Source organism: Bidens hawaiensis, unplaced genomic scaffold (assembly GCF_021521415.1).
Source record: "Bidens hawaiensis isolate Kalapana, Puna unplaced genomic scaffold, B.hawaiensis_p1.1 tig00001143_1, whole genome shotgun sequence".
In the NCBI taxonomy this organism is placed as follows: Eukaryota; Viridiplantae; Streptophyta; class Magnoliopsida; order Asterales; family Asteraceae; genus Bidens; species Bidens hawaiensis.
In genome coordinates this window covers 1,202,105-1,274,193 of record NW_027491065.1, presented here as the reverse complement: position 1 = coordinate 1,274,193, position 72,089 = coordinate 1,202,105, and the positions used below count along the sequence as shown (strand labels likewise).

At 35.8% G+C, this 72,089-nt stretch overlaps 2 protein-coding genes across 2 annotated transcripts; both read right to left on the bottom strand.

Annotated features, from left to right (window-relative positions):
• Positions 1 to 16,835: 16,835 nt before the first annotated feature.
• On the bottom strand, positions 16,836 to 21,154 carry LOC143561181 (putative inactive receptor kinase At5g58300). The gene is made up of 3 exons (XM_077049309.1): positions 21,135 to 21,154; positions 18,503 to 19,788; positions 16,836 to 17,532 (listed from the first exon to the last, which is right to left on the bottom strand). The coding sequence occupies exons 2-3, from the start codon at positions 19,746 to 19,748 to the stop codon at positions 16,901 to 16,903; spliced, it is 1,878 nt and encodes a 625-aa protein (XP_076905424.1). The 5' UTR covers positions 19,749 to 19,788; positions 21,135 to 21,154; the 3' UTR covers positions 16,836 to 16,900.
• A 21,052-nt stretch (positions 21,155 to 42,206) lies between these two features.
• LOC143560345 (26S proteasome regulatory subunit 6B homolog) lies at positions 42,207 to 48,705 on the bottom strand. The gene is made up of 6 exons (XM_077048666.1): positions 48,229 to 48,705; positions 47,195 to 47,425; positions 46,951 to 47,109; positions 46,678 to 46,830; positions 42,540 to 42,623; positions 42,207 to 42,461 (listed from the first exon to the last, which is right to left on the bottom strand). Exons 1-6 carry the CDS (start codon positions 48,703 to 48,705, stop codon positions 42,327 to 42,329), a joined length of 1,239 nt encoding a protein of 412 aa, XP_076904781.1. The 3' UTR covers positions 42,207 to 42,326.
• Positions 48,706 to 72,089: the final 23,384 nt, after the last annotated feature.

Genomic DNA, 72,089 nt, shown 5'->3' with positions numbered 1-72,089 from the left:
AATGAGAAAGCTTTAGTTCACGTCAGGCAATGGTTTGGTTTTGTTGATCTAATGGATGTCGAGAAAGGGTTAGTGTTCCGTGTGTGTAATAGTTGGATCTAGTGAGCGTACTGTCTGACCTAGTCCACTCAAGGCAAGCAAATTTTTTTGAAAAGCGCTAGAAATCGTGGTCCACAATACTACAAATCTGTTCTACACTAGATAGATTGCTCTGATTTTTTTTTTACAATTCTCTTTTTTAAAGCAGATAGTTCACAGTGCTCATTCTATCGATACTGGGAAAAATCATAAATAAAATAAAAAATCATAAAGCAAAAAAAATGTTTACTATGGGAAAACTCTTGCATAAGGTTGAATCTAAGGTGAGAATGACTTGCTTTCGCGCATTCTTTCCGGTTCTTTTATTTGTCGCTCTGATGATGCTGTTCTCTCTTCTCTGTCATGTACTAGGGGGAATCTCATTCACGATTTGATGTTCTAGATTCCTCTCTAGTCTAGATTCCTCGTCGATTCTTCCCCTCGTTCTTAATATCTTGGACATCTCACTTTTCCATGCAACGCATTCTTTTCGATCTTGTACCCGCTTGCTTCTATCTATAGAAAGATTCTCCTCTCCAATGACCTATTCACTACCAAGATTGACCTAAGTATCCGCCTTCATGCTTACACGTCCCCTTCCATCCTCCTTTTCTCCTTTATTCCCTGTTCTTTTTCCTCACGCTTCTCTTCCTAGGAAATTAGGCTTCCTTATAACCTATAAAAAGTATTTAAAGAAAGTGTAATATTGGTATAGACTCACGGAGACTAGATTCTATTTTTTGCTGGATCAACTGTGTGGGAACTTGAAATGCAATTGACTAGCAAAAAGTGTGGGTTAAGAGCTGCTGTTGAGGCTCTCTGTTGCAAATCCTTTCTATACGTTATTTTTGATCCAATCTCGCACTTGGTCTGATCCTATTCTTTACTAATGGTTGTTGACTAAAGGATGCATGGGACTCTTTTTTCTCGTTGCTAGGCTTTCAACCAAGTGCTTTTCCATCTTAGGTGAACGAGCTACGATCTCGCAAGGCACTACTGTAGAGCTCTTTGGGCCTGCCGCTGTCTCAATCGATAAACTTTGAAGATTAGCCTACTGAACGATTCTATCTTTTATTTAATGAAATGAAAAATGAAAATTTCTTACTGAACGAGATTATTATTATTTAATTTCAAGATTGATTTTCGTTGAAGAGTTCTCTCTGTCCCTCCGTCCCCCAATTAGCTGATAGTCCATTAGTAGTCCCTACTGAGCAATCTAGCTGCAATCGAGCTAGCATTGAAATGGAAAGAGTAGAGTGAAAGTAGGACGAGGTCTGCCCTTACACTTCATGTTAGTAGGAGTGGATTAGTTAGAGTCGGTCCGTTCTCTTGTTTCAGAAGCTAGGGACAAGCCTTCCTCCATCCTATTCAATAGCCTATCGAGCCAAGCCAGATCTGCAGCCAGTGACGATAACTAAGTAGTTAGTAGAATTAGTATAAGTAGTAGTTGACCGGGACGATCCACTAGATCCATAAGCCCGTAAGGGAAGATGAATAGCCTTTTTTTTTAAGAACCTCTTGTGAATTATGGCCAATATCGGGTATATAAGCAGTGATTTCAAATCCAGAGGTTAATCGTACTCTGGCAACTTTACGTAAGGCAGAGTTTGGTTTTTTTGGGGTGATAGTGGAAAAGTTGACAGATAAGTCGCCCTTACTGCCACTCTACAGAACCGTACATGAGATTTTCACCTCATACGGCTCCTTGTTCAATTCTTTCGAAGTTATTGGATCCTTTTCCGCGTTCGAGAATCCCCTCCCTTCTTCCACTCCGTCCCGAAGAGTAACTAGGACCAATTTAGAATGTGCAAAACTAATAGGGGCCGGAGCTGCTACAATTGCTTCAGCGGGAGCTGCTATCGGTATTGGAAACGTCCTTAGTTCCTCGATTCATTCCGTGGCTCGGAATCCATCATTGGCTAAACAATCATTTGGTTATGCCATTTTGGGCTTTGCTCTAACCGAAGCTATTGCATCGTTTGCCCCAATGATGGCCTTTCTGATCTCATTCGTATTCCGATCAAAGAATCAAAGAAAGAAGGTTGAAGTTTCATAAAGCAAGCACCTCTTTCCAGCCTTAGTCAAATAGCCACCGGAGGCAAGGGCGCAGTCTTAAACAGAAGAATGGCGAGAAAGAGGAAATGATTCAAATTCAAGAAAAAAAGAGTCGAATTGGAAGTCAAGTAAGAAGGAAGGAGGCTAGCCCCCAAAAATGCTCCGCGCCTAGGTTCTTTTGTCGTTGGGGCTTACACCTTGTGACTCATTCATTCGGCAGAGCGTTCCTCGGGCGTCGATCAATCCTGAATCACAGGCCGCTCTGATTTTTAGTTCAAATTAATGACGTGTTGAAACTAATTCATTCCGTGTTAAAAGTTTTTGAATAACTTTCTGACTTCTTAATTTATTTATTACTTAATTTATATTTATTTATTTCTTAATTTATTTATTATATGTTAATTTATTTAAGTTGGAGAGCATATGAGATTTCTCCATCGCAGCATTGCATCTATCGACTGAACAAAGTAACTTTCAAAATGGACTGGGAAGGAATGCGAATAGGTATTTCAATTGTTAGACTAAATGAATAGGCAAGGAAGGCAAGGCACTTGACTGAAAGGTCCTACCCGACTCATACTTAGGACAGGCTTAGCTCTAGCTATCTAAAATGAAGAAATTGTACAAGGAGCAATCCTATTTCACAAAGTAACTTCTCAAAGGGCGAAGGCGTAGTATCGATTACTTGTGTTGGACTACCTTTATAGGATAGATATAAAAAATCTCGATCCTGTAATCAAAGAAAGATAGTGAAAATTTTTCTTATCTTGTGACTTAGAAGAAATGGTTCTCTGTGAAGGAACGAAATGACAATTTATTCCTATATAACAAGACGATTGAATTGGAAATATCGACAAATTCTTGCGGAGTCCAAAGAAATGAAAAGAAAAAATGGGGGTCAACTTGTTCCAATTTCATCTCTATTGAATTTGAATATCAGAATAGCGGATATGGTCATAATTCAATGGGTCAGGTCCACTTATTTTTCCTTTATTGATTTCTAATCTTTACAATGGATTTCATTGGCCTAATTGAAAATAGGAATATTTGGTGATTAAACAGATGACTTATCATGATTCGTGATAACTAATATACTATAACTCATTAGATGATAATATTATACATTATAAAGTTGGTTACTTTTTTATTCATATGAAGAATATCAAATTAAGAGCAATGCCTATTGTACCTTCTTGATATTCTACTAATTCACCCGCCATTACTTCATCAAGACCATGAATACGAGCAATACCATCACCTACGAGAAGTACGGTACTGGTATTTACAATCTTTACTTCTCTATTATATTGCTCAATACGTTCACGGATAATATTACTAATTTCGTCGGCTTGAATGGTTACCATGAGTATTTCTTAATTCTTTTTTGAAAAAAAAAATCAATCAAAAAAAATCAAAAATAATGCCTAAACTAAAGTAGAAGGACTAATCCGTTATTTGTTTCATCGGAAGATGCTTTGAGAAAAGCTGAAGGAAAGAGACAAACAATTGAGGCAAATCTAGCTCTACGACGGGCTAGGACACGAGTAGAGGCTATCAACGCCATTTCATAACCAGTCGGTGTGTCCGAATAATCATCAATTTATACACCCTATATTTGGTTATTTTGTTTGACTTGATTCTGTCGATTAAATACAATCAAGCGAAATCATATTTTTATGATCACATTTTTATGCAACAAAAAAGAAATAGAATAGAAAAGATACAAAAAAAATATTACTAAAATCAAATGGGTATAAAAACTTATTAGATACCATTGACCACGGTATCTAATAAGTTCTACCTACTATTGGATTTGAACCAATGACTCCCGCCGTATGAAAGCAATACTCTAACCGCTGAGTTAAGTAGGTCATTTATCTTCACAAAGAAAACCAAAAGCGACTCCTCCCGTCGATGGATTATAAATATCATATTACTTAGAAGCAATACCGATCAATATGATCTTGGATCATGGAATAGTCATCTTGACAAGAAATTATCTACATAATAAAATATGTATTACAAGCACTAAGCGCTGTAGCTCAGTTGGTAGAGCACCTCGTTTACACGCGCGCCGATGTTTTTCAGGGGAGTGCATCATGCAATAAAAAAATTGATCTTATTGATAAATTGATGTCTTACTCGATAACTTTGAGGGAAGAAGAGAACAATAGCCTGACAAGGGTTCGGTCCGATTTAGGTGCCCAGTTAGGTGCCAAACAGACCCCACCGTTGATTTGATATATTGATAAGGTGAATACCTAGTCTATTCAATGTTAGGCTGAGGGCCTCAAAAAAACAAAGTAGCTCCGAAAAAAACTGTTATTATCCCTATCAAAGAGATAAAATTCATTATGTGGGGTATGACTATGAAAAGAGGCATAAGTCGAGCTACAAGAAAAATTCCCGCAGCTACCATCGTAGCAGCATGTATAAGGGCCGAAATAGGAGTCGGCCCTTCCATTGCATCAGGTAACCATACATGAAGGGGAAATTGCGCAGATTTAGCAATCGCACGGGCAAATAATAGAACAGCACACAAAGTAACAAACACAAAATTGACTTCATTATTAGAAATCAAGTTATTGAATATTTGGAATAAATCACGAAATTCGAAACTCCCCGTTATCCAATAAAACCCTAAAATGCCTAATAATAAACCAAAATCACCAACACGATTAGTTACAAATGCTTTTTGACAAGCCTTTGCTGCAACAGGTCGTGTGAACCAAAATCCTATTAATAGATACGAACACATTCCAACCAATTCCCAAAAAATATAAATTTGTATCAAATTTGAACTAGTAACTAATCCCAACATGGAAGTACTGAAAAAACTCATATAAGCAAAAAATCTCAAGTATCCGTGATCATGAGACATATAATTATCACTATAAATAAGAACCATAATTCCAACAGTAGTGATTAATATTGACATAATAGAAGTAAGTGGATCGATCAAGTATCCGAATTCTAAAGAAAAATCATTATTGATAATCCAAGACCATACATATTGATAGACAGAACTGCTATTTATTTGCTGAATAGACAGATTGATAGAAAAAATCATGACTATACTTAACAATAAAAAACTCTGAAAAGCCCACATACGACGAAGACTCTTTGTTGCCGTCGGGAAAAGAAGAAGTCCTAGCCCTATTAACATAGGAACTGGAAGTGGAAGAAAAGGTATTATCCACGCATATTGATATGTCTGTTCCATAAAAAAAAATTATTTTTAATTAATTGTTTCCGATTCACCGGATCTTGCCTATTTCGAAAAAAGTTAATAAAAAATCAAGATATGCACTAACTTATTGAATCATTTTATATTAGTATTTATTCTGAGTCTTTTTAAAATCGTTCAAAAAAAAAGAAGTTATAATTGGTCAACTTATATGCCCAAGTGACATATAAAAACGATTACTGATAATAGTAAAATAACAATAGAGCAAGGATCTAAATTTAAGCTAAAAAGAGTACTTTATCCTGATATGAATTATATGATTAACTAAGAGCATCGGTCTAATGAAAAAAAACCTTGATTTTAGTTAGTTTATTCCAACTCATTAACTAATTCATTATGGGATTGCTTTTCAATCAAAACAATTTATTAGTAAAGTTATTAGTAAAGTTTAGAAGATTATAGATCTAAAATGAACTTTTTTGATCGATAAAGAATAAAAAATGACTGAGATATTTTTTATGAAACCACGTATCCTTTAACAGATTTATTAATAGTCTCGTTCAAATTTTCAAATTGAAGGTTTATTGTTTTCTCAAGTTTGATTAAAAAAAGACTCAATTTTTCAGTCAAAAGTTTATAATCCTTTGAGGGATTTTATTCTATGTAAATAAAGTGTAGAATGAGTAAAATAAGGGTCTTTTAGGTTCTTTATTGATTTTATTAAGTTTGATTTAGTAGATTATAAAGAGATAACTTTGAGAGATAAACAACGAGAACTAAAAGTTCCAAACCAAAATGTTTGGATTTACTAATAGCGTATGGAATCAAAATTTTGTTATTTTGAGTCATTTTTTATAAAATTTTCACCGATCTTTGACATATCTAAATCTAAATTTCTTTTTTATGAAAAGAATCTTATTTAGACAAAAAATAGATATAGATAATGATAAGAAAAAAGAATTCGTTTTGAACAATAGATGTCTTTCACATCCAACTATAACATAATCCTTTAAAAAGCATTCTGAGTGAGTTATTTCAACTCCACACTTTCTTTCCTTTGAATCAAAATTAAAACATTCAGTTCAATTATTTTGAGCAAACAAGTAATTAGTTTATCTAATTAGTTTATCGGAATCCAAGTAAAAATTAGACGAATGGGGTTTTCTTTGTTGACATAAGATCTAATTGTATAAAGAATCAAAAGTCACATCAAATTGAAAATCCGTCCCCTTTTCTATATTCATTATTATTTATCAACAAGATAAAAGATGAAATTCTTATTTTCGTAAAGTAAAAAAAAAAAAAGATCTTCTCGTCATATATAATTCAAATCTATTAAATATAGAATTTTTTATCTTTCTATATCTTACGATAATCCTATTTTGACTAAGAATCCCTACTGGATGGGATTCTAACAAACCCTTCAATATAATTCAATATAAATAGAATCTAACTAAGTAGAATCTAATTCATTTTTAATAAGCTTTTTGCTTAATAAATGAAATTCGAAGACAAGAGCAAAAAATGAAGAAAAAAATATCTCATCCATATCCTTTCAAATCCTTCATGTAGAAAGATAAAAAACTACATTATATACTCACTTAGATAGATACTTATATCTATATAATAATAATAATTCTCAAATTATAATAAGTAAGATATCCTTATATATAATAAGATATATAATAAGATATCTTTATATTCTAAATTGATATTATAAATAATAAATATAAAATCTAAATAATAATAACAGGTACAAATAGTCAATCGAGGTACCCATTCTATGACAACTCTTAACTTTCCCTCTATTTTGGTCCCTTTAGTAGGCCTAGTATTTCCGGCAATCGCAATGGCTTCTTTATTTCTTCATGTTCAAAAAAACAAGATTGTTTAGAGCCGATGGCACAAAATCTCATCTATTTTTTTTACGTTTGTATCATAACACAGATATCCTTTAGCAAAATATGGTATAAGCGGCTTCCGCCGAAAAATTCTTATGTCTCCAGAAAATGCTATATTTTAGCTATTTTCAAATAAACCCGAATCGGCGGATGGCTGAGCTGTAAAGCCGGTCTATCTATATGTATGTGGCTATCTTTAGTGAGTGATACGAAGGGTATGTTATTAGTTTAGATCTAACCAATTTAATGAATTACTCCTAAAGGTTCACATCAAACTAGTTCAAACTAGTGCTAGTTGATGCGAGTTACTTCGGAAACAAACAGACTAAAGTCAAATTCATTTGGGGTATTCTCTCAATTCCAAAAAAAGCAACGGGATCAAGTATGAGTTGTCGATCAGAACATATATGGATAGAACCTATAAAGGGGGCTCGAAAAATAAGTAATTTATGTTGGGCTATTATCCTTTTTTTAGGTTCATTAGGATTCTTGTTGGTTGGAACCTCGAGTTATCTCGGTAGAAATTTGATATCTTTCTTTCTGTCTCAGCAAATCGTTTTTTTTTTCCACAAGGAATTGTGATGTCTTTCTATGGGATCGCGGGTCTTTTTATTAGCTCCTATTTGTGGTGCACAATTTCGTGGAATGTAGGTAGTGGTTATGATCGATTTGATATAAAAGACGGAATAGTGTGTATCTTTCGTTGGGGATTTCCTGGAAAAAATCGTCGGGTCTTCCTCCGATTTCTTATAAAAGATATTCAATCCGTCAGAATAGAAGTTAAAGAGGGTATTTATGCTCGGCGTGTCCTTTATATGGATATAAGAGGCCAGGGAGCCATTCCATTGACTCGTACTGATGAGAATTTTACTCCACGGGAAATGGAACAAAAAGCTGCGGAATTGGCCTATTTCTTGCGTGTACCAATTGAAGTATTTTAATTTGAAGGTATTTTGTGTTCGATTTATTTAGCTTTGCATGCAAATTTAGATTACAGTAGTTGCTAGTAATATTTGCTACCTACAAAAGTCAATCGAACTCGGCCACTTTTATAACATTGGTTATGTTTGTTTTGACGTGAAGTGAAAGATGATTAAAGTCGCTAGTCATACCAAAACCGTGCATCATAATATTCACACACCTTTGCACAACCACTGTCATTAACACAGATAACAAAACGGTTGCTTGATTGCAGTGACTAAAAAACACAAAAGTATATAAAACTAAAACAAACGTGGTCACAAAAAACTTAACTACAATAACCCAAGAAATAGATTAGCAACCTTTAACAATGACTTCTATCTTAATACACAAATCTTGTAAGAATATTTAAATTGTTGATGATTTGTTGCGTTAAAACGTGAACCTGCACATTATAATTATAAACATAAGCATAAAACAATTTGCTATAAAGCAACAGATCATATACTCATTCCATATATGCATACTAACATATGTTGTTTAGCACACTTTGTTTACAAAGTTATAAAGAATTGCATATCTGCACAGCAAATTCATTTAATGCGAGTTGTGATAACATGATCACTACTGAATTAATAAAACCATACAAAGAACCGGATTAAAAAGGTTTTAGAAGAGGAAAACTGATCTCAAAGTCCAAAACCACACAATAGAATGAAGCCATGTATGAATCTTTCGCATCATAAATTGGGGCTGCACATTTGGAATCCCTCATCAACATATTAAAGATTCACACGGCATACAAAATCTAAACAGTGACCTAATTTTTTGTTGATTAATTTGACATCACCAAAGTAACAAATTAATATTTTTATGGCACCATTTTTTGAGTAACGAATTGTGTCGAATATGTACACATACAGGCTACATGTGCCTATTAACAATGCAATTGCATTAATGATTTTTAGACACAAATAACATAATTTGCAAAAAAAAAATAATAATAAATAAATAAATAAAATGACATCATGTTCATACGATTAATCACATAACAGTATTAATTAATCGTAAAAGAGAAGAGGTGTTTGGTAGCAGTTCATAAATAACAACGCATTTTGTGTTTCATGGATTAAAGTTTTCACTTTACCATTCGAGAGGGGGATATGAAAGAGGGAAAAAGAGTTGTAATTGGCGTAAGGATTGGAACTGTTTATATAGTGAATCAGGGCCGTCTCTACATTCTTGGAGGCCTAAAGCAAACAAAAATGTTGAGGCCTTTCCAAAAGACCAAATATAAACCCTCCTCCTTTACCCGGGCTTGGGACCGGCAATAATAAACTAATAGTTTATTGGCGGAGTTAAATTTTTATTTTTTTTTTTTGTGTTGACATATTTAAATGAAATTTACTCTTCTTGCTTTCATTGATGCAAACTGTTTAATTAAATATTCATAATCAAGTTCTTCATAAAAATCTTTTTCAATCGACAACATAGCTAAACCATTTAATCTTTCTTGCGACATTGTAGATTTTAAGTAACTCTTAATTAGTTTTAATTTTGAAAAGCTACGTTCTGCAGAAGCTACAGTTACGGGAATAGTTAACATAATTCTATAGGCAATATATGCATTTGAAAAAGAATTAAATGTTTTAATATAACTTAGTATATTAATAGGCGTGTCTAATTCTAAATGTATAATATCTCTTAACATTTTTAGTTCTTGAAATAAATCTAAACCATCAATATCTGATTTTTCATCATGCCTCAACAAATTTTCAAGAAACATACACTTAGTTTTTAAACTTTCTTCATTTAAGGATTTTAACTTTTCTATACTAAACATAAAGCCGAAAATATTTTCATACTCTTTAAATTGATCAAATCTATTTTTAAGAGATGAAATAGCTTGATCCACTATGCACAAGAAGTAATCCGTTCTAAAACACTCAATAGGAGTTTTTCCAAAGTTTCATTATCAATATTTTCATGAAATTAAATCTTACAATCGATTTGGGGGTGGATGAAATCAATTGAAATCCTCATCTTTAATACATCAAAAGAGACCAAAAAGAGCCATTGTAACCTGCATACATGGAATCTGCGATGATGAATCCATCAACCCAACGGTTCTTGCTCAGCGCCGCCTCCCTCCCTTGCCCTAGAAAGAACATCGGTAACTGATAAAAGCATAATCTGATTTTTTTTTTTTATGTTAAATACCACATATATCAAAATGGATGGAAGAATGGGGGATTAATGGGCTTTTTTCTTTTCTTGGTGGCCCAAAAGCTCCAACAAACTAAATACAAGCCCAAATTCCAATTACAAAAACCCATATTATATTAAACACATTTTGGTTGGGGCCTTAACAAGTTGGGGGCCCAAAGCCCTACCTTGTTTTAATGGCCCACGGGGTCACCCATGTTCCCTCTTATATATTCATATACTAGGTTAGCTACCCATGTACAATAAAAGTTTAAGAAATTAATTTTATAACTCCAAAACGTTTGAAATATTAATAACGAAAGGTCATGATAGATAAATTTACTTATTAAACAAACATTACAATTATTAGATAAATAAAATTCTTGTGACTAATACATTGATCATAAATCGGCAAACAGTGATGTTTTCCAACGAAATGAGATTTTCTGGGTATTCTACACATGCTTGACTTTTAGCACATTTTCAGCCAGTGTATGCCTGTTAAGAAAATACTTATTCAAAGTTAGGAAAGTAAGTTTTAAACCCGGCTTGCTTGCGTCTTCATTCCTTGAAAGTTTAATCAAGTTGTGATTGATGAATATAAAATAATAAAAACGATGTTGAAAATTTAATTACCTCCCTATCCATTATAATGTCATCACATTTTGCTATTTATAACACTACATAATTACCAAGTTGTTAATGAATTAATTTGATATAAAAATGCCATCACGTTTTGCTATTCATAACACTATAGAATTAGCAAGCTGTTAATGAATTAATCGTTTGCTTTGGAAACAGAATAATTATTTTAATTATTAATCAAATCACCATAATTTGTATAATAAAACACGAAATTTGTTGTTGATATAAATAAGTTTGTAACTAAATTGAAGGATTAGATGTAATTTAGGTTGACATCTAAGTTTGCATAGAAATTAAATAACACAGTCAACTTGCTAAATTAGATAGAGTCATTGTAAAGTCGTAATTTGAATAATTTGTATTTCACACAGCAAAACGTGATTCAAATAGTTTGACAAGTTTTGTTATTTGGAAACGTTTTTAGAGAACTGTAATTAGGGAGTAAAATGCAAAAAATAATATAATTAATTAATTATAGTTTTCATTCATAAATGATATATTCAATCATAGAAAACTTACCAGTTAGTAAAAATTAGTAGTTATTTCCAAGATTAAAATTATACAATCAATGCAATTGTTTCTCAAGAACTTAAATGAGTCAAAACAGGTTAAGTCAACCTCGAAACATATTTTTGTACTGTATAAGAAGTGATACCAAGTTATTTATAGTAAACATTGCATAAGATATGATTTATTTATTCCAAAATCACTTAATCATCATCTTGACTATTATTTTAAGAAGAAAAAAAAAACATTTTATAAATTTTCGAAAAAGAACATCGAATAGGTATCATATGTCATATGAACACAAAATCGTACAAAAATCATATATAAAATTGAAAAATAACATTTTATTTAAAATTACAAAACAAACATCAAATAGTTATGCAAGTGTTTACGCTTAAGTATAACAGAAAATATTTGCAGTGAAAGTGTTTGAGGAGCCTAAAAAAAAGATTAGGTCAAAAAAAGATTTATAGGCCTGCGGGCAAAAAAAAGTTTGTAAATATAATTTCATTTTTGTTACACAGTCAAGATCATGGCGGCTATGGTTTTTTCATAACTATTTTATGACTATAATTTCATATAAAAAAATCCTAGTACAAATACATATTTGTAAGCACGCTAAACAAAATTGGCTAAACATGTATAAGATAGATTAAATTATAATATAAATGCAATTAAAAATTTAGAAAGATTACGAATTTATTACATATGATAACCTTAGACACAAGAAAAATGATGAATGGGTAGGTGATGATTCAGATTCATTTCTTGTAATTAAAGATTAATTTATAGTTTCTCTAAGAAACATTACCAAACTCTAGAAAAATGATTTAGGGTTTCCGATATGATATGAGAGAAATCGAAAAAAGCCATTAGTTCTAGTCACCAGTGATTTTGAAGATGAAATTAGAACTTTCTGATTTAGGTTTTTTGGAGATGAATTCGAAGTATTGCCGCTAGTGATTTTGGAATTTGGGATCGATTTGACAGATCAATAAGAGGAGAGATTGGAATGTTAAACATTAGGAAAAAGACAAGAAATAGGGTTTTTGGAAAATCGCCAATGTGTTTGTTCGGGTTATAAGTAGTTAATAGGGTCGGGTAAGGATATAAACCAGGTTTGTAAAAGGAATGTGGTGAGAGGCGGGAAATTGAAATGAATGATGAGCTAAAAGATGACACGTGGCATAAGAAAACCATTATTTATTAATTAATATAGATATAGATATTATATAATTACACTAAAACTTACTATAATTTTTCTCTGTTTTTCAATTAAATATTACACTTTTATACTTTAATATTATCATTTCCGTCTTTTTCATTCACAATCACTTTCAGAAAATATTAAAATGTTATACAGTGTGAACAGTGAAACCCTAAATTTAACTTTTTCGTATAACATTTTCTCTCTATTCTACTTACAACCACTTATAATCATGCCATTTAATTTACAAACTTCCCTCACATATTTTTAGGAAATAGGTTGAGATGCTCTAACAACCGTTAAATACCGGCCGGTTAAACAAGTTATACCCGATTTTGGGCAAGGACCCGGCATGATATAACCCGGTTATTAGGGCCGGGATTTTTGTTTTCGTACTGCCGGTTTATCACTAAATAAAAAATCAACGGCCCATTATCTTTTAACCTACGATTTAAACTTTTAACCCAGGGCAACCTGATTGACCGTTCCTATACCCATATGCCATCGAACTCACAACTAAACTTCTTGTCGATATGCGATTAAATCAGTTCTTCCTACCAATGTGTCATCGAAGCTTCTCAACCAATTTTAGTGGTGAGTCATGTGTTCCAAGTTCATGAACTGTGTATGGATTTGTTATAATAATATTGTAGTTGATTATGTGGTGAATCACTTATAAAAAGTTCCTTGTTTGGATTATTTTTTGATTAAGGTAACTTTTTGGATTACTTTTTATTATGAAATCGTGTCCTTTTATATAATTTTTGGAGTTGAAGATGCATTTTTATGGATTATATGGTTACTAGTCAACCCGGTTGAACTTCCCAGTACAACCCGGTTTAACCGGTTGCACCATTTTTGAGTCCAACCCTGGACGATTAAAGCATCTGTTTTTAAAACATTGAATTTAAACTCTCTTTAAGATAAGTGTTTCATATATACAAAACAGTAACCAGATCTCAACAAGAAAAGGAATCAGGATGACAATTGTCATACATGCTAAGCAAAATAAAATTTTATTTTAAAAAATAAAAATAGGACCTCACTTTACGGATTCCTTTTGGCTTAGCCGATCATGCTCTCTATAAATTTAGAAGTTGGGTAAAAAAAGTATCATTTGGCTACGGTCGATTACTAACTTCATAAACAACTTTTCTACAAAGAATGTAGGAGACGATTCGTTTTAACACTTTAACTATGTAAAATAGTTCATTTTACTACAATAACTTTGTTTTGTTTATTGTTATCACAATTATCATTGATCTATTAAAAATATTATATATGCAGGGGCTCATTTTTTTTTACTTGCTCAAAGAACCCGAAGTGACCTTGTTCATACTAATGCAATGATCCGCTGGATTGAATCAGTCAACCAGGAGTTAATAATGAAAATATTATTTTTAAAAGGAATCCGGATGTGTTATTTTTTTCTTTTGGATTTAATGGGTTATGTCAATAATCTGTGTGGGTAATTGACGAAAATTTGGATTTTGCGGGATCCGTTGGTAATTACCGCAATGTTTACCATAGGTGATAGTGTGATGCTGTATTTTCTATTAGTGATTATGGTGCAACAATATTGGTGTCGCTTACCTGGCCACCAATTGCGTGTCCCATTTGTGGACAAAACGTATCGAGACTGTTCTACACTCAATTCTAGGCATAGTTTTAGCTCGTCATCTTTGTGTACGCGATACGTTCCTAGTTGTGTGCAGACTGTAGCCAAGGGATTACCCTCTACTCACTTTATCACTATGAGGCACAAGGTACACGTAAATGATCCCGTTTAGCTTGAGAAGGCATATTAGACAATTCGTTGCTCGAGTCTTTTACATTGTTCATCTTTATTGTTATTTTGAAACTACTATCTTTCCATCTTCCATGAAAAAAATTTTATTTAAAGTTAGTATTATATTTCACAAATATACAAACAAGATAAAAAAAATAATAATAAACCATTGTTCATATGCATCAAGCAAAACTAAACCTACCAAACTGAACTCTAAATCCTAAAATCACCTCCATATAAGCTTCAATCAAGCCCATTTATCAACTGCACAAAATTTTACAGTTGCATTACTTTGTGATTATATCATTGACTCATTGTTTAATCAAATGAAATGAATAATAATAATAATTACCTTAAAAACTGTAACTTCACATTACATTGATGCGCAACAGCTTGATCAATTTGCAACTGTTCAACGCCTTCACACGATGCCGTGAGATGCAAGTCACTCATCACCCGTCCTTTATACCAGAACTGGATCTTCCCCTTCATCCTCACATCCAACACCAGCTCACGATGATCCGCATTCATTTTCACCTGTTTCGCATGATCAACATCCACCCGAGATCTCTTAGCCTTTGGATGAATCGTCAAATCGTTAGTAGTCATCGTTTCTTGCCTGAATCCATCCACATGCACAATAGGCAATGAAATTCCCTCAATCTTCGTCTCCACGTTTAATTTACCGTAGACTAACGTCATCTTTCTGTTGTTGTTGGTCACGTTAACCATTACCTGAACATCAACCGTTATTTGTTTCTTGTTGTGCATTTCTGTCACATTAAGCTTGTAAACGTCGAGTCTGTTATAAAGATTGTAAGATGTATCAACAATATTTTCTGTTTGATGAAATACCAATATCTAACTCTTAACAAACTCAACAATATAAAACTTTATCTATTCATATATTTTTTTAACAGCAATTCTTAAATTTTGTATGATAAATATACCACAACCCATATTCTGCAGGATTTGAGGTATGTACATACATAATAATGTAGGAACTGTCTATTACCTATGGACTTTGATTTCCGGAAGGTTTGATCTAACGAAAGCGAAGAAGGAGATTCCGAATATTAGGAGGAAGATTATGATGGTCCAGATGAGGAAGGAGGCCCAAGCATAGCATGCGTTGCAGCGCCTGGCAGAGGTAGGCATGTTCAAAACGGTTTGGGACTAGGAACCGGAACCGGTTCCTAACCGGTTCCTATATTCAAAACCCCCTTTTAAACCGGTTCCAGGCTCGAACCGGTTAGGGAACCGAACCGGTTCTCCCACCCTCGGACCCCTAACCTATCTAACCGGTTCTTACCGGTTCCTAACCCGGTTCCTGTACCGTAACCGGTTCCAACCGGTTACAGTGTAAAAAATTTTTTTTTTTTTTTCGTTTTTCGTTTGCGATTTGGATTCTAAACTACGATTCGTATTTGTATAACATGAAAAATAAAAAAAACAATTAACATATAGAAGAAGAGAAAACAAGATATTAGAGAACTCAAAACGTTGTAATAGCGTTTTTTTGTATTTTTTTGCGTTCGGCTTTGCGTTTTGAGTGTTGTGATGAACCCATGACACCAAATACCTATTTATACTAGTAGTGGGGTGCTTGGGGGAGCCAAAAAAACGGCTATTTTTGACCCCAACGGTCAAAAAACGGCCAAAAAAACGATTTCCAACGGCTATATTCGATCCAACGGCTAGAACCGGTTAGGAACCGGTTCCGGATGGTTCGGTTCCAGAACCGGTTCCGGTTCCTACCCGCCCCCACTCAGAAATGCAAGAACCGGTCACGGATCATCGGGTTGAATCAGATAGGGTCCGGTTCCTACAAAAAACGGGTAGGAACCGGTTCGGGTCCGGTTCGGGTCCACTGGTTCGGTTCCAGGAACCGGTTTCGTTGAACATCTCTAGGCAGAGGTGCTGCGGCAATGACCGCCTTCGAGGGAATCCATTTGACGGTCGAAAATGGCGATGGAGAAATCGAGTTTGATGATGATAATAATCGGCCATTGAGAAGAAATCGGTTGAGATGAAGAAGAGGGAATAAGGGGAAATTAAGAAGAAGGAATAAGAGTCATGAGTTTGTGAGAGTAAATGGTGTGTTCTAAAATTTAGGGGAGCCATATATTTGAATTTGGACTTGGATGGTGAATATTATTTTGTATGTGCATTGGTGTGTTGTATGTTATGCTTTGGTGTTTGTACCTTTGATTAGCAAATTATCCATCCATTTTACCAAAAACTAATCTTAAAATATCAAGAAAATCAACGAAACTCAATATTTCTCACCATATGCACGAGTTCATGCATGCACACATCCAATGTGAATGTGACTACCTATTCAAAAACAATCAAATAAGTTTATTCACTTCTTTCTTCACAAACTTACAATCTCACAATAAAAATCACGGGCTTGGAATGCGCGAGTCTTTCGACTTATTATCATCAGACGAAGGTCGGTTTTCCGAATCCGACACCCGCACCTCCTCGATCATCCTAACAACTTCATCCATGGTAGGCCGCATATCTGGGACCCGAACCACACAGGCCATGCCAATCTGCAACATCTGAACCATCTCCTCTTCAATATTCTGAAACTTCATGAGCTCAACATCAAACACTTCAGCGGTCCACTCTTCACGTACCACTGACTGGACCCACCTCGAGAGGTCCACCATGTCTTCTCTCCCGGGAGATTGAATCGGTTGTTTACCCGTTAACATTTCAAGGAGGAGAACACCAAAGCTGTAGACATCTGATTTATGAGTGTGTTTTCGGGTTTCTATTAGTTCTGGGGCCCGGTACCCGACAGCATGGCGGGAGGTGGGAGGGGGGTGGTTCATCAGAGGGGCTAAGCCAATGTCTGAGATGCAACCAGTTGAGTCTTGGGTGATGAGGACGTTTGAGGATTTGATGTTTCCGTGAGTGAATTTAGGGCCTCCGGTTGAGTGGATATGAGCAACGCCTCGTGCAGCTCCAAGGGCGATTTTGACTCGGGTTTCCCAGCCAACTGCGTTTCTTTCAGTGCCACGGTTCCCTGCATGTTTTGTTGAGATTATTCGGTTAGTACTAGGATGTTGTATGGCCGGTTTTGACAAAAATTATGGGCCGGACTGGTAACTCTGGTTTTGGTAAAATACAAAACAAACTGGCCGGCTTTACGGTCTGGTTTTGTTGGTTTTAGACCACACAAAAAAAATCATTTTTCTAAAACAGCATACTTTTGTACTAAATTTGAAAAAAATGGAAAGGGTTATTCAGAAATATAATATATATATATATACATAAACTTGTATTCCTAACATAAAAAATAAAAAAAAATAAAAAATAAAAAAACTAATAATAAATGTTAGTCGGCCGGTTCCAAGTTCCAAAGCTTAAACGTCAAACTGTTAAATCCAAACTGTGAACCAGACCATACATATTTCAAACCAGCCGACTTTCTTCGGTTTGGATGATTCGGTCGATTTATCAACGCCCCTTTGGGGGGTTGATGAGAAAGCATAATATGCATTTAACAATATAATGTATTATAGCTTACAGGAAAGCTAATAGTGTGTCATATGTATTGTCTGGTAATGGTCCTACATTCCAGTCAAGAAGAAAATGACCCGACCACTTTGCGTGTACTAAAATTTTAAAATAATGTCATGTGAGTTCCCATATATATATGGAAGGTTTAAATGAAAAACACAAAAATGTCAAGAACCAGTTTAGGTAGTTGACCAAATCAATCAACAGTCCTGATTAAATACCCTTTTAAAACGTTCATTACACAACATTTTTATAGTTTTCATTTAAGTGTTCCTATATACAAAAACTATTAAAATCATCTAAATCTTTGACAGGAGGGTTTGGGAGGTTCTATGCATTAGAAACAGACTTTGGGCGACTTTCAAACCCGTTAAACCCTAAGCCACAACGACCCATTCAAAAGTAAACAAGTCAAAACCATTTGATCTAACTAAACCATATGAAGACCAAGGTATAGGGAGAAAAAAGCATACCATGCAGTAGTGTCAACAAGCTACCCGTTGAATAATAATCATACACCAGAAGCTTCTCATCTTTCGAATAATAATAAGCTCGAAGAGGAACAACATTCTGATGCTGCCCAACTCTCCCAATAATCTCCATCTGCTGCTCAAACTCTTTCTTCCCCACCACCACTTCTTTCAACCGTTTAACAACCACAGTTGACGACTCTTCCAAAACCGCTTTATACGCGGTCCCAAAACTACCTTTCCCGAGCACTTCAGCCGAAGCCCTTAACAAATCCTCAAGATCAAAGTTATAAGAGCACCCTTCAAAGAAAACCAACTTATTCTTTTCGGGTTCTTGCACCCCACTACCAAATTCTTCCCTCGGCTTTTCACCCCTTGTAGAAGTTTTAGCTTTTGTTACACGGGTAGTGTCAGTTTTCTTTTTCTTCATGCAGCAAAATATTATAATAATGATCAAAAGTAACAAGGCGGTCCCTCCTCCAGCTGCACCCGCAATTATAGCCCATGTTGGAAATTTCTTTTTGGAGCTTTGTTTTTTAGGGATAATAGAAGGAGAGGGAGGCAGTGAACAAGGAGTTAGAGGTGGGCCGCATGAAAACGAGTTTCCGATAAAGGATGAGGTCGGGAACGTTTGGAGGGAAGATGGGATTGACCCGTTGAGATGATTGTAGCTTATGTTAAAATGCTTTAGTCCTGGGAGTTTTAAGTCTGGAACGGGTCCGGATAAAGAGTTATTTTGAAGGTTTAATCCAGTTAACTGAGTTAAGTTCTGGATTGAGTTTGGAATATTTCCAGTGAAAGAGTTAAACGAGAGGTCCAAAACGATCAGACGAGGTGGAAAAGATAACGGGATGTTAGCGGTGAAGTTGTTACCTTGAAGGTACAAGTAACGGAGTGACGGGAGTGAAAGAAGATCGGATGGTAAGTCTCCGTTTAGGCGATTTGATCTAAGGCTTAGAATCTGTAATGCATCTAGTTTTCCAAGTGTGTTTGGTGGGACTGGGCCTTTGAGTCCAACTGCTGGAAGCCGAAGGGCTAACACACGGGTCCCATCAGAAGTGCAGTTAATACCTACCCAAGAAGTCCAGATTGCAGTATTGTTGGTCCAGTTGAGCTTTGGACCGTGTGGTACAGAGTTAACAAATGCAAGGAGAGCTTGCTTGTCTGAGTCCAGGTCAGCATATGTTAGATGCATCAGGAAAACTATGAACAAAGTCAACTTGACCAGATGAGCAGAGTAATGTCCCATGAGGATTAAAGCTGATGACGATGCACGTGAAGTAATATACCTGGTAAATATACAAATAATATGAGAAATAAGGCATTATGAAACAATAATGCCAGAAATCCTGGTGTCTTGCTAATTCATTAAAAGTTCATAAAAATCTGGATAAAATGGTATACAGTTAACAACACAGGAGAAACATGTTATTATCATATTGTAGTTCACTATCCAAAGCTTTCATTTCTGCATAAAAAATAATAAAGTTGGGAAAAGGTGCCAGCATAAAAAGCAAGAAGCAAAAAAAGGTATCAAGGGAATTAGGAAAGATAAAACTTAAAAGGAGTAACATTTGATTTTGGAACAAAAGGAATTAAAAGCTAAAAGGAGGTAATTGTTTTTAAAAGATGAGTGGGTTCAGGATTCAATGATGGTGTTAACCAGATAGCATTATTTTATAACACTATGAACCAAGCAATCTTTATGATTTTGTGGCTAGAAATCTATCAAAAAGAGACTCATCACCAAAATTTGCAATTCATATTTTTATTTTTATTATAATTACAATAAGATTGCACAATTGTAAATTTGTAACTGCCGCAAGATTTTCTATGATTGTCATGCTAAAGGTGAAAGGGCATTTATGTCTACCACCTAACTTACTTTGTAAACTCATATAATGTGAATTAGGTTTTAGATTAGTTGAATCTGGTGTTCAACCAAATTTAGCTAGCTCCAAATTTTCCTATGGTTGCATTGTAACAATTTAACACCAGAAACTACAATTTACCTAATACCTTATGAGGAAAAACTCACAAGCAATTAACATGAGCAAAATGAACTAAAGCTACTTTTCTAATCTATCCGGTCTATATCGCCAATATTATCACCAATATATCGGTGCAAAATATCAGTCATAATATCGGTCCCGATATTATCGGCAATACTGACCAATATACCACCAATTTTCCCGATATCAGTTTTTAAGTCTTAATTGTCAATTTTTAATGTTTAATGTTAATGTTTTACGTCTAATAGGTTCCTACTTGCTACAATTGTTAGTGTTATGTAAGTTGCAAATAAATCTGCATCTCAAATGTCGGTCGTTGACTGATATGATATCCAACTCAAAGTTTCAGCTACCAAATTTTATCTCAATTTCCAAATCAGGAACCATAATAAAAAATCACAAGCACAAATCCATCCTAGTTAAATTCAAATTGTAATGAACAATCTTAACCTAGAATACGCAAATTCCACAATCAAATTGTTCAATCTAGCTCAACTAATATAAAAATTAGATACATGTACATACATACACAAATTTAACCTAAACATATGAAATCAATTACACATTAATCGAAACTAGTCAAATCTCATGAAATTAAATGAAGTTGAAGGCAGGCAATGTACCTCAAAGCATCAGACGATTATTGAGCTCCATCAGAGCTTCAAACAGATCTCAATTCAACTTAACTTTAGCTTACGCAGCAGAAATTGACTTTAAGTTTAACGAGAATCTCGTATTAGCAAACGAACATCAAATAGTCCACATTTGAGCTGGATTATTTAATAATCTAACAATATGTATGCAGTGCCAGTGAGAGAGAACAACATGTGTGTGTGTTAGTGTGAGAGAGAGAATGAACTAACATGATGATAATTCCTTTTTTGAAGGGGGTTTTATATAAATATAAATATATTCAATTTATTTGTTTTTGTTTAATCAATTTGCATGTAAAGACAGTTGTTTTAATTATTGACGTTGTAGGCTATAACCACCGTGTCAGTCAGTATAGCTGTTGCGATCTTCTTCTTAATTTCAAACATATCCCTTAATTATTCCATTATTATTACACAATCTCTCTATATACCAACTGATATTATCCGTTTTTATGTGATAGAAGCTTTGTTGCTTTAACCTGTGAAATTCTTTTTTATCTATAGCTAGTGTGTCAAAAATATATTGATGATATTTGAGACAATGCATTTTTTATACATATGTGATGTCGGAATGCTTATCTTTTCTTCAAGTTTAAGTTTGACTTTACAAGTTTATTTTCTTCATGCTTTTTTGTTTATTTGATTTCATACTTATCTATTTATCTTGTTTTGAGCTTTTTGAATTCCATCTACGTAGGATTAGAATTAGGAGATTAAGCTTGTTTTTGTTGAAAAATGAATAATTGAATTTGAATTCATAAAAACTTTGTTTTTGTAACTTTTTTTTATCTATTTATCGTCTGGAATAAATGGATCACTTATTAATTGGCAATTTTTATTTGGACAAAACATAACATAGTAAGTTAATAACGTATGATTTGCCTAGTGTGTCATATATTTTCTTTTATGATTTAGGTTTTGAACAGTGGAGTTTTAAAGTAAAAAAAAAATTGAAAGTTTAAACCTTAAAAACTCTATTAAATTTGACTTGAATATTATGCTGGTTTATAAATTTGCACTTTAATGCAGTAGAAAATTGGTTTTTATTGGGTCAGGCTAAACGCACCCCCCTTCCCATCGAACTATCATTTCCCTTTAACATTTGCGATTGACATATTAGTCCCTTTTATTTATTTTATAATTATCTCAAAATATCAAATAAAAAACAATTAACTTTTTATTTTTGATTTACAGTCTTTTCATATATTTTTATTATTGATTTTATTATTTTATATCTTTAATATCTTATTAAAAGTTTGTTTATTTTTTACATGAATTTAAAAGTTTTATATACTTTCTCTAGCTAGTTTTTTTATATTTTTTTATAAAATGTACTCAAAACAATTTGGATTTTTTTTTTGTTAGGTTCAGATATATGAGATTAATGTTATCTGAGAAAAGAGTCATATTTGTTTATCAAGTTGTATGCTATTTAACCCTTTTATTTAAAGAAAATAATAATATGATTCTTTATAAAAGAATGTAAGCTATTCCTTAATTAAAAAAAACGCTTTCTAAGTAGGGCTGTCATTTTTACCCAAAACCCGAAACCCAACCCGAAAAAACTCGTACCCGAACCCGAACTAACCCGACTCGAAGAACCCGAACCCGAGAAAAGACTAACCCGAACCCGAACCGAAGTAATTCGGATTGGTTCTCGAGTTTGATGTATAAGTTTCGGGTCAACTCGAAAAACCCAAATAAACTTTTTATTTTAAAATTAAATATATTTTTAGGTATGATAGAGTAAGTCTTAGTCACTAAAGTTATCAGAATATGGCTCTAATCAACTGTTGTCATTCTAAATATTATGGATCGATTGTTTATTATTAATTTATGTTTTCCGTTTATTACTAATAGCAACCGTAATCGAACAACCAAATCACACCCAATTGAATATGATTATGGTTTGAGTTAGATGTACTCTTCTTTTGAATCGTTTTATCAAGTTATGTTGATTTATTATTTGATTATTTGCGTTATAAGTAACTAAGAATATGATGTTTTAATTTTTTATTTTTTTTTGTGTTTTTTTTCTAGAATACTCGAAACCCGATTAACCCAACCCGAAAAAACCAGAACCCGAATTACCCGAACCCGAAAAACCCGTGAAAGATTTGGGTTGGGTTTCGGGTCAAGATTTAAAACTTTGAAACCCGAAGAACCCGACCCGAAAAACCAGAAACCCGAAAAACGAACCCAAAGAACACCCTTATTTCTAAGTAAGAAAATAAGTGTTTTTGTTGTTTTATATGTTTTTAAATGTGCATAAAAAGATAAATAGAAAAACAAGTTGTTAAGTAAAAATAGAAAAAAAAAAGCTTTTATAAAAATAGTAATAATAATAAAAGATAACAAAATGACAAAAGAAACAACAAAAGGTCTTATTCATATTATTGTAAAACTTGAGGGAGGGGGCATGTTTAGCAGCACCCTTAGCTACAAAGATTCTTAAATTTTTAAACTAGCTCGGTTTTTATTGTTTATAAATCGACCACAAAACTTTTATATTTTGAAGTTTAGCCATAAAGTTTCTATATTTTTAATTTAATCTTTACAAGGGGGAGAGTTAAATACGCAGGTGTAACATCTCGAATTTTTCAAACCTGTATTCGTTTACTCATAACCCGACCCGGAAACATTTTTAGATCATTATTATTAATCAAATTAAACATTTATAATTATATAAGATTTGGTATTTTCATTTTACACCCTTTAGGTTTTTAAAGTTGTTTATTCTTTGTTTTAACTTTAAAATAGTAAAAAATTAGACATTTTAGAAAGTATAGGGGCTTAAAGTGTCAAAAATCAAATCTTCCCTTCCCACACCCGGGGCGCCGCGCAGCCAGGAGGGTGCCTAGCCGTCACGCGCCGCCACCACTGACCTGCACAACTTGTTTTGTTTAATATTGTTTTCTAGTTCGTTTTTGGCCCGAAATCGCTTATTTTAGGACATAATTGAGTGAGTTAAACTCCAAGAAAACAATTAAAATACATTTCCATATACATTACCCCTTGATCAAGCACGAAATTTACTGCATATAATAATGATTTCGTCATTAAATGCTTATTCGGTTTCCTAAACGAGTAAAGTAACTAAATATAGTTCGTTTTAGTGTTTCCTAGATAAACAACACTTATAATATCTGCCACAAACTTCCCTAAACCCTAGATAAACATTCCCCAGCCGTCATATGCCTCTGCTCATCATAAACTTCTTCGGTTTTGCTTATTTGTTGAAGATTCACTCATAAACGGTTGACTTTGCTTGATTGTAGACTTTTGACTCATCTTCTTGATTGATCTTTTCTCTTTCCGGGTAAGTTGTAAACTAAAATCGTTCATATATATTCCCTAGTCAATAACCTTCAATCAATTTTGGTGGTTGAAGGGTGTTGACTGGTTAATTCGTTCAAATCTTGTTAAAGGGAAAAACAATCAACAAGTTTGACGTTACGTTTTCTCATACTTCTGGTCGATTCAACATTCGGTTTAGAAGACTTTTATTCTCGTAACGAAATTTTAAGGCTATCGACCAAAACCCAACTCCGACTCGCTGTTCAGATTCTGGTCAGTACTAGCTCGTTTAAATCTTTAATTTAACATAACCGAAGTCCTAGAAGTCCGTTTGGATCAATTCCAGTGGCATTGAGTTCGTTTATACTTATGTTTTCATCTATCAAAGTTTCAGGTTCTGATTGTTTATTTAGTTCGATGCGTTAGTGGACGACTCGTTTAAATTGTAGTTCTTTTATCATATTTATTAATCACTTGCCTTCCATCTAAGGGGAGTTTTGTCATTCCCCTATTTTACTAAGTTTTCTAAAACGTTTTAGGGACATATGCATATTTCATATTTTATATATATATATATATATATATATATATATATACCATTGGCAAATTGAGAACTTTGAGAACCATTTTGGACCACTAAAAAACCTCTAAAAAAATATTAAAAAAATTATAAAACAAAAAAAATCGAAAATTTTAAAAAAGTAAAAAAACCAAAATTCTTATATTTCATTCCGGTTTCATTAAAAAAACCGAATTTTTTTTTTTCTTTTTAATTCGTATTATACCTATACATATATGTATATTTTCATTTAATCTCTAGTTACGTAATATACACATATGTACATTATCATTTACCTTAAATTATACATATGTGTATAGGAAAAAACATGTGTGTACATATTATACATATATGTATAATAAAAAAAACTGATTTTTTTTTCTTTTTAATTCGTATTATACCTATACACATATGTATACTTTCATTTAATCTCTAGTTATGTAATGTACACATATGTACATTATCATTTACCTTAAATTATAGATATGTGTATAGAAAAAAAACATGTGTGTACATATATGTACATATTATACATATATGTATATGTATAATTTAGCTAAATCGAGAATTTTTTTTTACGGTTTGTTTTGTTTTTTTTTTTTAGAAACCGGGATGATAAATAAGAACTTTGGTTTTTTTACTTTTTTTATTTTTGTGTTTTTTTTTGTTTTATGATTTTTTTTATTTTTGGGTTTTTTTGTGGTCCAAAATGGTTCTCATAGTTCTCAATTCCCAAAAAGTTCTCACATGATCTTGATCCTATATATATATATATATCAAAACTTAGCAAACGTGTAATTGTGTGTGATTGATCAAATATACTTGTTATGTGATTACTTCTCTATGTGCGCATTCATATTCGGAGAGGTCCAACATATTCCCTTATGTAGGGTTCTCATTACTATTTACCCGCGACCGATTCGCTTGGCAACGGTCTTATTATTACTTGCTCATGGTTGATTACCAACGCCCGATTCGCTTGGCATTGGTTAATTGACACCTTACTTGTTCATGGTTTGATTTCATCACCGCATTTATTACGTTTTGCTTATTTCTTTTATTATTATTATTATTATTATTATTATTATTATTATTATTATTATTATTATTATTATTATATCTTTGCACAAAAACTGGTGATAAACTCACTCAACATGTGTTGACAAACTCTGTTTTCTACGCATATGGAGGTTGCCTTAGGATTTTAATAGAGACAAATATTATTCAAATCTTGATTGGATTACACGTATTATATTGTTGGTTTGTATTTTGAAAATTTCTGCACTGTATTTGAAAATAATTAACTTAATAGATATTGTCACATTTTATTTATGATAGTATGTTCGAGCTGTGAACAATCAGCTCACGCCCTGGCATTTTTGCCTTAGGTTGGCGTGTGACAGATTGGTATCAGAACCGAAGGTTATAAGATATGTCGTTAGAAATTGTGCTAGCCATATGTTAGGACCATATGCGTGCTTAACTAAACTGCCTTATGTGTTATTTATTTGTTTACAGCTTATATAGGTTAATTATTTAATTTATATTTTATTATTATCTATTGTGCACACACACACGAACTTCGAGGTTATGCCTCACTTTCAAAATATTTTTAAATCCTCTTCTTTTTAGTAGATTGCCTTTTATTTTGAGAAATTCCTTTAAGAATTTCCGTGTTTTGTTTTTACTCCCTCTCCTTAGGGCATGGGAGTATGACAAATGTCATACGACCGTAACTCTAAGTGGTAAATGTAACCGGCTAAACGGTTGTACTCCTTTTATAAAAACCGAATTCACGGTGGTTCGTGGCTAAATTCGGGAAACCTCCAATATTTGTTTTAATTATTTTTAAATGTTTGGTTGGGTGAAAAATCCATGTAAATCCATGGGCACTCCAACTATCCATTTCTCAGACCATTTTCAATTTGATTTTTCGTTGGAACGTATCGTCCGGGGTGGTTCCCGAAATACACCAACCGCTCATATTTGATTTGTTGATTCGATATTTAATTGGGTCAGTTAAATGCCATGTAACGCTCATGGTCTGACCAACTCCATTGATTTGATAATTCGTTAATTAGTTGGGTCAGTTGAATGCCATATAACGCTCATGGGCTGACCAACTCAATTGTTTGTTACTCGTTATTTTAATTGGGCCAATAAATTACCATGGAACGCTCATGGGAGGCCCAATTCACAAACTTTATGGTGCTTTATTTAGTTGGCCCATTCAAATTGCCATAAAAAGCTCATGGGAGGTCAACTCGTTTGATATTTTTGCTATTTTATTTGGGATCTCAAGCTACCATGGGAAACCCATAGAAAGCTCAACCCAATAGCATTTTACTTTTGGAATTTTTATAAACATTATTTATTTAATTAAATACCTCAAAAATTATTCACATTATTTTAAATCCTGACTCGTACTCGAGTCATCACTAGTATAATTTTATTACACTTCTCTATTATCTCACGTTGACTCATTTCCACAACTTACCCATCATCTCGTAAAGTGTCATCTTTGGTCCTCATAGAATGTCTTCCCTAAGAATTTATCATCGTGATCAACGTTGTTCATCTGCTTCTCACGATCGCCGTCTGACTACTAGAATCGCCAAGGAGTTTGCCGATGCTATGCCATTGACTAAACAACCGCTAACCTCAACAAAACCAAAATGTCCCGAATAAGAAATCTTATACTAACTCTTACCCGTTATAATTATTTTCTCTCATTTATTTCAATCCTTACCCTCAACTTTAAACTATAAACATTTTATTACCTCTTGTTTTTCCTCAATCTCATGTTACCTTTCACAACTTATCTTCCATCTTATAAGTATTTATTGTTAAAACTCAAATATTGTAATTAACTAAAATTTTCATCCTCCAAATTTAATTTTCATTTTTAAATTAAAAAAAATCTTCCATTAATTAATTTAATTTTTATCATTAAATTGATTTTTTGATTTAATCTCCATGGAAATCTGTGTATAACTCGATTACTCATTTTATTTATTGATTAAGTTTTGCTATTTAGTTAAAATTAAACGGTGGTTCATATTTCAACTCCCTACTTTAACTTTTGATGCATTTAAAAACTTTGAAAGTTTTAATGATAACTTCGTTGGTGTTAGAATAGTCATGGTGGTTCATGTATTTCTAGCCTTACGTTTCTCTTATTTTATTGTATTATCTCCCATCTCATTTTCATTTTCAATATTAATTTAATATTCGCTATTTATTTAAAATTCCAAGATAAATCATGGATACTTCAATTTATTTATTTCATATAAGATTTATAACGAATTCTTAAATTACCCACCTTATATTTTATCTGATTTGAAAGATTTAATTGGAATCGGATTATCTCGGTAATTCGGGAATATCCGCTTCCCAAATTAATTTATTAACGATTGGATTGAATACGTACATTTTCATTAATATTTCAAATTATTATCTACTAATTACTATAATATTTAGTTTTGTTAAATGAATTAATCTCATCTCAAAAATCATAACTTGAAAAGCGATAACTTTATATATTGTAACAATCATCAATTTTCATACCCGAAAACCCGACTCATTTTAATTTTTTTTATTAAACTAATACGAAAAACACCCCTAACAATTGTTTTCACCAATTCTGCCTCCACACTCTAACATCAAGGACTAGTTAGCAAAATATTTGAAATATGATTATTATTATTATTATTATTATATTTTTTTCTTTTTCTTCCCTCTCTTTCTCCCACCGACGGTACCCCCCCCCCTATTTCTTGATCCACAATTCAAGCCGTAAATCCAGGAATTGGTCTTAGATACACATCAAGCTTCCTTATATGTATTCAATCCTCGTTTTAATCGTGTGTTATACAACCAATTGATAGATAAAATCAAAAGAACGAACCCGCGGCTTCCTGGATATCTAAACCCAATAAATAGGTGACCATAACTCAATTAAATGGTCACACACCATCCTCATACCATCACGAACGTAAGCCCTAAATCAATTGCTTCACCCATTATCGTTAAGATCGAGTTCGTGATTACCTTGAAACCGTGGACCCATGAACCAATTCAACCCTCAATTCGTCGCATAATCTGGTAATCATAATATGTTTCTAGTTCGTTTTCTACTGGCAATCAATAACCCTATATCAATTTTAACTAATATTGAATAATTATCGATCAATTGAAAGAAAATGGGAACTAGGGTTTATGTAACAAATAGGTAAATTGAGGTATCTGCTTATATATTTCTGATTCCATCTGTTAACCAGATTAAGACACTGGCTTAATGGCTAGCGCTTGTTTTGTTAAACATGTGAACCGACCTGGGGCGTGGGTTCGAGTCCCCCAAGCCCGGTTCTTGGTATTTTTTTTATAAACCTTTTTCTTGTCAAATTATTATTAGTATATATCTTTAAGGTTAAATAAATATTATTCTTAACAAAACCGAGCCCGGGCTATTATTTTCCAGATTTTTTCCGACGTATATATATATTATATGCAAATACATTTATACATATATATATACACACACACACATACAAAGATATACCTTACATATACATATAATTTGAGTTTTAATAAATAGATATAATTTCTCTTATATTAAAATAAACTAAACTAGCTTAAGATTTAAACAATTTTTCCGTTAATACAAGGGTATAACATTTTCAACAATAATTAACATCTATACTTTTTATTAAACATATATATCTCGATGTTATAATAATTAATTAATATTGATTATGTATTTATAATGATTATTTATAAATACCTACATATAGATAAACGTCATATTTAACAACAATAAAATAATATTAATACTCATAAATAAATATAATAAAAAAATAATAATAACGCTAATAATAATAATAATAATAGTTTAAACATTAAAAGACTCTAATCCACTTTTTTTTAAAAACCAACTAGTAACCGTATGTCGTGTTTCATTATTTTAATTGTTACTACTCTCTAGTCTACCTTCATTGTTTACAAATCAATGATTGATAAATAATATTACAATTTTAATTAAACCCCTTCGAGTATGAAATCCGTATAGGTCTTGTTAGTGTAATGTTTCGTTAATTAATCAATATTATCTTTAACAACTAGGAACTTTTGTTGACGTACCCCGAGGAACTCGAGCGCTCTTATCGTAATTTATATCACCATCTCGTGTTCGTTAATCCACTCGTTAAGGTGAATTTGCATACCCCCTTTTTGCCATCTTTTATGTTTGGGGGTAGCATGTATACCTTATTAACTTTACTCATTTTTTTTTATTTTCTCATAAATTTAAAACACAATTCAATTTATGATTATGTGTGATTATTGTATGCTTTATGATTATGCTCTATGTGCTTAAGTGTTTATTTTATGTTTGGTGGTTGGTATCTCATCCTCATCTATTCTCATCTAGTATGATCATACATTTACCCAAGTACATTGATTTTGTATCAATAGGAATGGGTGCACATCTATTTAGTTTACATTTTCATAAGTGTTGTAATGCTCGTTATTTACATATGAATTGTGATTTGCCTATATATATATATACAACTAAAACTTATGTATGCTCACCAACATTCGTGTTGACAAACTCTATTTTTATACATGTTACAGGTTCAAGTATTTGATATATTCAAGATCGAAGATAGTTAGTTGACCTTACGATATTTATTCAAATTACAAGTTATGATGTATTTACTTATTGAATTTGTGTATTTGTTTAATGTTAATGAAGTTAAATAATGATTGTCGCTTTAATTAGTGTCTTTTGAGCTACTGTCCAATCAATGCGTTACGCCCCCGCATGTTCCGCCTTTGGTCGGGGTGTGACATATATCAATTTCTCTTTAATTTCATAAGTCTCTCAACTAACTAAACTTGACTCACCAAAATTGTCGTTTAAACTTATACTCTCGATCTTAAGAATTTCGTTCCTAATGAATACGATATTTAAAGATTCCACATGTTATTAACAATTTTAAGATTTGTTATAAATTAAACTTTTTCGCATTTTATCTCTTGAATAAAGTTCCTTCCATCAAGGTAAACTGATTAGAATCTTGTACCTCCATCTCAATTCCTTAATCTCGATTATCACAATTTATATTAACACATGTTTCAAGAAATTCGTTTCCTTTCAATCCCCAAAATTTTTCTTTTATAAGCAAAAGATGTTTTAGAACTTACACTGTTTTATTAATCAAACTCGAATATTTATTGATTATCTTCTGAATTTATACTTTAATAATCAAAACGTTTGGTTTCTCTCAAAATTTTAGTTTCAATGTTTTATAACCCACATGATGGAACGAATTATGCGGACCATCCGATGATAAGAGTAATTATGGATGCATACACAATTATCCGAGTTCTCGCATGGAAATCATAATACGTATAATTGAGTGTCATGATCTAGAACCTAAAGTAGTTTGAGTAATGGTACAAATGTTGAAATGATAAGGACATGGGTGGATACGCCGCTGGTACATCCTATATAAGTGCCCTTATCGTATTGTCATTTGGAGCGTAGCTTCGATTATTAGAAGTTCTATGTTATGATATTTTTTTCTTTAAAAGTTTAAGTATTTTCTAAACGATGATGTTTTAGTTTTCCTTAATTTCGGGACGAAATTCCATAAAGTAGAGGAGACTGTAACGTCTCGAATTTTTCAAACCCGTATTCGTTTACTCATGACCCGACCCGGGAACATTTTTAGATCATTATTATTAATCAAATTAAACATTCATAAGTATTTAAGATTTGGTATTTTCTTTTTATACCCTTTAGATTTTTAAAGTTGTTTATTCTTTGTTTTAACTTTAAAATAATCAAAAATTAGACATTTTAGAAAGTACTGGGGCTTAAAGTGTCAAAAATCAAATCTTCCCTTCCCACACCCGGGGCACCACGCGGCCAGAGGGGTGCCTAGCCGTCGTGCGCCGCCACCACTGACCTGCACAGCTCGTTTTGTTTAATATCGTTTTCTAGTTCGTTTTGGCCCGAAATCGCTTATTTTAGGACATAATAGAGTGAATTAAGCTTAAAGAAAACAATTAAAATACATGTCCATATACATTACCCCTTGATCAAGCACGAAATTTACTGCATATAATAATGATTTCGTCATTAAATGCTTATTCGGTTTCCTAAACGAGTAAAGTAACTAAATATAGTTCGTTTTAGTGTTTCCTAGATAAACAACACTTATAATATCTGCCACAAACTTCCCTAAACCCTAGATAAACATTCCCCAGCCGTCATATGCCTCTGCTCATCATAAACTTCTTTGGTTTTGCTTATTTGTTGAAGATTCACTCATAAACGGTTGACTTTGCTTGATTGTGGACTTTTGACTCATCTTCTTGATTGATTTTTTCTCTTTCCGGGTAAGTTGTAAACTAAAATCGTTCATATATATTCTCTAGTCAATAACCTTCAATCAATTTCGGTGGTTGAAGGGTGTTGATTGGTTAATTCGTTCAAATCTTGTTAAAGGGAAAAACAATCAACAAGTTTGACTTTACGTTTTTTCATACTTCTGGTCAGATTCAACGTTTGGTCCAGAAGACTTTTATTCTCGTAAAAAAATTTTATGGCTACCGACCAAAACCCGACTCCGACTCGCTGTTCGGATTCTGATCACGCTTAAATATTTAATTTAACATAACCGAAGTCCTAGACGTCCGTTTAGATCGATTCCAGCAGCATTGAGTTTGTTTTTACTTATATTATCTTATCTCAAAGTTTCAGGTTCTGATTGTTTATCTCGTTCGACGCGTTAGTGGACGACTCGTTTAAATCGTAGTTCGTTTATCATATTTATTAATCACTTGCCTTCCATCTAAGTTGAGTTTTGTCATTCCCTATTTTAATAAGTTTTCTAAAACTTTTTGGGGACATATGTGTATTTCATATTATTATTATTATTATTATTATTATTATTATTATTATTATTATTATTATAGCTTTGCACAAAAACTGGTGATAAACTCACTCAACATGTGTTGTTGACAAACTCTGTTTTCTACAAATATACAAGTTGCCATTAAATTGAAGTTGAAGTATGGACACTTAGAAAATCCTTAGGATTTTAATGGAGACAAATATTATTCAAATCTTGATTGGATTACATGTATTATATTGTTGGTTTATATTTTGAAAATTTGTGCACTGTATTTGAAAAATAATTAACTTAATAGATATTGTCACATTTTATTTATGATAGTATCTTCGAGCTGTGAACAATCAGCTCACGACCCGGCATTTCCGCCTTAAGTTGGGGTTCGACAGCAGGTGTCTTTAATGTTTTTCTCAATGTTATGCAATAAATTTTGTGACAAACCGAAATGTGTCATGTCTTATTGGGCATATCACGATTTTTTCGTTTCTCGATGTTTAGCCATAAAATTTTCTCGACGGTATTCATTTTAATGGGTTTTGTTCGATGTCAACATGTGTCGTATTCTTTTAGGCATATCACGACTTTTTTCGTTTTTTTATAGTTTTCGATCGATGTAAAACACATGCCGAAATCCTTTTAGATATATCAAAACTATAGTTCTTTGGTTTTTTTCCTTTTGGTTGCTATCCTGAGTGCCGGTACCTACTCTGTACTGGTAGCATAACAAATGGAATCGATACCAACCGAAACTGAATTCTCACCGCATCGCACTGTGGAATTTGATTGGTTTCTACAAAAAGAAATTTTTTACATAAACATTTTTTTTGATATTGTGTATCAAATAAAAATTTTATGAAAAAAAAAATGTGAAAGTATTTGAACTTTATAAATCAAAATCTCTCTTTGTAAACTCGCTTGGATCCAACTAGTTTGAGTTTGGCAAATTCAGGTAAATTTTAGAATTTGTTATAACAAAAAGAAGGTATCCTCGATGCTTGCTTTAGCTCCGTATTTGTGCAGTGTCTGAGGAGGGGTTGGATTGCATTGCGATCTAATATATATATTCTTACTACACTTTGTCTAAGAGGATGTTTTTCATAGCTTGAACTCATGACCTTTTGATCATGAGCAATAACCTTATTGGCTGTTATAATAATATAACAAAATTGCCCTCCATAAATTTCGAGGTAACAGGATAAAGATAATTTCTTTTTGGTTGTTCGAAAATGAGTGGAGTGCAAAGAGAATAAACACGAAACCTCGTACCAATTATTTTGAATATAAGGGTTCTATAACTTTCAATTCAATTATTCACTTTTAAACTTCCATTTTTAATTCTTATAAACACTAGATTGGAAAACGGTATATATAAAAATGTTTTCAACTTTACATATAAACAACAAAATGTATAGAAATGCATTTAGCATTTACTGCTTAGACTTTAAATCTTACTTTTTAATCTAATCGATATTTAAAAGAGACATATAATTGTATAAACAATTAAAACACTTTAATCATATGTACAGAAGAAACATGAAATGAATCTGACCTGATCCAAGACGATGTTCCCCGGTCTTCAAGATGAACGAGCCACGACTTCGTCTTCCTCTCCGATTGCTCGAGATCTGCCATGGAAATTTGGGGAGAGTGGATGTGACTGCTAAGAGTTTCCTTTTGTTTACAGACATAAAAATATATGTGGAGGCCAAGTGTCCAAGAAGGGATCTCTCCAATGAAGATGAAGACCCCTTATATAGGAACTCCATGGCAACCATCATGAAACCCTAACCGTATTGGGCCAGGCCCGGTTAGGAGTTACCTCCACAACCCCCCAGCCCATTGGGCATTTGTTAGTAAACAATAATAATATATCAAATATAATATAAAATACAATAAGTAAAAGGTCGTACCGGGTATTTGGGACCTTACCTCCACATGTACTATTGTATTACCTCCACATGTACTATTGTATTAGATGAAACTTATTATATCATCGTCATACCCTTTATACTTTTCATTATCGTGAAACTTCCATACACTAAACTCTAAACACGTAAGAAGTGACTCGTGGCTCCAAGCATGTAACTCGTAACCCGTAATTTATAAATTGTCAAAATTTAAAGAAGGCGTAGATCCAACAACTCTTTTTTTAGGGAGAGTAAGCAAAGTTGCATGGATGTTGTAATCTTAAAATGAGGATATTTGATATTTAAATTTTGACAGACAAATTGATATTGGACAAATACTGAGACCATATATATCTTTAATATGTCAATATATATTACATATAATATAAATCTATTTTTTTTAGAATGGCTAACTTGCACTCTCATTAATCCTACACCTAAATTTACACATTTATCCATTAGGAGACTTGAACCCTCAACCACTTACGATGAAACATCACTATGTACATGCATTGATATTCGATTTCACCAGGCCAAAAGCCCTTTCATTGATAAAAATATTCGCCATGTTGGATATAATTTTAGGTATTTTATTACATAATTAAACCCAAAAGTTATGAAGACCTTAGATACTATGACCTAATGTATTTTTTATAACTATTATTTTACTGAATATCTAAATTTAAGGATGATTGATCTTAACAATAATATTATGGTCAAAATAATATTATGGTCAGGGTCGGCCCATGGGCCAACGAAACCAAGCATGGATTTTAGGCTGACACCTAATTTTGGTCTTTAAATAAAAAATAAAAAAAATATTATATATATATGTGTGTGTGTGTGTGTGTGTGTGTGGGCAAAGTAAATTCAAAGTTATGTATGGTTTGGTGGTAAATTTGGTTGATGCTGAGTTGTAGGTCATGTGTTCAAGACTTGTAAAATAAATGATTTTTTTAATGAAAGGATTACAAAAACTCATTTCGATTTAGGCATCTAAAATCGTAGAGCCGGGCTTGATAATGGTATAGAATAGAAATGCATGACCACCAAGTCACCAACCATTTGCATGAATGGTCCCTCCGAGTGCAACCCTTGAACTACCATCAGAATTGGGTTGAGAACGAACATGCATGAATAATTGAATACTATCTTCCAACACTCTATTCCCATGACATTTAACCAACTTATTATAATTACTTTAAATCCTTCAACTTTAGAATTATCTACCCACTCCACTTTTGGCAAATTTCTATGTTAAGTTCAAGAATATATAATTTCATTACAACTTAATTAGGTCCCTTTTACCTACTAAACAAAATGTCAATAGACAAATGTTTTACATCTGTGAACTATGGATACTAATGAATAGACACTTTCAAAAATGTAAGTACGAGTAACACTTACATTTTTGAGAATATAGTATTTGTAAGATTAAAAAAAAAGCTATGTAAAATTTATGCTAAGTTTAACTGTCATCACGAGACAATTATGCTAATACCAATATCGGCATTGATGAGTGTATTCATATTTATCATGCGAACATATCAACATCATGTTAAACCAAAAATAATTAGCATAGCAAGAGTGCACCAAAAATCAAACAGTCTCATGTATGCCCAAAAAAGCACTAAACAAATTCTTAGAATTTGCTTAGAATAGTTTATTTCTCATTAGTGAAGCAACCGCTATAATTAAACTACAAATCAACAATACTTTTAGGGGTTGTGTCAAGTTTAGCAATTATGAAAATGATGTTCATTTTGACTTGTTGAATGTTGAATGATAATTTCTGAAATATTAGCTCAAATCTAAGACTCCGTGTTAAGATGAGGGCATTGGCGGCCCTCATCCTCACATGGGCAAAATTAATTGGGTTGTAGGCAAGATGGACCTTTGGCGGTGATTGCTGGACGTTCATGGTTTGGTGAGAGAAAGAGGGTAGTGCCAGGGGTGTTTTGGTTAAAGGTTAACATGGGTGGCGTCCCCTTTGATGCCATAACACTCGGTCTAATCATTTCTTGATATTTAATATTTAATTAGTTTTAATTTGATAAGCGAATAAGTCAGATCATCTAGTATCCATCCAATCCAATATTCATTTCACAAATTAAATTCTAAATAATCCATTATGTATATATGTATGCTTTACTTCAAAGTCAAAGAATGTCAAATGTTATTAATTCGTTAAGATCCCTTATTTTACACGTATTTTGTGAATCTCGATAACAATAATATATTTTGAGAATCATTTTTATGTGAAAGGCACTTTATCAGAGTTAGATTTGGTACATCAATTACAAATTTGGAGGTGACAGTGAAAATCTTGTGCTATTTATTAGAGTATTCAATATATTGAAATGATGAAAATAATATGGAATTATATTATTTTAGTGTAGTTTAGTGTACGTGAATACATTTCGTTGACTTTGCAAAGACCTGCGTTGCTGGTAAACAATCCGGGCCAGGTCAGTGGTCACTACGACCCCTTTGTGAGGGTGCCAGTGGTCACTACGACCCCTTTGTGAGGAGGCACCCTGATTCTTGCATGTTATATGAAATCCAATGTAATAACCGGTTCCTTTTGTAATTGACTTGATTGTCAATGTTTATACCTACGGCTTAGCCTCACATTTAACTACGATTTCTTTTTCTTTTTCTTTTTCTATTAGAGTCACCTCAAGACTAAATAAATTATTTTCCAAACGTAAAGAATTTTCTAGGTATTTGTATGCATATTTAATGTAATGAGTGGTTAGTAATAGTTTATATTGTTTATTTAATATATAAATTAATTTTTGGTTTATTCGTTTTGGTTATATTGAGCGGGATGATAATATAATCAACTAAAGATGCTATCTTAGAGAACCGGAGGTGGTGGGCAAGAAGTGGTTAAAGATGGCAATTAGCCCTTTGGCTTTGGAATAATAAGTCTAGAAACATAACATATACCTAATTCAACAATAATCCACTACTAGCGTTTCTTTGTCTTGATTAATTATTTCCCCACCATATTTTAAAGGCACTATCTAGTCATCTAGATATCCTTTACAAGAATAAAACATTTTTACAAGTTACTGGGATAAATGTTTTCGTATAAATTATAAAATTATGATAGCGAAACGCTAAGTATGTAACGACTGATGGGAAAAATAGGGCAGCCAACCCTAACCCTAATCCTATTCGCATTTTCCATCAAAAGAATGGAATTTGACAACTTGTCAAATTTTCAAACAAACTTATTTTTGGACGTTTCTTTGGCATAGAGTTTTAATATTAGAGAAACTCTAGCCGTTTAGTCTAACTACACACTCCCTATGTGATTGTAATTCTTATAATCTCGAAAGTAATAATAATGTTTCACTAGTTGCAGTCGTAGACGTAGGTTAGTTTAGACCAAATCACGTAATTATCGTTTGTCCCACTATTTTCTATTTGTTGTATTGTTTTGTGTTTGTGTGGTTTTCTGTTAGTTTTGCACCTACCGCCACAAGTCTTCCACCAAGTCAACAACAGATCAGTATTGCAGTTTTGTTTCTTCTCTGTTCTCAGGCAGTCTTAATACTCACCCTAACATGAAGACACATCATGATTATGCATCTTTATACGTAGTAAGCACACTCTAATCAGGGCAAATTTTGTAGCTCAAAGCATCATGTGACTGGATCCAACACATGTACTAATAATGGTTAATTACAAATAGTCCATTATTATTCTTTACATATAATGGTCTAATTGCAATAAAGAATAATTATTACTATTAGTAAAGAATAATTATTAGAAACGAAAAGACCAATAGAGCAAATTAAAACCAACAAATCATATCATTGAAATATATATTTCATGGTTTGAGATAAGATATAGACGTGTTGTTATTTCATAGAAATAAAGGAAACAAATTAGACACCAACAAAATGAGAAAAGAAAGTACCCAATACAGTTTTCATGAGATGCAAGCCATTTCATACAAATAGAGAAAAAAAAAGGACACCAACAAAATGAGAAAAGCACCCAACACAGTTGTCATGAAATACAAATCTACTTTTTCTTTCTTGTCCAGTTCTCCTTGATAAGTATATTGTCTTTGACTTTGACCATGCAGACTTATCTAGAAAATTCAAATTGGACCTTTTGGATCTAGTTCATAGTTGCTTATGAATTATTTTCGAGCAGTTAATAACAGTAAAAGTGATTTCCGATTTAGTCACATGGTTGAAAGTCAAGACGAAGGAGAAGAGGGACGGGTGTCGACCGACATTATAAACTGTTCTATATATTTGAGATTCGAGCAGCACCAAGGCTTTTTGACACCAATATGGCACCCGTTAAAATTTTGTAACCATTGAAGACCAAAAATATTATTTAAACTTTTAATTTTATAATTTTTTACTTACTAAAAGATAAATAAAGAAACATAGTAAATTAAGTCATCAAATCTATTGAACACATTACACACTACCCAAGGCCAAAAAGAATGAAAATCCCCACGTCACACTCAAGCCCATTTACCTAAAATCACACTTAAGTCCATTTACCTAAAAGCCCACGTCACATATAGCTAGAGCCTAGAGGTGCACTTCAAATTTCAAAACCGACTTGGGATCCAAAACCGGTTCCTAAACTGAAATGGATCGGACCTTAAAATCTATTTGGGAGAAGCCGGTTTAAAACTGAATTGAACCGCCAGCTTAAAATTAAAATCGGATTGAAAACTCCTAGATCCAAGCTGAACAGGATAAAACACGATCTCAAACCGAATCCAGACACAAACTCACAATATTGTTTGTTACAATTCAACCTAAATGGGTACCCACAAATAACCTAACATACATACATCTAACCGCTTATTGACATGCTAGAGAAGATCATTTATTGTTGGATAGATTTGTTGACAAGTTTAGCCCAATTTAAGATTTTCCATACGGTTTATCAAAATGAAGTTCACTTGTTCTAGTTTGTATTGGTCTTTCACCTAAACTTTGGCTTCAAAAGAGCGAGGAAACCCATGTGATGCGCAATATATTTACACAATATATTTTTATATTTATAATAGTTTTATACCATTTAAGTACCTGAACTTTGGACAAATAGCCTCTGCCCAAATCCCATTCTTAGAGCTTATTAAAACACATCTTTTAGGGTATGTTTGGTTGGACGTAATGGAATAAAAGAGGAATGAAATGAGAGAATAAATGGAATGAACAAGGAAATGGAATGAATTATTACCATTCCTTTGTCTTGTTTGATTAACCTATAAGAATGAAATGAATTATTAATTTATGTTGTTTGATATCCAAAAAAACAATTGTAGGAATGAAATAGAAATAATAAACACACTACTATCTCAAAATACTTTTTACAATAATAATAATAATAATAATAATAATAATAATAATATCAAATGATAATAAAAACTACAATGGCGACGGTGGTAGCTCCGACAACGAAAACGGTGTTGGCGGTGGCGATGGTGGTGGTGGTGGTGGCAGTCAGGCGACAGTAGGGATGAGCATTTGGTACTTAGTTCCGGTACCATACTGGTACCGAATCGGTACCAAAGTTTTAAGTTTCGGGATCGGTACGGTACCGGTATTTCCTGAATTTTTACCTCCAATACCGGTACCGTACCGAACCGAATATTTCGGTACCGGTACCAAAATTTGGCGATTTTCGATACCGGTATTTTCTGTACCGGTACAATACCGAGCTCATCCCTAGGCGACAGGGGGTGGTGGTGGTCAAGCAGTGGTGGCCATGTTGCCCTGGTAGTGATGGCAAAGGTACGATGGTGGTGGTCAGGAAACGACAGTGGTGGTGGTGATGGTCAGGCAACGACAGTGACAATGGTTGCGGTGGTTACGCTGTTGGCAACGACGGTGCCGGTGGTAACGCTAGTGGTAAAGTGGCGGCGACGGAGTAGGTGGTGGTGGTGGTGGGGGTTGTTAGCATAGTTGTCAATAGCGTTGTTAGCGCTCGCTATAGCAAATAGCGTATAGATTATTTCCCGCTAAATCCCATTTAGCGACCTAATAGCGCTAAAATAGCGGTTATTTTTTTTTTATTTTGAGTTTTGTAGGGTTTTTAAGAAGAGAATTAGTAGAACCTGACATTTGGTTATTAGATTGGCATGAAGAAAGTAGCATGGTTCCAAAATCCGAATTCAGATTTCAGTTTTTCCAAAATAGAGTTTGCAGCAGACTGCATATTATCAGGAAGTGGCTGTGTTGTTTATGAGAAGCTAGTTCGGGTATTTATTAATTAATTTTAACTGCTTCCACTAATTGGGGTATTTTCTTTTTAATTAAATCTTAATTGCCAGATTAGAGAAAAACAAGGGATTTTATTAGATAATTAAGTAATCGCTGTTTTATATTAATTTTCTTTTTTCTTCAGTATTTGATATAAATTTTTATACAAAAATAAGATTATAATTGCTATTTTGTTAGAATTTATTGATTATAATTGCTAATTTCATCATCATCATCATCATCATCATCATCGTACTCAGTATATCCCACCAATAGCAAAGCTATGGTAGGGTCTGAGGAGGGTAAGATGTAAACAGCCTTACCTCTACCCCATAAGGATAGAGAGGCTGCTTCCGGTGAGATCCCCGGCTCGATAGTAGTTTTGCATCAAGCCTTGGACATAAGGCACATAGCACTCAATCATCGGGACACCGGCTGATCGGTGCATGTACCCTTGTCTTTCGGCTATCAACGCCACTACATGATGCCTGATTAACCGTCCGTCACTTTTAACGTTATTTTCACGAGATTAGTAAAATAACGTCAAAATTAGTGCAATTTCACTTTTGCCCACCCGAGGGTTCACACATATATACATCATATGTGCGCACCGCAATCAGGGCTTATTATAATTGCTAATTTGATAGGATTTATTGATTATAATTGCTTCTTTGTTGCTATTTACTGATTATAAGTGTTATTTATTGCTACTTTTTTATATTTTTTTTTCTAATGCCTTATTGCTAAACATCAAATAGCGTCCGCTATTTACCGCTCTTTGCTATTGACAACTATGGTTGTTAGGTGGTGTTGGTTTTGAGAATGTAGGGTGAGAGAGGAATGGAATGAAAAAAAAAGATGGGAAGGAATAGTTTTAATGGAATGGATTCCATATGTAATGGATGATTTCATTCCATTAAGCAACCAAACACCATTTTTTTTCATTCTCACGTAATGTATCATTCCATTCCCCCTATCATTACTATATACCAAACGCTACCTTAGGCCTAGATCTAAAAGACGTGTTTGAGAGCACACCTAAGAAGGAAAGTAAAACAAACTAATCCTAAACAAAAGATAAATAATTGCATAAATAGACACCCACACCATAACTAGATAAAATCAAATAGATAACACATGATCCAACATATTCAAACACCAAATCTCTAATGCAAGGATTACAAAGGTCTCAAACATAACACAATTTATGAAACGAGTATAGATGGAGTTGATTACTTGTAAAAGTCGAAGTCAGTGTCGGGTTTCTTGACATTGGTCCTGTATCCCTTCTCAAAGTCCTTGGGAAGAATAACATACCTGTTCTTGCGCACCGCATGCATACCCGCTTCTTGACAAATTGCTGATATCTGTAGGCAACAAACATATATATAAGAAAGCACAGAAAAGGCACCTGCAAAGTAAACATTCTAGTAACAAAAAGTTACCTCAGCAGCACTGATCTTGTCGGGTCGAGAAACATAATCTTCCAAGTCAACTTCATCACTCAAGTTCATTTTAGCAGTACAAACCTACACAACAGTTACCATCTTAAGCATTAAAATACATTTTGGACTACCTTTGACCCATTCAAGGGTGTAAATGACTAGCTTGTTAAAAGCTCAAGTAAAACCGCGTTTAAACAAGTTCGAGCCCAATCTCAAGCCTAAATTAGAGTTCATTCAAAAAACGAGCTCCAGCCAGAGCTTCATATGATATATATGATGTTATTATATACAAATTGGTAACTAGAGTTAATTAAATGCATGGTCCCAGTGGTTTGTCCATATTGCAAGTTTGATCCATTAGTTTGAAAAATAAAATGTATGCTTCCCAATATTTCTAAAGTTTTAACACGAATGACCTTTGGAAATGGAATCGACGGCCATAAGTTTTTCTCACATGACTAAAATACCCTTAAGGACCAAAGCAGCCCGCAGAGACTATCCCAGTAAATCAATCAATCAATCAATCATGCCCAGTAAAATCCCACCGACAGCAAAGCTATAAGTAGGGTCTGGGGAGGGTGGGATGTAGGCACACCGTACCTCTATCCAAAGGAATAGAGAGGTGGCTTCCAGAGAGACCCTCGGCTCTAAGTACATGTGAATGAAGCAAAATAAAGGAAATCAAAGTTTAACAGTTATATAAAAACTACTACTAATTATAATAATATTTGTTAGGATTAAACGCACACACGAAACCGAACACACACACGAAAGCAATAAACGAACACGAGGATTTAACGTGGTTCGGTCTAAACTGACCTACGTCCACGGGTGGCAACTAGGTATATCTTTATTGAGTGACAAATATTACAAGTACATAATGTTGTTTATATAGAGACTGAACTAGGGTTAGTAAAATATTATGCAAGAAATCTAAACCGGGCCGGGCTTGGGCCCGACCGCCCACACCCGTCTCCTCTTTTGACTTCATATAATAAACCGGGCCAACAAGGCCTACGAACCCAACAATCTCCCACTCGGAGGCCTTGAGTACTCTCGTCTGCACTCCTGATTGTACTTCTGTAATTTAAACATTAAACTTCTTCTAGTTGCCACCGCCTTCTCATCAATTAACCTGAAGGCCCGTTGAAGCTCCCCGGAGCTCCAACACGTCAGTCATGGCTGAAACTGCCCCTGACCCGTTCTCTGTCCCTACCGGCTCCCACTGTAACGAACTACCGGATCCTGAGATAACCTGAGAACAAACACTCTCCATATTCAGCAAGTAATTCATTGGAGAGACTTTTACAGCCGGAATACTGGTTTTCTTAATCCACTGTCGACCTGGAACTGTAACTGAAACACGACCTGTGCTCCCACTGTCACGATGTCCCCCAACTGATTTAACCTTCCTAGCTTGTTCATCCTGAATCTTCACTTTGGCTCTGGGTTTGTTACTTGCAAAATGAACCTTCTTCTGCCCACGAGATTCTGTGAACCGGATTTTGTCTTTCACCAAAACTGGATCCACTTCTTTCGGTGACATATCGACCATATACAATGAACCCATTTTCTTGCCACGAGCAACCACGAGATTCCCTTTGACTACCTTCCACTGCCCATTCCCGAACTTAACATCGTGCCCTTGGTCATCCAACTGCCTAACTGATATCAAACGTTTCTTCAAACTTGGAATAACCCTCACGTCTTTCAAAGTCCAAGAAGTACCGGCTGAAGTTATCAAATTAACGTCTCCCATACCCGTAACCTCTAAAATATCATCATTCGCTAGTCGAACCTTTCCAAAATCCCCAAATTTAAGATTCTTCATCGTTTCACTACAGTGAGTGGCATGAAACGATGCACCAGAATCCATCACCCAAGCATCAACGCTACTCTCAACACTACAAACCAAAGCCTCATCACTACTGACCCCGTCATCTGTGTCGTCTTCTGTAACGTTCACCTCTTTCTTACCATTCGGACACTGATTCCTGAAGTGTCCTTTCTCTTTACAACCCCAACATTCAATATCCTTACGAGTCTTAGACTGACTCCTCTTCCTGCTCCCACTGCCTCGCTGTTTTCCCCTACCTCTACCTTCTGTGACTAGCATATTGCCTGATGATTCACCTGAACTTCTGCGTCTTGAATCTTCTCCCAGAATCAGATCTCGAATCCCATCGAAAGTAATATTTGTAGACGAACTACAAACTGCAGTCACTGTTTGCGACCAACTGTCGGGCAAAGAGGATAATAACAAGAGGCCTTGAACTTCATCATCAAACTTAATGTCAACTGACACTAAGCGGGACAAGATCGAATTAAGATTATTGATATGAGTTGTAACTGACCCACCCTCTTTCATTCTTGTTGTCACTAGCTCTCGGATAAGATAGACTTTATTCGCTGCCGAAGGCTTTTCATACATGTTGGATAGCGCCTCCATCATACCACGTGCTGTGGTTTCTTTCATGATGTTAAACGCCACATCTTCCGACAACGACAGAGTAATACAAGCCCTAACTTTCTTGTCTAACTTCTTCCAATCTGCTTCTGACAGCTTTTCTGGTTTTTCATCCTCAAGCACTACATCCAAGTCTTTCTGACAAAGTAGTGCCTCAATCTGCATCTTCCACCAACCGAACTTCTGTCCGTCAAACTTCTGTATCGAAACCTTTCCGTCTTCTGCCATAACAATGACTAAAACGAAAAACTGGATAAAAACAACAGAGACAGACACAGCAACACGAGCCTGAACTTAACGATTGTTCTACTGAACTCTGTTAAAAAATCAACCTATTTTAAACGTGCAGCGGAATAACGAACTGTAAATCAGAAAACAGAAACTTTAACCGAAACGATAAAACCTGACAAACGCGGTTGGCACTGGTTCTCCGTTTCTTTAACGCTTCTTCTGACTTAAAACTGTTCTTCAATGAAAATAGGAATCGATTCAACTGTTCTTAGCTCGTACTTTGCTAAACCGAAACTGATTAAAGGCCACACAAAATTGTCAAACTGGGCTAACGGAATTTTTGGGCTTACTGCCTTTTCTTTACAAGCCCAAATTAATTTAAAGTAAGAAATTGATTTGATCTTGATTGGCCTACTGCCCAACGTAACGGCCCAAAAAAAAAAAGGAAGGATCTGGTCTTGCACTTGTCAAAGCAACCTAACTTTTCTTGGTCCGCCCCCTTATTTTTACACCAACAAAAAATTCCGATCAACAAACCTACTTCAAGGGCGTTATTTGTTAGCGGCGGTACACGGTGGTAAAGCGTGCACGACTTCTACTTCTTTCGTATGGAACCCGAACACTCCAATCTTTGACGGCAATCAACCGCGACAACCGGCTGCTGTGGCGGTGAGAATCGGACGACGACGCGGGCGGAACCCTAGCGCAGTAGGGTGGCGGCGGCGGAAGGTTGGTTCCCGTGTTCTTCGTGTAATCCGAACCTAAGCTCTGATACCACTTGTTAGGATTAAACGCACACACGAAACCGAACACACACACGAAAGCAATAAGCGAACACGAGGATTTAACGTGGTTCGGTCTAAACTGACCTACGTCCACGGGTGGCAACTAGGTATATCTTTATTGAGTGACAAATATTACAAGTACATAATGTTGTTTATATAGAGACTGAACTAGGGTTAGTAAAATATTATGCAAGAAATCTAAACCGGGCCGGGCTTGGGCCCGACCGCCCACACCCGTCTCCTCTTTTGACTTCATATAATAAACCGGGCCAACAAGGCCTACGAACCCAACAATATTAATAATAAGATCACAGTTTAACAGCTATATAAAAGCTAATAATAATTATAATAATAATATATGTAAGGGAAATACCATTGTGGGCCTACAGCCACTTAATAATCTCCAATGTTTTTCCGGAAAGCTCGAGTTTTCCATCAAACTCTCTCTTTAATTAAACTTAAACTTAAACTTAAATGAGCCAGACTTAGGCAAGCTCAGGTTCGGTCTGATTACATCCCTAGGCCCATCTGGCATGTTTACTTTATAACTATATTTCACCTGCTTGCACAATAGCCCAACCCAACCCATCCACACGTAAATGGATCAAATTTACCACTTGTAACCAGGGATAAAAATATAAATCTAACATCTCACCTGAAAAACAAGCCTCTTTTGTCTCCTGTCAGGCAAAGGAAACTCAATCTTGCGGTCAAGTCTACCAGGACGAAGAAGTGCGGGGTCCAAAGTATCAGCTCGGTTAGTTGCCATTATGACCTTAACATTCACGGTTTGGTCAAACCCATCCATCTGAACAAACCCAAATCATATCAATAACTTTGTAGGCCAAAATAACAACACATCAACTTTTATGTTAACACCATATAACAAAACCAGCAATTCTAAAGTTATATATTAACCATAAATCACCTGATTTAAAAGCTCCATGAGAATACGTTGCACTTCTCTATCAGCACCAGTTTGCGCATCAAACCGGGCGGTTGCTATTGCATCCACCTCATCAATAAAGATAATTGCAGGCGCATTTTCTTTTGCAAGACGGAACACATCACGAACCATTCTCGGGCCCTACATCACAACATCAAATATAAAAGATATTATAGCCGAGTCGCTGACTGAGCGTATTATGATGTAATTAACAATCAAATATTACCTCGCCAAGATACTTCTGAACAAATTCTGAGCCAACGACTCTAATAAAGGCAGCTGTAGTGTGGTTTGCCACTGCTTTAGCAAGCATGGTTTTCCCAGTTCCAGGTGGACCATAGAGCAAAACACCACGTGGTGGGTCGATTCCTATTTGCTTGTATAATTCATGATGAGTTAAAGGTAACTCAACAGCTTCACGTATTTCCTGTTTTTGAATATCGCACCCTCCAATATCCTATACCATAATTCCAAAACAAGAAAGTGCTGTTAAATTCATTCATAGGCCTATTGTGATAGTCATTTACATCACTTGGTAAATTACTAGCTTACATATTAAAAACTACTAATTTGAAGATGATTCTCTATATTGCATACAAGATACAAACAAGAAGCTTGCTCACCTAACTAGCAAGCTAATTCAAAAGCCACACAGTGATACAAACACATTATATCAATATGAGGAGGGAAATACAGCCCTAGCATCACATGAACTGATAAAAACACCATTTCTAAATTCCTAGATTCAAATAAATTAATAACTTTTAGGGCTGGCAATTTCTAACACGGACCGGTTAACACGAAGCGGCACAGAGTTAAAACAAGTTTACGTTTGGTTTAACAAGTTTTGTGTCTTAAACGGGTCGACGTGTTTAAATTCGTGTCTAAACAGGTTAAACACCTGTTAATAACCTGTTTTTAACTTTATAAATAAAAATAAAACATATACGTCCTACTTAGCGGATGTTATGATTTGATTTCAGATTTTCTATGAATTTTAGTTTCAAATATGTTAAAAGATTATGTATTGATTAAGACCTTTATAAACTTAACTTTTGTTTTATCTTGCACCAAAACAAATCGTGTCGTGTAACCTATTTCTAAGCAAATTCGTGTTCATGGTTGAAAGGCAGACATGATTAGTTATCGTGTCGTGTTCGTGTCTAGCAGCACAGGTAATCGTGTCTTAACCTAAACTAATAATTCTCTTTTGCCCAAATTCAATAACAAATAAGAAAAATTCCAAACATAAGCACTCACGTTATACGTGACATCGGGTTTCTCGGACTGACTAAGGAGCGAAATACTGGAATCGGCCTCGGGGGGCAAGACATCGACAAGGGCGTTGGAGTGCCTATGCAAGGCGACGGAGGCGGAGGGCTTCAACAGCTCCCTATTAATGGTACTCAAAATCCTGACATAGTAATTAGAGCCGGTGGTGGAGCCCACAATACCATTGTTCTGGTCAATCATCTCCATGAACTGGCCAATCACAAGCGGCACCGACTGGATCCGCTTCACCTCCTCCTGGGACCTCAAGAGCTCTCGCTTCAGGTTCTTCTGCTCGTCTTTCACGTACTCTTCTTGGATCTCGATGAACTCGATTTGACGTTCGAGGGTTTTCAGGCGGCTGTAGAGATCGTCGTCGGAGTCGGTGAGGATGGTGTCGGAGGCGGTGGAGTGGGTGGCTGGTGGGGGTGCTGAGGGTTTGGGGTCAAGAACCATGGTTGCCGCCATTGTTGTGGTGGTGATTGAGATTTGAGGGAAGAATTGGGGGTTTCTTGAAGAGCAATTTATCTCTGCCTTCTTTATTTCAAGAGGTGAATGAAGATGGGATTCTTTTTCTTTTACGGATTATTATTTAAATAGCATGTTTATTTTTATTTATTACTTTTTTTTTTTTACTTTTTTCTTGTTAAAAAAATTATAGCTTAAAAAAAAAGTTTATTTTAAATGTGTTATATAGCTACCATCAAAATCGGATATAACACAACACAACACAACACAACAAAAAGAAAAAACTTTTATCTAAATATGAGGTTTGTGTTATTGCACTTCAACTATTGTTTTTTTGTTTGTTTCTTTTGCAATTTTTGATAAGGCTTAGGTTAAATATAAACTCACGGTCAAGCATGCATACATAGAGTTTTATGATTTTACTAGATTTTATCTCTCACGGGGTTGTTTTACATTATTCGTTTTTAATATTTATATATATATATATGTGGATTTTAATTTTATTTATTGTAAGAAAATTAATAATTAATATACTTGAGGTTTGATGATAAAATGATTTCACAAATAAATGACATGTTATAATCCGGTTTAAAAGCTATCTGGGTTTGGTGATACTCATTACCCGTTTATTTTCTTTATTATAAATTGTTTCTTAGTTATAAATAATATCTTTTTAAAATAAAATTGGATATTAATTTTTGTATATCCCTATTTTATAGGATTTTCATATCAAATATTTGATTAGATTAATTTTTAATATAATGAGATGTTATAACCTGTTTAAGAGCTATCTGAGTTTGGTGAGACTTTTACCCGTGAATTCCGGTCAAATGCGTGAGAAGCCTTTATTTACAAATAAAACAATTTGATGGCTTGAGAGAATGGTTGTTTTACATTTTTCGTTTTTTAATATGTATTTTTCGGATTTTAATTTTTTTTATTGTAAGAAAGTTAATAATATACTTAGGGTTTGATGATGAAAGAGTTTCATAAATAAATGATATGTTATAACCCGTTTAAAAGCTATCTAGATCTGGTGACCCTTTAGCCGCTTATGTTTTTTACTATAAAATTGTTTATCTATCTGGATTTGGTGACACATGACCTGCTTATGTTTTTTACTATAAAATTGTTTATTAATTACAAAAAATGTCTTTTTCTTTTTAAATTGGATATTAAATTTTAGTATATTCCTATTTTATAGGATTTTCATATCAAATAATTGGTAAGATTAATTTTTAATTTAATAAGATGTTATAACCCGTTTAAGAGCTATCTGGTTTTGGTAAGACCCATACCCATGAATTTGGGTTAAAACAATGAGAGGCCTCTATTTAAAAATCAAGCAATCTGGTGACTTCCATAAAATGGGGGATCGACCACATCGCGACACGTAAGATTTTTAGGGTTTTCATTTATATATATTATAGATGTTTAGTTGATTGTGTACTTATTTTCAGCAACGTGTGATTGGATAACAGGTTATTTGTGGGATACCATGACATCCACGTATTTTTACTTTCTAGTTTGTAATCCCATTATAAGGGCTGGTCTCTTTTCATTGAAGAATACAGATTAATTAAATTTTTTTAAGTTCTTAATCCTTAGTTCTAGCCATTCAATTGGTATCAAAGACATCAATCCTACGAATATCCGTCAAGAATTGGAGAGCTACATCACCCGACAACAAGCAACAATGGATCATCATGATACCCTCTTTGAAACCATCATCACCTGACTGTAACTCTGTAAGCATGGAGATCAACCACTCTGGCACCATCCGTGGAAATCAGGTTGGTTATGTATTAATCATTCTCTAATCATGTACATGTATTTAGGCCTTCTTTTTGTAGTTTATATAGATAAACCAAAATGTAAAGAACTCTCTCATCATGTGATAGCCATGTACTTCATTAATATATAAATTTAAGGTTTATTCTTAAAAGAATGTAGTTGTAAAACTATTTACCAAAAATGTATAGTTAAAAAATGTTTTTATTGTTGTGGGCCAATTTCATGACTAGAGATCCTTGATTCTCCAGAATCCCTAATCTTCCCGGGATCCCTGTTCTTGCGCAGGATCCCCGATTTTGACTTTTTTTTTCCAGGACCCTGAGTACTAACGATTTATTTCGATCTTAGCTTTGACTTATTCTTGCGGGTGACCATTGGTGAGTTAATTAAGTAAAAAGACTCGTTAATAACTGAAGAAAAAGGTGTGAAATGGGTCCATAACAGCTAGGAGTAATGACTAAGTTAGAGTCCTATTAATTAGGCGGGATATTCAGAAGTAGTTACATTTGTTTCATTAGATATTCATTACTTTTATGAAGGTGACCGTTATAAGGCTTATTTTTACTGAGGACTTGATAGTTGGATGAATAAAGGCACATGAATAATGGTCCATAACGGCTATATGAGTGCTGCCCAAGGTGAAGACCTAGTAAATATGCTAGATTTTTGGGGTACAAGTTATTTTACATCACTATATAATGAAACTTGTGAATGGCTTAGAAACACAACACTTTTTCACTCACAACACTCTCACTACTGTAACTTAGACACCATTGCAATCAACTCTCGATCTGTGATCATCTTTTCCATTAATAAATCTAAGGCTGACGGATAATTTTCCCCTCCCGAGGTTTTTTGCCGGAGATCCTCACCAGGATCAAGAGTTTTTCCTCGCTATATCTTGTGTCAACCATTTACTTTACTGCAATTACTTGTCATTTTCATGAAGAACACACTACCTCACATTCTAAGTTTGATCACTTAATTGCTTCAATAATTTTTGACCAAAACAATTTTGGCGCCCACCGTGGGCCAAGTGGTGTTTTTCATCCTTAAATTCATCCTAAGATTCGTTCTAAATCATTACCTTTCGAAACTTTACTCAAAAATGGCATCCCAATCAAAGAATACTGCTTCTTCAATGTTGTCTTTCACTTCTGGAGTGTCACCTGTTCCTCCTCCACTTGTTATGCCAAGGAACAATGACAACATGATTAGGAAGATGATTACCATAACCATTCCAACCTAGGATTGGAAGCTTTTCCAGCATACCTGCTCAAGCAATCAGACCCTCTACCAGCATCCTGGTACAAGGATCAGGATCTTCGACTGTAAGGTCGGTCCTTATTTCTAACAGTTATATAATTGATATGTTTTCGCAGATGAAAGATCATATGGAGCAGCAAAAAGAGACCAACAACTTATTCCTGAGAGAGCTGCGAGAAATTGGGTCACAAGGAAAGAAGTTGATGGAAGAGATGAACACCCCATTGCAACCTAGAGCTTTGAATTTCGAATCTTCGGGATCCCTGGGAATCGTTATGATGACTTCTTGCCTATGCAATTTGCTGCAAGGACACCTGAGCCAATCCAGGCTACTAGAACAGCTACTCCAAGGGATTTTGGCACAATTCTAGGATCCTCATTTGGGAATCTTGGCACAGATAAAACTTATAATGACAATAATTCACCTGGTACTAACATTAAAATGTTTCAGGATATCGGAATAAGCCCGACAATGCAAAAAGAATTGCAGAAAGGGAGGGATGTGATTTCAAGTGTCCCCAAAGTAGTTCATGTTGGATATATGTTGTCTTCAACCCAGCCCATTAATGGGATAGCCAGAATAAGAGAAAAGACATAAACGGGCCTGGCCAGCCCTAATAGCCCAAGCCCAGTTTGTTAGTTTTCTTGTTTTGCAAGATTAGCAAAGGGTTAAACCCTAATTAGCTAGCCTATATATATCTCTTGTACTTGTAACAGATCATCACTTAATAAAATATAAACCCTAGTTGCCTCCGTGGACGTAGGTTACACACCGTAACCGAACCACGTAAATCTCGTGTCTTTTATTGCGTTCGTGTGTTCTCTAAAACCTAACAACTGGTATCAAAGCTAGGTTATTGATCAACAACACACACCAGCCACGTACCACCTCTAGCCGCCAGTCTCCAGCCGCCTCCAGCTGCCTTGCCGGAACTGCAGAATCGCTGCCGCCACTCAAAACAGAAGTTTCTGCACTGTTTTCGCTGCTGCGATTATCAGCCGTCACGTTCTCTGGTCAGTTTCTATTATTCAACAAGCAAAGATGTTTGATGATGGAAAATTTAGAATTGAGAAGTTTGATGGGAAGAATTTCAGATGGTGGAAGATGCAAATCAAGGATTTGCTAATATAAAAGGATCTGGATGCAGCCTTAGAGCCTCCTCCTACACCTGTAACGAAAGAATGGACAGCAATTGACAAGAAGGTTATGTCAACTATCAGGCTCACCCTTTCTATGAATGTTGGTTACAATATTTCTAAGCAAACCTCAGCACGAAGAATCATAGAGGCTTTGTCGAATATGTATGAGAAGCCATCTCCTGCCAACAAGGTGTTTCTAATACGGGAGTTAGTCAACACCCGCATGAAAGAGGGAGGTTTTGTTATTGAGCATATTAATTTGTTTAATTCTCACTTGTCTCGTTTGAATTCAATAAACTTCAAGATAGATGATGAACTATAAGCATGGTTGCTTTTATCCTCATTACCTGACAGTTGGTCAGGAACTATTACTGCAGTCAGTGGGGTAGTTGAGACCCTCACTTGTATTAAAGTTCGTGACTGGATATTGAATGAGGACTCGAGAAGGAGGAATTCGGGAGAGTCAAGTTCGTTGCTCAGTACTGAGGGGAGAGAGAGAAGTAATAATAGAGGTGGAAATAGAGGAAGGTCAAAGTCAAAACGAAGAAGCAAATCAAGACCAACAAAACCAAGAAAAGACATAGTTTGCTGGAATTGTGATGAAAGCGGGCACTTCAGAAGTCAACGCACCAATCCACCTAAAGATAAGAAAGAGGTGAATGCTGCCACAACATCAGATGATTCAGATGATGCTCTTATTTGTTGTGTCAAAAATACTGTTGAAGATTAGATTATGGATTCTGGAGCATCGTTTCATGCTACCTCTAGCACGAAGAAGATGAAGAATCTACGAACAGGTAACTTTGGTAAAGTTCATTTGGCTAATAATCACAGTCTTGATATTACAGGAGTTGGAGACATAGACTTAAAAACACCATTGGGAACCATATGGACCTTGAAGAATGTTCGGGTCATTCCTGGTTTGAAAAGGATGTTGATATCCATTGGACAACTTGATGATCAGGGATACGATGTCCATTTTGGTAGAGGACAATGGTAAGTAGTGAAAGGCAGTATGGTGATTGCTAGAGGTAAGAAGAGGGGTACTTTATATATGGTTGAAGTACCAACTAAAGGGGTTAATGTAGTGACTAGTGGGCTGAGTCAATCAAAGTTATGGCATCAACGACTCGGTCACATAAATGAAAAGGGGATGAAAATGCTTGTCGCTAGGGGGAAGCTTCCAGAATTGAAAAGGGTCGAGCCTGAGTTTTGTGAACCGTGCGTCTTCGGCAAGAAAAAGAAGGTTACTTTTGCTAAGACAGGTACAGTACCAAAAGCTCGGAAATTAGAGCTAGTTCACTCAGATGTATATGGACCGACATCGGTTGCTTCAATTGGAGGATCTCGCTACTATGTTACTTTCATCGATGATTCAACACGCAAGGTATGGGTTTACTTTCTTAAACACAAATATGAAGTTTTTGGTATTTTTAAGAAATGGAAATCTGCTGTTGAACTTGAAACTGATTTGAAGGTTAAGTGCTTGAAGTTCGACAACGGAGGAGAATATATCAGCAAAGAATTTATTGATTATTGTGTTGAAAGAGGGATCAAGATGATAAATATAGTTCCAGGAACTCCGTAACAGAATGGGGTTGCAGAGAGGATGAACAAAACATTATGTGAGAGAGCCAGAAGTATGAGATTGAATGCGGGGCTCCCAAAAATGTTCTGGGCTGATGCGGTTAACACCGCGGCCTATCTTATCAATCGTGGGCCCTCGGTACCATTTGGATTCAAGATTCCTCAAGAAGAATGGAAGGGAAAAGCGGTAAAGTATGATCACCTAAGAATATTCAGGTGTAGTGCTTATGACATCAATCCAGAAGGTTACAAGTTAGATGCTAAAGCAAAGAAGTACACACTTATTGGTTTCGGGTCAGAAAAGATGGGCTACAGGCTTTAGGATTTTGAAAGCAGAAAGGTAGTCAGAAGCAAACACGCCGAATTCAATGAAGCAGAGCTGTACAAAGACAAGAATTTGGAGAAGTCAGAGGTTCAGAAAGAAGTGGTTGAGTTTGACGCTGGTAGTCAAAAGGATAAACCGGTTGTAGAACCTGCATCAAATTCCGAAGATGACGGAGGACCAGAATTTGATGAAGGTTGATATAATGAGACAGGAGAAGTCTCTGACAGTGGGAGCTCAGATCATGAAGTTGAACCGCCTCCACAACAACCTGGCCCGTCTGAGAATTGGGTCAGGAGATCCACCAGAGTTAGTAAGTCTCCTAACAAATACAATCCTTCAGTTAATTATATTCCCTTGACAGAAAATGGTGAACCGGAAAGCTACTCTGAAGCGGTCAAGATGAAAGATTTTCTCCAGTGGGAGAATGCAATGAAGGATGAGATGAGCTCTTTAGATAAAAACAAGACTTGGGTCTTAGTCAAGCTTCAGTCAGATAAAAGATCTCTACAGAACAAATGGGTCTTCAGGGTCAAAGAAGAACACGATGGGTCTAAACGGTATAAAGCCCGTTTAGTAGTCAAGGGGTTTCAGCAGAAGAAGGGAATTGATTATGGCGAGATTTTCTCTCCAGTGGTGAAGATGACTACCATTGATGTGTTGTAAAACACACGTATTTTCCGCACCTTTTATCTACGTAATATATTATATTTTATGTGTTTTTACTCGTTTTAGATAGGTTTTACATACATTTATTAATATTGTAGGTTTTGGGTGAAAGAAAGAAGAAAACCGGGACTTTTCGAGCATTCTACGAGCCTTTTATGCATACAAGTTCAAAACAAAGCTCAAGGCCCGACCCGTATGCATCATGGAGGCCCAAGACCATATTATATTATATTATATAAAAAAATAAAACCCTAATGAGCCAAAAAATAGCTGCTGATCGGATTTAGCAGCAACAAGAGCATCAACAGCAGCACAACAACAGCCAACAGCAGCACAACAACAATCAACAGCAGCATAACAACAGCAACAGCAGCAGCAGCAACAGCAGCACAGCAGGGGAGAAAAAAAGAAAAAAAGTTTTTTCGGCTTAGGGTTTGAAGGTTTTGTCGGCTAGGGAAGGAAGAAGACACGAGAACCAAGCCTCGGGATTGAATCCCCATCGTTTTTTACAGCAAGAAGCAGCCCGGAACATCTCCATATCCTTTCATTCATCACTTTGTTCATCAAACTTTTAGTTTCTTGCTTAATTGTTGAATTGTTTTGCAATTACTTGAGAGATTGAATTGTTTATGATTAGGATTGGTTGTTGGAAGATTGTTAAGATGGTTGGTATGAGTTTTATGATGATTTTATTGAGTGTTTGCTGCTGTCCAATTAATATGCTTGGCTAATCTTGTTAGTTCTACCTAGGAATGATGATAATTGTTAGGTTTTGATGAGTTTTATGGATTGTTTGATTAATAGACCTTAATTGTTATTGTAAAGTTTGATTTAGACATGAAATAGGTTGTGTTTAAGGGTTGGAAAATTTGGTGATTCATTGCATAAACCCCGTGTGTTGATTGATTAGTTTTGTATTGATTGATCGGTGCATTGTTTGATTCTAGACTTGGTGTTTAGGGTTTGTTTCCGGTAGGTACCACCGTAGGGTTTTGTTGCATGATTAATTGGATTAAGTACAGCGGTTAAACACCTTTCTTGAGACTGAGAGGTGATAGGAAGTTAGGGTTGTCTCATTACCTTTGCATGCTAGAATAAGGATTGCGCGAGAGCGAGTTCGTTTCTTGTCAGGTTTAGGTGTTTGAGCGACTAGTTGATTTATTTTGGTTTAAGTTGAATTGTTCCTCTATCCTTGGTTGTGTAGTATTCATTACCATTAGGGTCTAGTGTTGGTGAGACCGAGAGGTGATCCTTCATTAGAACACGTTAGCAATTGTTTCCCGGTTTGGTCGTTTTTGCCGATTTTGAGTAGTTAGGGTTTGTTGTGTGAGACCGAGAGGTAATCCAGTGAGCCCGAGCGATCCTTAGTCGTGTCATCTTTAGGGACCGGTATCTATATATCATTCAATCCATTAGCTTGTTAGGCCTACAATTTGATTCAGACCTAGGTAGACGTTTTTCTCCATCCTAAGTTAACACAGTTAGTTTTACGTTAAGTTTTCTATTTTTGGTAAGTTTTGTTAGTTAGTCCAGTTAGTTCAGTTAAGTATTTAAAAATCAAAAAAATCAAAAATCAATATAATATTATTTTAAGGTAGGTCTTGTCTAGGGTTAGTGATCTTTAGCGTTCTAACGTGTCCACGTGTTCGATACTCGGACTTCCTAAGTCTATACTACTTGCGATCGGTACACTTGCCGGTTGTGTGTGGTTTTAGGATTTTCGTTTAAATATTAAAGCTTAGTTGTGAGGGTCATTATTATAGAGTTATTAGACACACATCAACCATCAGGTTGGTTCTTAGTATTGTAGCTACAGAAAAGCTGCATCTAGAACAGCTAGATGTGAAGACTTCTTTTCTGCATGGTGACTTAGATAAGGACATTTATATGGCACAACCTGAGGGATTCAAGGTTGTTGGAAAAGAAAATTGGGTCTACAAATTGAAGAAGAGCTTGTATGGTCTCAAGCAGGCACCTAGACAGTGGTAAATGAAGTTTGATAGCTTCATGGAGAGGTCGGGATTCAAGAGATGCCAGATGGATCATTGTTGCTATCTGAAGAAATTTAGTAGCTTTTATATCATATTTGTTTTGGTCAAAAATTAACAACAATGATTTCGTAACCAAATTAGTAATCGGGACTTGGTGCTTGTATGAAATGAACGTAAAAGTACTTGAACACAAGGATTTGTTGCGAGGAAAAAACCCATTATCCTAAGGATAACAAGCAAAAAACCCCGGGCAATGAAAACTATCACCACCGGTTTATTAATAATAAAGGTGATTACAATGGTGGAGCTCAAACTTGATCGTGATTACAAAGAATGCGAGTACTAGTAAGTTCTCGAGTACTAGAGTGTGTGTTTTATGATCCGTTTTGAGCTCTATTTATACAAAAACAAAACTAAATAGAAGTCCTATATTTAAGGAAAGTAAGGAATCATTCCAATTAGCCGTTAGCCCTTCAATCAGCACATTTCCTTTCTTGTCACGCTTTATTAACTGAAAGCGCGAGTCTTTGGAAGATCACAATAACAATCTTTGACCTGGTAAACATAGAAAGTAGCAAAGATCGTGTTAGTTATATAATGTAATTAGGATACCTGTTACCTTGGAGGATACCGCATCCTGGAGTTGTTCTGAATATAACGTTTGCTGAGGATACTGAAAATCCGTGCCCTAACAATTGTCCCCAAATTTTAACAGCTGTAGATAGGCATTACAGCTGTAAAATTTTTGAATTTTGAATTTCAAATCTTGCGTGATGGATTTTTAATGTACGTGTCAGCCATTTTGATTACTCGCCAAACCCTAAGCCGTCCTTATAATTACTCGGATAAATAACATTTCTATTCGTCTTTCCTTCTATCAAGGTAAACTCTTTCTTCTTCTTCTTCTTCTTCTTCTTCTTCTTCTTCTTTATGTTCTGGAAATCATGAGTCCAAAGCTTCATGATTCTGGTATTGAGGATTTCTGTAAGGCCCCGAACCCGGTAGCCCTACTTTAGCGTCGGATTTACTCATAAATACAGTTCTTACAAATCAGATTTCATTAAAACTTTCGAGGAATATAAAAACTTTCATAAAACATTTCATAACAAAACACATCTTGTCTTAAAACATCATTTTGTCTTTCAAAATAAACGAAAATTAAACTTAAACGTCTTGAGTCTTCCGATGCCAGCCTCTTATTCAGTGCCACGTGTCTCCTCAAGCGAGCTGCCTCATCCTACTCATCTGCGTGCATACTAAAAGTCAGCTACGCTGAGTGAGTTCTAGTTAATCACATAATCCTACAATACCTTCTTACATTTCATACTTAACCTCTTAACTTCCTTTCATACACACATAATTGCATATACTTTCATTTTTACCTTCATACTTTCTTTACATACATAATCATACGTTTTAAAGAGCCTTTCGCCCTATAACCTCACAGATATTATAAGGGTCTGGTCCCTAACATCACAGATATTATAAGGGTCTGGTCCCTAACATCACAGATATTATAAGGGCATGGTCCCTAACATCACAGATATTATAAGGGCCTGGTCCCTAACATCACAGATATTATAAGGGTCTGGTCCCTAACATCACAGATATTATAAGGGTCTGGTCCCTAACATCACAGATATTATAAGGGTCTGGTCCCTAACATCACAGATATTATAAGGGTCTGGTCCCTCTTTCCTCGAATATTAGTAGGGTTCGGTTCCCTAGTTCTCGAATATTAGTAGGGTTCGATTCCCTCTTCGTTACCATACAACCATACATCATACCTCGAGTATTATTAGGGCCCGGTACCCTCTTCGTAACCATACAACCATCCTTTCATTCTTTTATTAACTTTATCACATTCATACACATAAGCATACATATCATACTTACCTTATACTTAGTGTTACAACCTGACAGTACGTGCAATATCCGAAGATCGTTCACGTACCGTCAAGCCATCATTCATACATATCACATTATTCACATAAGGCATACACTTATCTCTTAGGATAAGCGTATTAACAAACATATCGAGTATGCACACAGCCCCGAAAACATAACACATAAATGGGGCTAGAAACTCACCTGAACTCTGCCTCTTCCTCCGATAGTTGAAAATCCCTTCTTTAACTGAGCTCGGCTGACTGTATAAGTTACACGTATCAATACTCGCCTGATCTAATCTGGCGGCCTAGTATTAGCTTACTTTTACTTATCGTTTATAATTTATTTTCTAATCGAACTCGACTTTAGGCGAAGTTAAACCTTAGGCGAACTTAGCTTTAGGCGAAGTTAAACCTTAGGCGAACTTAGCTTTAGGCGAAGTTAAACCTTAGGCGAACTTAGCTTTAGGCGAAGTTAACCCTTAGGCGAACTTAGCTTTTAGGCGAAGTTGTCATCAGGCGAACTTAGCTTTTAGGCGAAGTTGTCATCAGGCGAACTTAGCTTTTAGGCGAAGTTGTCATCAGGCGAACTTAGCTTGCAGGCGAAGTTCATCAGGCAAACTTAGCTTGCAGGCGAAGTTGTCGGCTGCAGCTACTGTTCGTTCTTAATCATCTTCGTTTCTTAACCAAATAACTCGATTTAGGTATCCACGTAATCGTCTGACCAGCGTCTACAAACCCCAACCATCAAATCGGCCTAACATCGATGTTTAAAGGGTGCGATTTAGGCATATAGGTTACGGGTTCTTTTAGGTTAACAATTAACCTATCAAATGCTAATCAATTCCAGTAATATTTGCTGTTTTAGGTTCGTTTATAACAAACTAACACAGATCTATGATTTCCCAAATCAAACCGAACCTATACGAACGATTTCTAACTATAAACGTACCTTGAACGAGTCGAACTACGAACCCGGTTAAGCCTTGATGTTGTTTTGGTCCGTCACGACGTTCCAGCACCAACAAGCTCGGGTTTTCGCCTTCGGATCTTGGTTCGGGTTATAAGATGGTGTTGTGTGTGTTTTGGTGGTGTATGGAATATGTGAGAATGAGGATTAATTGGTGATTAATGGTATTTATATTTAGGGATCATGGGCTTAAGCCCATGGACTCTCCTTCCTTCTTTCATAACCCAAGTCTATAACCCATATCCATTACCCAACACTAGCTCGACCCATACCAACTCCTACTCTATTTATTTATTTCCCGATAACCCGAGTAAACTTTCCCTCTATTATTAAGTAATACAATTAATATTATTTTGGAAATTTCGGGATGTTACAATTTCGTTTCCCAAAATCTTCTTGCCAACCCCATGAACGAGATATGTACGTTCAATAATAATGATATTGCGAGCCTACAATCCCGAGGCTGCTTCCCTTCGGGAACCGTCTTCCGACCCTTCGATCCAGCTGTCTTATCTGATCTTGTCTCTAAGACCTGGATTTGTTTTCCTTTTTTGCCGTTCAAGATCGGCTTTACTTACCCCTTTCTAGCTTTTACCACGGAGTTTTTCATCAAAACTGGGCTTAGTTTTATCCAAACCATGCCGATGGTTTGGAGGACATTGTTTGTTCTGGAGGGAATAATTGCCGATCATGCTCTAGATCTTACCCTTTCTGAGCTTGCCTCCGTCTATGACCTTCGTAGCCACGGCTCCTCAAGATAACTTCTCAAAACCAGATCTGGTCGGAATCCACTAGTTTTGAAAAACACCCAGAACAACGACCAATGGAAGAAGCAATTATTCTTTGTTCGGAGAGACTCGCTTCCGAACTCCAAAAACCTTCCATACCTTTGGGTAACCAAAAGTAGGATACGTCGTCTTGAAACTGTATGTTGTTATTCTTGTGACTGACATGCTTTTATCTTGTCTTATCGCAGCCTTGAAGTTCTTCGAAATCGCTTCTCCTGGCAAAGAAACTGAGAACAAGCTAAACTCTTTCTACCTCATAGACGAGGAAGAGAGAACGTTTATTTTTCAGTCTGGTCTCCAAGAATCATCTCCGTCCGTGAGCTCCGTTATGTCTGGTAAGGGACATTGAAATGTTAGTATAAATATTTTAAGGATTAGAGATACTAACCTGTACACTTGTAGGTAAATTTGCTTCAGCCTTTGCTTTGGATGACATTGACAGCATGGTCTCTACTCGTAGTACCAAGAGAAAAGAAGCCGCCCCTGCCTCCTTACCAAAACCTGAGAGCAGTCGCGCCAAGGGATCCAAAAAAAGGAAAACCTAGGAAGCATCCGATTCTTCTCCAACCTGCAATCTAGAGTTTAACAAGGTATTCCTCCTGCCAGTATCCTCATATTTTCGAAATAATATATGCTGAGGAAAGTTTATTTTGGATAGGTTTTGGAACAGCTATCCTCCTGCTTTAATGATCTTCATTATGAGCTTCTTGATTCCAACACACGCATAGCTGAGATGCTGAAGATTGCAACTGTCAAAACCAATCTTCTTGACAAGCAGACCAAGGAAATTGAGGAGTTGAAGCAGGAACTCCCGATGGCCAAGAAGGAACTCGTCCATCAAGAAGCGGATCGTCTGGCTCAGATCCAAGAGGTTACTGATGGGTGCGAAGAGGTCTGCGGCTATTTCCATCTTCCAGTCTCGGCTTAAGATGGCCAGGGAGGCCAAAGATGCCGGTGTTGACACCTCCTTTTGGGATGTGGCTGCTTGGGAGAAAGTTTTGGCTGAGCTTAATGGCGAGGATGCAGAGGATTCTGGTCCTAGTGGCGTGGAGAAGGTTGTGGATGTGGCGATCAAGGGAGCGGCGAAGGCGGTTGCTGGCGAGGTGCAATTGGGCGATGATAGTGGTAAAGAAAAGGCTTGAGCCCAATTTTTTATTTGTGGTTTGATGTTGGGTTGTAATGGTCTGTTGAACAATTTTTATTTTCCTGTCTTGAACAAGTAGGCTTAGGATAATAGGATACGTGGGTGGAGGGATCTTGACTTTCTAAGACGAAGTCCATGTTATCTTGACTTTTGAACATATGGCGATATTCGGGTGGAGGGATCTTGGCTTTTCAAGACGAAACCCAGGTGTTGCCTTTTAATTTCCTAAACTTATGATTAGTAATAGCATAATCTTTTGGCTTTAAGTGTTGTGTTCAATATGTCTGTTACTTTTACATATCTTATCCGAACAAGTTTTGGTTGAAATATTACTTATCTTTCATTTTCTGAGATAAGTCATTTTGGCAATAACGTATCCTGAAGACATGTTTCTCAAACATTTTGAGGATTATATGTCTTTAAGACCTTTTAATAAAACATTTTGAGATTAATGTATTCTTATAAAATGTTTTAACGATTATATATTTTTAGAAAACATAATCAAAAGAATTATCCGAATATCTCAAAAATATCTTAAGGATAATGTATCCTTATTCTTTGTGTGAGTTATCACAATCGAACCAAAAGATCATATCTTTCAATATAAATTGTGTAATAAAACCAGGTGTAAGGAGTACCTTCGTGGAGATCATTTATAAATCTAGTTAGCTTACATATGATGTTCCCAATTGCCAAGCTTTTTGGAGTGTCATGTTTCTGGAGTTTTACTAAATCAAAAACAACTTAGGAACCTTCATAGATTTAGTGATCTGTCAAGACAAAGTTAGATAATCCTGGCGACAAGGCCCATTAACTGGCGATAAAGCCTTTTTACTGGCGACTAGGCCTTTACTTTAGAGACATGAAAATGTCTAAACTTGAGATAAAACTGGGGAAGGTCCCAAATGCATGGGCATGATTATGCCAAGACTTTAGATAAGACGGATGTGTTATAAACCTTAGATAACATGAAAATGTTATAAACCATATGTGTGACACGTCTGCCACTTATCTTAAGGATTCGGTATATAGCCAACAACAGACGGATTTTGTCTGCTGGTTTGGTCAGCCTGCCTCGAACTATACCCAAATCGTCGTGCGCTCCAGGCGTCGTTAGAAAGGTGAAGACTTACCCTTTGAGATATCCGGGATATCATATTTCGTGCGCCCCTGGCGTTCGTTGGAAAGGTGAAAACCTTTAAACCTTGTGGGATATCAGGGATATCATATTCGTGTGGGAGGTGATCAGCCTCTGACTGATGTTGAGATAACGTATCCTTAGGATAACTGCAAAACACTAAGCTCTTGATGAGGGGTGGTGTTAGCCTGGCTAACACCCCTCCAATGCTGAAGCCAGTAAACTTGATTTAGGGATAATAAAGTTAAAAAATGTAAGAATAGATAAGGGAACATACCTTCATCTTGAGGATACCAATATACCAGTTAAGTATACTAACAAAAATACGCCTTGAGGTGGATAGCATTCCAAGCTCTTGGTATAGGAACACCTTCCATAGTGATTAACCTGTAGGCCCCTTTTTCTGCCTCCGAATCTATCAAGTAAGGACCTTCCCACTTCGGAGCTAGCTTTCCATCTGCTGGGTTAGTGGTATTTTGAAATGCTTTTCTTAGCACCATGTCACCTACTTGGAATCTTCAAATCCTAATATTCTTGTTGTAGGACTTGGCTATTCTTTGCTGGTATGCTGCCATTCTGATCCTGGCGAGATCCCTGAGTTCATCGATATTATCCAGGTCTTCGGCAAGACTTTGGTTGTTGGACTAAGTATCCTGGATGCTGATTCTTGCTGTAGGGATCACCATCTCGGTAGGGATAACAGCTTTCGCTCCAAACACCAAGGAGAAAGGTGTTTGTCCCGTTGCATTTTTCGAAGTGGTTCTATCAGCCCAAAGAACAAATGGTAGTTCTTCTGCCCATTTTCCTTTCTTGGATCCCAATTTCTTCTTCAGATTGTTGATGATGATCTTGTTACTGGATTCTGCTTGACCATTAGCTTGAGGATGTACTGGGTTTGAGGTCACCATCTTGATTCCCCAACTTTCACAAAAGTTAATTGTTCTACTACCGATGAACTGTGAGCCATTATCACAAACGATCTCCGCCGGGATACCAAATCTTGTCAGGATATTGCGCTTGATGAATGAGATCACATCCTTTTCTTTAATTTGAACGAATGCCTCTACTTCGATCCACTTGGAGAAGTAATCTGTCATGGCCAGCATAAAGACTTTTCCACCATGAGCCTTGGGCAGCTTTACCACAATATCCATTCCCCATTTCATAAATGGCCACGGGGAGATGATAGGATATAATGGTTCAGCTGGTTGATGTAATATGTTGCTATGTCTTTGGCAAGCATCACACTTCTTGGAGAAATCCATTGCGTCTCTCTTCATTGTTGGCCAGAAGTAGCCTGTCCTTAGTATCTTGGATGCTAAGGCTCTGCCCCTAGTGTGGTTTCCACAATCACCTTCATGTATATCCTTGAGAACTTCTTGTGCTTCTTGATATTCCAAGCATCTCAAGTATGGACCTGCTAGTGATTTTATATATAATACATTATTTAGGATAATAAAATGGGTTACCTTCATTCGGAATGCTCTGGGATTTTCTCCTTCGGGGATCTCGTTATCCTGAAGATACCGTATTATGGGATTGGTCCAAGATGCTGGATTATCCTTAGAATTTGAAGTTTCTAAGATTTCGAGGTTCTCCTTTGTTGCTGGAGTCAAGATATGCACGATAGGTATCTTGACATCTCCTGGTATCTTGAGAGCTGATGCCAAGTTTGCTAAGGCATCTGCTTCAGTGTTCTCTTCTCTTGGTACCTGCACTATGTCAAATGTTTCGAAACACATAGCTAATTACTTAACAATTTCTAAATATTTTCACTAAGTTCTCTGCATTCGCTGCATAAGAGCCATTGAAATGGTTAGCTAATAATAAAGAATCAACATAAACTTGAAAATTCTTGACCTTCATATCCTCAACTAATTGCAAACCAGCTATTAAGGCCTCATTCAGCCTCATTATTAGTAGCCTGAAATTCACAAGATATAGATAGAGGTATTATGTCCCCCTGTGGCGATTTTAGCAGGATACCTAGACCTGTTCCTCTTATGTTGGAGGCACCTTCGGTATGCAAAGTCCAACTTTCCTTGACGTTTGATTGTTGAACTTCCTTTTCAACTTCTTCAAGTATATCCTGGCTAAAATCAGCCACAAAGTCGGCAAGTGTCTGAGATTTGATGGCTATTCTTGGCTTATACAATATATCGTATGCACTAAGTTTCACAGCCCATTTTGTCATTCTACCTGACATTTCTGGTTTTCTCAAAACAGCTTTAATAGGATAATTAGTTTTTACATGTATAGCATGAGTTTCAAAGTAATGTCTTTGTTTAGTTGAAGCCATTATAAGTGCTAAAATTAACTTTTCAAGATAAGAATACCTGGATTCAGCATCTAGTAGACTTATACTTACATAATATATTGGATGTTGTTGACCTTCATGATCTTTGACCAAGACGACACTGATTGCACTCCCAGAAACGGCTAAGTATAGGGATAAAGGCTCACCACCGTTTGGCTTCATTAGAAGTGGTGCTGAGGATAACTATTCCTTCAGGGATACCAATGCCCTTTCTTTCTTTTCTCCCCATTCGAACTTTTGATTCTTCTTTAGGATATCATAGAAGTCTTAACACTTCTCTGAAGATCTTGAGATGAATCTGTTGAGAGCAGCTGTTCTTCCGGTCAACCTTTGGACATCTTTGACATTTCTTGGTGATTTGATATCCAGGATGGCCTTGATCTACTCTGGGCTTACTTCTATTCCTCTCTTGGTGACCATGTATCCCAAGAATTTTCCTGCTTTGACCCCAAAGTGTCATTTGGCTGGATTCAATTTCATGTTGTATTCATCCAGGATATCAAATGATGTTGCCAAGTCTTTGAGATGATCCTCAGCCTTTTTTGACTTCACCATCATGTCATCTATGTAGACTTCCATCGTGTCCCCCATTTGGTCTTTAAACATCATGTTGACGAGCCTTTGGTATGTTGCACCTGCATTTTTAAGTCCAAAAGGCATTGCAGTATAACAGTATATACCTGTGGGAGTCATGAAGGTTGTGTCTTCTTGATCCGAAGGTTCCATTTGAATTTGCTGAAATCCTGAGGATGCGTCCATGAAGGTTAGCAGTTCAAGGCCAGCGGTTGCATCCACCATTAATGGGTCTTTTGGACAGGCCTTATTCAGGTCTGTGAAGTCCACACATACTCTCCATTTTCCATTTTTCTTCTGGAAAACAACTAGATTGTCCAACCATCTAGGATATTGGACTTCTCTTATCATCTTGGTTTTGTGCATCTTCTGCACTTCTTCTTGTATGATAGCGTGTCTCTTAGGAGCAAACTTCCTTCACTTTTGATGTACTGGCCTGAAAGATTTGTCTATACCAAGTTATGAGTGATTATAGATTTAGATATACCTGTCATATCTTCATGTTTCCAGGCGAAGGTAGAAGCTCTTTTCTTTAGAAAGGATATCAATTCCATCTCAATATCCTCGGTAATACTTGATCCTAACAACACTTTGACTTCAGTATCCTGAGGATCCAAAGATACTTCCTTTACATCCTGCTCTCTTGCTTGCAGGACCTTCCCTGGTTGTTGCTGTAATTGCTATGCTTGAGTAGGTTTTGTAGTCCACTTCATTGATGAAGCATAACATTCCTTGGCATCTTGTTGATCACTCTCAATTTTGATGACTCCCTAAGGACTTGGGAGTTTCACACACTGATGGTAGGTTGAGGGTACTGCCTTCATGCTGTGGATCCAGGACCTGCCTAAAATTACATTACAACAAGACAGAGAGTCAATAACGCAAAACTTTTGTAGGGAGTTAGTTCCCTCAATATATATTGGAAGTTTGATTTCTCCCAAGGTGTTCTTGGTTTTGCCACTGAATCAGACAAGGACTGAGGATTTCAGGATAATTTCCGTTTCCGGGATATCCATTTTCTTGAAGGCATCCAACTGGATAATGTTTACAGAGCTTTCTCCATCAACGAGTATCCTGCGCACAAAACAGTTAGCTATACATAAAGTGATTACCAAACCGTCGTGGTTGGGATCCACAAGGCCACATCTATCCTCCTCATCGAAGGATATGATCCTTTGAGTTGTCAATGTGGAAGTACGGAGAGGTCTTTCTCCGTTATCCATCTTCGTCTCTTTGGAACGTTTCTTGGCTGCTGAATTCGAGGTCCCACGGATGTCAGATCCTCCCGAGATAAAGGATACCACCTTAGCCCCGAGTGGCAGAGAAGGTTCCCTTTCAGGTATCTTGACAGAATCCTGAATCTTGTTCTTATTTCTTCCAAATAGTTCCTTTAGGTGTCCCTTACCGAGAAGGTGGGTTATCTCCTTCTGGAGTGCTATACAATCGTCTGTCCGATGGCCAAAGTCTTCATGGAATGCACACCATTTTGACTTGTCTTTTTTTAATCCGAGCTTCTAATTCTTCTTAGGCCATCTGGCCTTGTCACTTAAATCCTGCATGGCACAAATTACACCACCAATATCAAGGTTAAAGCAATATTCTGGTATTTTAGGATATTCTTCGTCGTCTTCATTTTCTTCCACAGCGTTGATTTTGGGATTATCCTGCTTGGAATAAGGCTTTGGCCTAAAGAACTTTTGGGGAGGGTCTGATTTCCTGTTGGTAGACTCGTACTTTGGGATAACCAAACCTCCATAAGCCTTCTTATCATCTTCCAGCCGAATGTATCTCAACGCCTGTTTCTGACTTCATCAAGATTCCTGCATGGAGTCATGACGAGGTCGTCGTAGAAAGGAGAATCCTTCCTAAGTCCCATCTTGAAGGCTTCAACAGCAGCTTCCATATCGAGGTTGGGGATTTCCAAAGCTTCCCTGCTAAATCTGATTATGTAATCCCTTAGGGATTCATTATTATGCTGAACAATTCTATATAGATCACCTGTCATTTTTTCAAAAGATCTACTACACGAAAATTGATTATTAAACAAGTTAATTAAATGAGTAAAGGAAATGATAGTATTGGAAGGAATACTTAATAACCATTTGAGGGCCGGCCCTGTTAGTGTTGAACCAAACCTTTTACATAGATAGGCTTCTTTGATTTCTGCGGGGATAGGGTTGACCTCCATCCTTTCTCAGTATTGAGCTACATGCTCCTCAAGATCCGTAGTGCCGTTATAAAGTTTCATGTTGGGCGTTTGGAATTTCCTGGGGATCTCCACGTCGCATATAGGCCAAGTGAATCTAGAAAGTTTGTGACTGCTCACTGGAACTTCAGCTATGGGACGGATTATCCCGGGGATACTGGAAATCATATCTTTCATCTTCTGTAATTCCCTGGCTATATCGGGGGATATCCCCTTGTCCTGCATAGATCCATGGTTAATGTATAAATTAGAATTAAGTAAACTGTTACCAGGATCTTGGTTAGGTCTCTGGTATCCTGAGTTTGGGTGGTTAATTCCTCCATTGATGGTATCCCCAGGATAAGGCGGTGCCTGCATAGGGATGTCATCTCCAACATGCACTTCCGAGGATACCATAGGGGATCCTGATGAGAATATGCCGGCAGGCACGGTTGGGCGAGGCTGCATGTTGATGGAACCTGGCCTCGTTGGTCCGGGTAACTCCGAGGATACCTAAGGAAAAGATCCCCAGTATCCAGATTGCTGCTGCGATGGAATCCTTGGTGATTGTGTCCCCAAGGATCCGGGATTCTGAAGGATAGAAGATCCTGGAGAATCAAAATCAAGGACCCTGGGCATGATTGGAGTGGCCTCCTGCCCTGGTTTCTTTTTTATTCCTTCAATCTCCTTGAATAGCCTTGAGTTGGTCTTCTCTTGCTGCTCCATGTGCATTTTAACCTGTTTCATCAAAGCAAAAATATCGTTGTTAGATATAACCGGGTCTACCCATGTAGAGGATCCCGCAAATGGTGGAAGTTCTCCTCTGGGCTGAGTATTTTTCTTCAGCGGTGGTGGAGGTCCTAGGTTGACACTTGAAGCAGTAGTGACCACTGGAGCAAAGACTGAACTGGTTTTTTGGTTATGAGGCCATTGTAAAGAGAATGAAGGTGAATGAAATAAATGGATTTAATGGATTAAAGCACCGTTAGCCCCACGGTGGGTGCCAAATTGTTTTGGTCAAAAATTAACAACAATGATTTCGTAACCAAATTAGTAATCGGGACTAGGTGCTTGTATGAAATGAACGTAAAAGTACTTGAACACAAGGATTTGTTGCGAGGAAAAAACCCGTTATCCTAAGGATAACAAGCAAAAAACCCCGGGCGGTGAAAACTATCACCACCGGTTTATTAATAATAAAGGTGATTACAATGGTGGAGCTCAAACTTGATCGTGATTACAAAGAATGCAAATACTAGTAAGTTCTCGAGTGCTAGAGTGTGTGTTTTATGATCCGTTTTGAGCTCTATTTATACAAAAACAAAACTAACTAGAAGTCCTATATTTAAGGAAAGTAAGGAATCATTCCAATTAGCCATTAGCCCTTCAATCAGCACGTTTCCTTTCTTGTCACACTTTATTAACTGAAAGTGCGAGTCTTTGGGAGATCACAATAATAATCTTTGACCTCGTAAACATAGAAAGCAGCAAAGATCGTGTTAGTTATATAATGTAATTGGGATACCTGTTACCTTGGAGACTACCGCATCCTGGAGTTGTTCTGAATATAACGTTTGCTGAGGATACTGAAAATCCGTGCCCTAACAATATTGTTACTTTATGTTGATGATTTGTTGATTGCAGGATCTGATATGAAAGAGATATGCAAGTTGAAGAAGCAAATGTCTAAAGAATTCGAGATGAAGGATTTGGGTCCAGCCAAACAGATACTTGGGATGAGTATCACTAGAAACAAGGATGGTTCTCTAACCCTATCCCAGGAGAAATATATAGGGAAAGTGTTGGAGAGATTCAAGATGAATGACGAAAAGATCAAGCGTAGAAATACTCCATTAGGAAGTCATTTGAAGCTTACCAAAGAACAGTCTCCTAAATCTAAAGAAGAAAGATCAGAGATGTCTAAGGTTCCGTATGCATTAGCGGTCAGTAGCCTCATGTATGCCATGGTCCGCACTCGACCAAATATTGCTCATGCTGTTGGGGTTGTTAGTCGATTTATGTCAGATCCAGGAAGAGAACATTGGGAAGCAGTTAAATGGGTGCTCAGATACTTGAAGGGTACACAGAAAATGGGGTTATTCTAAGATACAGATGCTGATTTGGGTGGATGTAAAGGAACATTTAAGAGCACTACAAGGTATGTTTTTATAGTGGGAGGAATAGCAGTGAGCTGGATGTCCAGACTTCAGAAAAGTGTAGCTCTATCAACAACAGAAGCCGAGTACATGGCTGTTGCTGAAGCAAGTAAAGAGTTAGTATGGTTGAAGGCTTTTCTTGAAGAGTTAGGTAAACAACAATCTGATTACTCATTATATTGTGACAATGGGAGTGCGGTGAAACTTGCCAAGAATCCAGTCTATCATGGGAAGACGAAGCACATCGGGATGAGGTATCATTTCGTGAGAGGATTGATCAGTGATGGAACAATAAGCTTGAAGAACATCTCAGATGCTAAGAATCCAGCAGATATGTTCACCAAAGTTATGGTACTGGATAAGCAGAAGCTATGCACAGCTTCTGCTGGCCTTCGGGAATAATGATGAGAAGGTGGGGTAACTAGGGAGATTTGAAGATCAGGGGGATTTTTCATTTTATAGAAGTACAGAAGAGATGGTGCAGTTCAAGGTCCAAAGACACCAAGTGGGAGATTGTTGGAGATATGTTATCTTCAGCCCAGCCCATTAATGGGATAGCCAGAATAAGAGAAAAAGCAGAAACGGGCCTGGCCAGCCCTAATAGCCCAAGGCCAGTTTTGTTAGTTTTCTTGTTTAGAAAGATTAGCAAAGGGTTAAACCCTAATTAGCTAGCCTATATATAATCTCTTATACTTGTAACAGATCATCACTCAATAAAATATAAACCCTAGTTGCCCCTGTGAACATAGGTTACACACCGTAACCGAATCACGTAAATCTCATGTCTTTTATTGCTTTCGTGTGTGCTCTAGAACCTAACAGTTCAACCAATACTTGAAGGAGCCCATGCGAGCTACAAACTTTCAAGATTCGCACCGCCTATCTTTGACACCGAAATCCTGAAGCGGTTCCAAACTCCCAACGTGAAGCTATATAATGGGACCACGTATCCCGAGGAACATATTGCTTAATATCTTGAAAGAATGGAGATCAGTCATATCCCTCTGCGTATCAAGGAGGCATGCCTATTCAAAGGATTTGGTTCTACTTTGACATGAACTGCTCTAAAATAATAACTCAGAATCCCGATGAGCCTCTTAGGGATTTTGTGAGCAAGTTCAACAGGGAATCTCTAGAAATCCCTAACCTTGACATGGCCGTGACGGTTCAAGCCTTCAAGATGGTTTGAAGAAAGATTGCCCGCTCTATGAAAATCTTGTTATGAATTCCTACATGAATCTTGATAAAGTTAGGAATCGAGCATTGAGATTCATAAGACTCAAGGAAGATAATAAGATCCAACGAACTTGATGCATCCAACAACTATGATCATCCCAATCGGAAATTGGAATCATTATCATACAGATGCCACATGTCAAAGCCATATTCAAAATCTGACAACTGTAGGTGATATAACGCTAAATATATATAATTCTAGTGTATATTTTATATAAC

Bases quoted from the DNA above. Each gene is read 5' to 3' on its own strand.
- LOC143560345 (XM_077048666.1), bottom strand. From the start codon at position 48,705: ATGGCGGCAACCATGGTTCTTGACCCCAAACCCTCAGCACCCCCACCA. The intron at 42,624-46,677 runs GTGAGATGTTAG...ACTGTTGTGTAG, and splicing joins AAAAGAGGCTTGTTTTTCAG to GTTTGTACTGCTAAAATGAA. The intron at 42,462-42,539 runs GTAACTTTTTGT...TGTTGCCTACAG, and splicing joins ACAAGATCAGTGCTGCTGAG to ATATCAGCAATTTGTCAAGA.
- LOC143561181 (XM_077049309.1), bottom strand. From the start codon at position 19,748: ATGGGACATTACTCTGCTCATCTGGTCAAGTTGACTTTGTTCATAGTT. The intron at 17,533-18,502 runs GTATGCTTTTTT...CAAAACATGCAG, and splicing joins CTTGTTGACACTACTGCATG to GGAACCGTGGCACTGAAAGA.